At 37.0% G+C, this 72,089-nt stretch overlaps 1 long non-coding RNA gene and 1 pseudogene across 1 annotated transcript; one reads left to right on the plus strand and one right to left on the minus strand.

Moving 5' to 3' along the window:
- The first annotated feature begins 12,338 nt into the window (after positions 1–12,338).
- LOC121479774 lies at positions 12,339–23,732 on the plus strand. The gene is made up of 2 exons (XR_005984824.1): positions 12,339–12,390; positions 22,111–23,732. It is a non-coding gene; the product is annotated as an uncharacterized LOC121479774 (long non-coding RNA).
- A 9,648-nt stretch (positions 23,733–33,380) lies between these two features.
- Positions 33,381–34,002, minus strand: LOC121478278 (annotated as a pseudogene).
- Positions 34,003–72,089: the final 38,087 nt, after the last annotated feature.

The raw sequence follows: 72,089 nt of genomic DNA on the forward strand, positions 1-72,089 counted from the left end.
AGGGCTTAACAGATATTCTTTTAAAATAGGCAATTGAATTGACAGAACCAGAGTCTGAGTTCCATTTTTAACGTTATATTTGTTCCCTCGAGAATCTTGTTTATTAGGTACCTGGTAGTTCTGTTGATAAGCTCTTGAGAAGAAATCATAATTCTCTAAATAAAGCTAACAGCAAATATGTTTCAACAGTCTGTAATGTGGCAAACTGTCAAAAAGAAAAACATAGGCCCAAAATTTAGGCATTTAGACAATGTCACCAAACTGGGGCTTAAGACTTAAGCTTAAGGTGCACTTTCCACCTCCTTCAGAAATGTCAGGAGTTTTCTGGTCAGCACTACTGAGGTACCTGTGGGGACTTCTCAATCTCCAAAGGAAGGAGAGGTAATCTACGTGATAGACCCTCTGCTCTTCTGCTCTTTCCCCTAAAGGAAAGTGACATTGCCTGAAACAATCTTTTATTTTGGTAAAAACTTCTCACTCCACTCTCCTTCCTATAAAAACCTTCCATTTTGCACAACTCCTTTGAGCATCATTGTACTTGATAGATGGGATGCTACCCAATTCATAAATCAGTTCATAAAGTCAATTAGATCCTCAAATTTACTCAGTTGGATTTTGTTTTTTAACAAAACCTTTAACGAAATGCATATCAAAATTTAAGCATCTCAAATTATGTTGCATTTGATTTCTCACCCGCCTTGCTGTACTTTCCAAAGAAAATTCTAAAACTTTTAGAGATAGCAATTACTTGGAAAGACATTCACTAGGTAAACTCAATCATTTTTTATGCCACACCTTTGGGCAGGAGGCTTCAGAAATGCCGTGACTGTCATTCAACAGTTTCAATCCCCTCAAAAAACAAAAAGAAAAAACAAACAAAAAAAATTCAACTGGAAGATGGGAGAAGAGTAGGGTCCCCAAGTCACCTGTCCCCACCAAATTACCTAGATAACCTTCAAATCATCCTGAAAATCTACGAATTCGGCCTGAGATTTAAAGAGAGACCAGCTGGAACGCTACAGTGAGAAGAGTTCGCGCTTCTATCAAGGTAGGAAGACGGGGAAAAAGAAATAAAGAAACAAAAGGCCTCCAAGGGGGAGGGGCCCCGCGAGGAGCCGGGCTGAGGCCGGGGCGAGTGTCCCCAGGACAGGAGAGCCCCGTCCCGGAGGAGCAGGAGCTGCACCGACCTTCCCGGGCGGAAAGGGGCTCGCAGGGAGTTGGAGCAGGACCCAGGAGGGCGGGGATGCCCTCGGGCTCCCGGGGACACTAACAGGCACCTGCGCCCGGGGAGAGTGCGCCGAGCTCCCTAAGGGCTGCAGCGCTCGGCGGGACCCGGAGCAGCTCGGAGGGGCTCGGGCGGCGGCTCCGCGGAGGGGGCTGCGGGGCGGGAGCGCGAATCCAACAGCGCAGGCCCCGGAGCACAGGGCGCCGGGACACAGCCCAGGATCCGGCCTCCCCCCGGGACAGGCAGAGGCCGGGAGGGCCCAGGACAGCAAGGACGCTCCTGCCCCGAGCTGAGCAGATCAGCGGCCCCGCCCCGGAGCCTCCAGGCCCTGCAGACCGAGAGCTCCCTAGTTCCTGCGGGAGCTGAATCCAGGGCTCCAGAGCTGGCCCCGCCACCGGGGTTGTTCCTCCTGGGGCCTCACGGGGTAAACAACCCCCACTGAGCCCTGCACCAGGCAGGGGGCAGAGCAGCTCCCCCAAGTGCTAACACCTGAAAATCAGCACAGCAGGCCCCTGCCCCAGAAGACCAGCTAGAGGGACAAGTTCCAGGGGAAGTCAAGGGACTTAAAGTATACAGAATCAGAAGATACTCCCCCGTGGTATTTTTTTTTTTTTTTTTTTTTTTTTGCTTTTTGATTTCTGTTTGCTTCCCCCACCCTTTTCTTTCTTTTTCTATTTTTCTTCTCTTTTTTTCTTCCTTTTTTCTTTTTCTCTTTTCTTTCCTTCTTTCTCTCCTCTCTTTTTCTCCTTTTCCCAAAACAACTTCTTTTGGCCACTATGCACTGAGCAAAATGACTAGAAGGAAAAACTCACCTCAAAAGAATCAGAAACAGTCCTCTCTCCCACAGAGTTACAAAATCTGGATTACAATTCAATGTCAGAAAGCCAATTCAGAAGCACTATTATACAGCTACTGGGGGCTCTAGAAAAAAGCATAAAGGACTCAAGAGACTTCATGACTGCAGAATTTATATCTAATCAGGCAGAAATTAAAAGTCAATTGAATGAGATGCAATCCAAACTAGAAGTCCTAACGACGAGGATTAACAAGGTGGAAGAACGAGTGAGTGACATAGAAGACAAGTTGAGAGCAAAGAGGGAAACTGAGGAATAAAGAGACAAACAATTAAAATACCATGAGGATAGATTAAGGGAAATAAAAAACAGCAAATAGATCCTACACCCATCAGAAGAAGAGGGTTAATAAAGATTCGAGCAGAACTCAATGAAATCGAGACCAGAAGAACCATGGAACAGATCAACAGAACCAGGAGTTGGTTCTTTGAAAGAATTAATAAGATAGATAAACCATTAGCCAACCTTATTAAAAAGAAGAGAGAGAAGACTCAATTAATAAAATCATGAATGAGAAAGGAGAGATCACTACCAACACCAAGGAAATACAAACAATTTTAAAAACATATTATGAACAGCTATACGCCAATAAATTAGGCAATCTAGAAGAAATGGATGTATTTCTGGAAAGCCACAAACTACCAAAACTGGAGCAGGAAGAAATAGAAAACCTGAACAGGCCAATAACCAGGGAGAAAATTGAAGCAGTCATCAAAAAACTCCCAAGACACAAGAGTCCAGGGCCAGATGGCTTCCCAGGGGAATTCTATCAAACGTTTAAAGAAGAAACTATACCTATTCTACTAAAGCTGTTTGTAAAGATAGAAAGAGATGGAGTACTTCCAAATTCATTCTATGAGGCCAGCATCACCTTAATTCCAAAACCAGACAAAGACCCCACCAAAAAGGAGAATTATAGACCAATATCCCTGATGAACATGGATGCAAAAATTCTCAAAAAGATACTAGCCGATAGGATTCAACAATACATTAAGAAAATTATTCACCATGACCAAGTAGGATTTATTCCCAGGACACAAGGCTGGTTCAACACTCGTAAAACAATGTGACTCATCATATCATCATATCAGAGACAAACCAAGAACCATATGATCGTCTCCTTAGATGCAGAGAAAGCATTTGACAAAACACAGCATCCATTCCTGATCAAAACTCTTCAGAGTCTAGGGACAGAGGGAACATTCCTCAACATCTTAAAAGCCATCTATGAAAAGCCCACAGCAAATATCATTCTCAATGGGGAAGCACTGGGAGCCTTTCCCCTAAGATCAGGAACAACACAGGGATGTCCACTCTCACCACTGCTATTCAACATAGTACTGGAAGTTCTAGCCTCAGCAATCAGACAACAAAAAGACATTAAAGGCATTCAAATTGGCAAAGAAGAAGTCAAACTCTCCCTCTTCGCCGATGACATGATACTCTACATAGAAAACCCAAAAGCCTCCACCCCAAGATTGCTAGAACACATACAGCAAATTGGCAGCGTAGCAGGATACAAAATCAATGCCCAGAAGTCAGTGGCATTTCTACACATTAACAATGAGACTGAAGAAAGAGAAATTAAGGAGTCAATCCCATTTACAATTGCACCAAAAAGCATAAGATACCTAGGAATAAACCTAACCAAAGAGGTAAAGGATCTATACCCTAAAAACTATAGAACACTTCAGATAGAAATTGAGGAAGACACAAAGAGATGGAAAAATATTCCATGCTCATGGATTGGCAGAATTAATATTGTGAAAATGCCAATGTTACCCAGGGCAATTTACACGTTTCATGCAATCCCTATCAAAATACCATGGACTTTCTTCAGAGAGTTGGAACAAATCATCTTAAGATTTGTGTGGAATCAGAAAAGACCCCGAATAGCCAGGGGAATTTTAAAAAAGAAATCATAGCTGGGGGCATCTCAATGCCAGATTTCAGATTGTACTACAAAGCTGTGGTCATCAAGACAGTGTGGTACTGGCACAAAAACAGACACATAGATCAATGGAACAGAATAGAGAATCCAGAAGTGGACCCTGGACTTTATGGTCAACTAATATTCGATAAAGGAGGAAAGACATTGGAAGAAAGACAGTCTCTTCAATAAATGGTGCTGGGAAAATTGGACATCCACATGCAGAAGAATGAAACTAGACCACTCTCTTTCACCATACACAAAGATAAACTCAAAATGGATGAAAGATCTAAATGTGAGACAAGATTCCATCAAAATCCTAGAGGAGAACACAGGCAACACCCTTTTTGAACTCAGCCACAGTAACTTCTTGCAAGATACATCCATGAAAGCAAAAGAAACAAAAACAAAAATGAACTATTGGGACTTCATCAAGATAAGAAGCTTTTGCACAGCAAAGGATACAGGCAACAAAACTAAAAGACAACCTACAGAATGGGAGAAGATATTTGCAAATGACGTATCAGATAAAGGGCTAGTTTCCAAGATCTATAAAGAACTTATTAAACTCAACACCAAAGAAACAAACAATCCAATCATGAAATGGGCAAAAGACATGAAGAGAAATCTCACAGAGGAAGACATAGACATGGCCAAAATGCACATGAGAAAATGCTCCGCATCACTTCTATCAGGGAAATACAAATCAAAACCACAATGAGATACCACCTCACACCAGTGAGAATGGCGAAAATTAACAAGGCAGGAAACCACAAATGTTGGAGAGGATGCGGAGAGAAGGGAACCCTCTTGCACTGTTGGTGGGAATGTGAACTGGTGCAGCCACTCTGGAAAACTGTGTGGAGGTTCCTCAAAGAGTTAAAAATAGACCTGCCCTATGACCCAGCAATTGCACTGTTGGGGATTTACCCCAAAGACACAGATGCAATGAAACGCTGGGACACCTGCACCCCGATGTTTCTAGCAGCAATGTCCACAATAGCCCAACTGTGGAAGGAGCCTCGGTGTCCATCGAAAGATGAATGGATAAAGAGGATGTGGTTTATGTATACAACGGAATATTACTCAGCCATTAGAAATGACAAATACCCACCATTTGCTTCAATGTGGATGGAACTGGAGGGTATTATGCTGAGTGAAGTTAGTCATTCGGAGAAGGACAAACATTATATGTTCTCATTCATTTGGGGAATATAAATAATAGTGAAAGGGAATAGAAAGGAAGGGAGAAGAAATGGGTAGGAAATATCAGGAAGGGAGACAGAACATAAAGACTCCTAACTCTGGGAAATGAACTAGGGGTGGTGGAAGGGGAGGAGGGCGGGGGGTGGGGGTGAATGGGTGACGGGCACTGAGGGGGACACTTGATGGGATGAGCACTGGGTGTTATTCTGTATGTTGGCAAATTGAACACCAATAAAAAATAAATGTATTATTTAAAAAAATTTCAACTGTAAAATGCAGTGCTCTGTACTCTCTCCAGACAACCTACTGAAGGGATACACTTCAACTGTGCTGAACACTTAGGACACTCTGGCACCCAAAAGAACATTATTAGTGCACTATTTACTGAAGTCAGTTACACTGAGAACCCTTCACAGACAGACTGGAATTCAGATTTTTACTTACACAGACATAGCCTGATGGCTTCAAACTGTGCCAGCAATAGGTTGTGTCTTTAAAGTGATTTTTGTCTTGATTGTTGTTATTGTTGAAATATAATTCATATACCATAAAAATCCAACCTGGTTAAGTCTACAATTCAGTGGGTTTTAGTATATTTTTAAAGTTGCACAGTCATCACTAATATCTAATTTCAGAACATTTTCATTACTCTCAACAAGAAACTTCTGTAAGCATTAGTAGTTCTTTACTCATTCCCCACTCCCAGCCCTGAAACTGCAAATTTACTTTCTGTCTGTATGACTGTGAGTTTCTTGGGCATTTAATGTAAAAGGAATCATATAATATGTGGCCTTTGTGTCTGCCTTCTTTCATTTAGCACAGGATTTTCAAGAGTCAGCCAGTTGTAGCTAGTACTTCATTTCTTTTAATGCTTGAATAGAAAAATACTCCAGTGTATGAATAAACCACATTTATTTTTCTGTTCTTCAGTAAATGGACAATTGGGGGTTCTTTGCACTTATTAACTATTATAACAAAGTTGCTGTGAATGTTCAGGTATAAGATTTTGCATAGACAGATTTTCCATTAACTTCGGTATTTATCTATGTGTGGAATTACTGGATCATATGGTAACTCTAAGTTCAACATTTTAAGAAATTTCCAACTGTTTTCCAGAGTGGTTACATCATTTTACATTCCCACAAGCAAAATAGGAGGGCTTCACTATCTCCTTATCTTCACCAACACTTGTTATTGTTCATTCATTTGATTATAGCCATCCTAGTGTATTTGAAGTACTGTTTCATTGTGGATTAATTTGTCTTTTCCTGATGATAAATGATATTTATTACTTTTTCATATGCTTATTGGCCACTGTAGATCTTTGGAGGAATGTCTATTCTATCAAATTCTTTACCCATTTGTTTTATATAACTGCTTTACTGAGATAGAATTCACACAACCATACAATGCATCCATTCAAATATAAAATTCACTGGTTTTTAATATATTCACAGATTAGTCCACATCAGTTTTGGAAACTTTACATTTCCCCAAAAAGAAACCTATAACATTAGCAGGTACTTCCCATTTGCCCTAAATCCCAAGCCCCATGCAATCATCAATCTATTTTCTATCTATGTAGATTTTTCTATTCTGGACATTTGATACAAATTAATTTATACAAAATATAGTCTTTTGGCTTCAATGAGCATAATGTTTTAAGATTCATCTATGCTCTAGCATGAATTAATATTTCATTTGTTTTCATGGCTGAATAATATTCCACTGGATGGATAAACCATATTGTATTTGTGCATTCTACAGTTAATGGACAATTGAGTCATTTCCACTTTGGGGTAACAATGAATAATGATGCTATAGACATCTGGATACCAGTTTTTGTGTAGACATATTTTCAACTAATATGAGTACATACCTAAAGTAAAATTACTAGGTCATATAGTAACTTTATGTTTAACATTTTCATGAATTACCAGCCTGTTTTCCAAAGTAGGTGTACCATTTTACATTCCTATTAGCAACATATAAGGGCTTCAATTTCTCCATATCTTTGCCAACACTTGCTATTACCTTTTTTATCATAATCATCCCAGTGATTGTGATACCACATTGTGGTTTTGATTTCCACTTCCCATATGACTAACAATGCTGAGTATCTTTTCATGTGACTATTGGTCATTTGTATATCTTCATTGAAAATATGTCTACTTACTTTGAACATTTTTGAATTGGGTTATTTATCTTTTTATTGTTGAGATACAAGTGTTCTTTATATGTTCTGGATACAAAGCCCTTATCAGATAGATGATTTGAAAATATTTTCTCCCATTCTGTGGCTATCTTTTACTTTCTTGATAATATCCATTGAAGCATGACACTTTCAATTTTGGTGAAATCTAATTGATCTATTTTTCTTTTGTTGCTTGCATGTTTGTTGGTCATATCTAAGAAACCATTATCTAATCCAAATTCAGATATATTTATGTTTATGTTTTCTTCTAAAATCATATAATTTTAGCTCTTATACCTAGGTCTTTGACCTACTTTAAAATTAGTTCTATATATAGTATAAGATAGGGATCCAACTTCATAGTTTTTTTGCAGTACTATTTGCTGAAAATAATATTTTTTATTCTTTTTCTTTTATTTTCATGGCACCTTGTAAAAAATCAATTGATCATAAATGTAAGAGTTTATTGCTGGACTATCAGTTGTACTCCATTCATCCAAATGTCTATCCTTATACCAGTACTATCTATTCTTCATTATTGTAGCTTCGTAGTGAGCTTTGAAATTAAGAAGCATAAGTCCTCTATGGTTGTTCTTTCTCAAGATTGTGTTAGCTATAGTTGGTCATTTGCATTTTCATATGAAATTTAAGTTCTGCTTATCAACTTCCTTACAAAAAAAGTAGTTAGGATTTTGACAATGATTGCATTGTCTATAGATTAATTTCAGAACTATTTCTATCATAGACATATTAAGTCTTCCCATTCAGGAACGTGGATTTCATTTATTTATGTCTTTGACTTTTTAAAATGATGTTTTATAGGCTTTTGATGCACAAGTCTTATGCTATTTTAATTAAATTTATTACTAAATATTTTATTATCCTCATTGATGCTATTATAAATAGAATTGTTTTTATAATTTCATTTTCAGATCATTCACTAGTGTATAAAAACATAAATAATTTTTGTATATTGATCTCACATCCTATAGCTTTCCTGTATGTGTTTATTGACTCTAATAATTTTCTTATGGATTCCTGAGGAACTTCTAGATGCTAAGATATGTCATTTGTGAACAAAGATAGTTTCATTTCTTTTCTAGTCAAAATGAGTTTTATTACTTTTCCTTACCTAATTTTCCTGGCTAGAAATTTAGGTAAAATGGTGCATAAAAGTAGTATAACTAAATATCCTTACTTTGTCCCTGACATTAGGGGGAATACTTTAAGTCTTTCACCATTAAGTATGACACTAGCTTTGAATTTTTTATAGATGTCCTTTGTTAGTTAAAGAAGTCCCCTTCTAGTCTTAGTTTCTAAAACTGTTTTATCATGAAAGGATGCTGAATTTTGTCAAATGCTTTTCCTATACCCATTGAAATGATCAAAAGGATTTTGCCCCTTAGTCTATTAATATAGTGTACTACACTGATTTTCATAAATTGAACCAACTCTGCATTCTTGGGATAACTACCATTTGGTCATGATATATAACTTTTTAAATATAAAGTTGGATTCCATAGCTAGTATTTTATTGAGGATTTTTTTGTAACTCTAAGAGATATTTGGCAAGTATTTTTCTGGTTTTGGTATAAGGATAATGTTGACTTACAGGATAAAAAGAAACTATGCACCTCCTTTTCTACTCTGAAAGAGTATGCAAAAACTGGTGTTAATTCTTTAAATGTTTGAGTGCATTTGCCAGGGAAGTCATCCGATCCAGGGCTTTTCTCTGTGGGAAGGTTTTGTTTTGTTTCGTTTTAATTACCAATTAAATCTCTTCACTTGTTATAGTTCTGTTCATAGTTTCTATTTCTACTTGAGTCAGTTTTGGTAGTTTGTGTCTTTCTAAAAATCAGCTCATTTGTTCTAAATTATCTAGTTTGTTGACTTAACATTTTTTCGTAGTATTCCCTCATAATTTTTTCTTTCATTTCTTATTTTTAGTAATTTGAGCTTTTTCTCTTTTTCTTGGCCAGTGTAGCCAAAGCTTTGTCAATTTTATTTTTAAAGATATATTTATTTATTTTAAAGAGAGAGATAAAGTAGGGGAGAGGCAAAGAGACTCTTAAGTAAACTCAGTGCTGACCATGGGGCTTGATCTCATGATTCTGAGGTCACGACCTGATCCAAAATCAAGCATTGGACACTTAACTGCCTGAACCATTCAGGTGCCTCAAAGATTTGTCAATTAAAAAAAATCTTTATGAAGAATCCATTTCTTAGTTCTGTTTTATCTATTGTTTTTCTGTCATTTATTTCACTTACTTTGCCTTAATCTTTGTTTTTTTTTCCCCTCCTTCTGCTTGCTTTGGGTTTATTTTGATGTTTCTTAGGTTATTGATTTGATATATTTTATTCTTTAATGTAAACATTTACAGCTATATATTTCTCTCTAGGCACTGCTTTCCCTGTATCCTCCTATTTTAGTATCTTATTTTTCATTCTCATTAATTTCAAAGAATTTTCTAATTTCCAATATGATTTCTTCTTTGGCCCACTGGTTATTTAGAAGTGTGTTAATTCCCACATGTTTATAAATTTCTTCTGTTATTGATTGATTATTTATTTTTTATTATAATTTTTTTAAAAGATTTTATTCATCCATTCATGAGAGACACAGAGAGAAAGGGAGAGAGGCAGAGACACAGGCACAGGGAGAAGCAGGCTCCATGCAGGGAACCAGACGTGGGACTCGATCCCCGGTCTCCAGGATTACTCCCCGGGGCCAAAGGTGGTGCCAAATTGCTGAGCCACCTGGGCTGCCCCGTTATTGATTATAATTTCATTTCATCATAGTTGGAGAAAATATCATGTATAATTTCAATTCTTTTAAATTTATTGAAGCTTGGTTATAACCTATGATACACTTTCTCCCGGAAAATGTTCTGTGTGTACTTGATATTGATAGATGAGTGTTCTGTATATGTCTAGTAGGTCTAGTGCATATGTAATATTATTCAAGTTGGTTTACAGTGTTATTCAAGTTTTTAGCAATTCATTGATCCTCTCCTTTTGCTATTATTGAAAGTGGCGTAATAAAGTCTCCACCTCCTATTGGTGAACTGATTATTTCTCCCTTCGATTCTATTAGTTTTTGTTAATTTATCTGGCGATTTTCTTGTTAGTTGCATAAATGTTTATATAATGATATCTTCTTGATAATAGATCCTTTCCTTATTATAAAATATCCTTCTTGGGTTTTAGTAACAATTATTGTCTTAAAGTCTATTTTATCTGTTATTACTATAGCTACTTTAGCTCTTTTTTGGTTATACTCTGCATGGTATATCTTATTCCATCCATTACTTGTCAACCTATTTGTGCCCTTGAATACAAAGTATGTCTCTTATATACAGTGTATTCCTTTGTCATTTATTTTATATATATTTTTGAGTTATTTTCTTAATGATTGTCCTGGGGATTAATACCAACTTAATTTCAATAGTTCACTGAAACTTTGATCCTGGGATAATCCATTCCCTCTCCCTCCTTTGTGCTATTATTGTTACAAAAGTCACAACATTATACGCCATATGCCCACCAACAGATTTATGAAGATTGGTTATTTTATATGGTTATTTTAAAAATCACAAGGAAGAAGAAAGGAGTTACAAACAAAAAGTAAATTAACATTGTTTTTTAGATTTATCTATGTAGTTACATTTACTGATACCCTTTATTTCTTCACATGGCTCTGAATTACTATGTATTGTCCTTTCATTAATACATGAAAGACTTCCTTTAGTACTTCATGTAGTCTGCTAGGGACTAGTTTTCTCTGTTTTTTCTTATCTGGGAATGTTTTAATTTCTCATTCATTTGAAGGTAGTTTTGCAAGACACAGAATTCTTAGTTAATAGGGTTTTGTGTTTTTTGTTTTTTGTTTTTGAGTACTTTGAATGTTGTATCTCACTGCCTTCAGGTCTCCAAGGTTTGCTAAGAAATGAGCTGTCAATCTCACTGGGAATCTTTTCCCAAGATAAGTCACATCCCCCTTGCTGCTTTCAAGATTCCCTCATTGTCTTTGTCCTTCTAGTTTAATTACATTGTACCTAGGTGTGGATCTTTTTGAGTTTATCCTACTGGGAGTTTGTTGAACATTCTGGATGAATGTACTAAATTTTTTATCAAATAGAAATATTTCAACAAAATTCCTTCAAATATATATTTTATTCCATTCTCTCTTCTTCTGTGACTCCCATATCCAAATGTAGATGCACTTAATGATGTGAGAATATGTTCATTTTTTTCATTCTGTTTCTGTCTGTCCCATCAGAAAATTGCTATCTTTAATTTCACTGATTCTTTCTTCTGCTTCTGCTTGTTCAAATCAACTGTTAACCTGCTATAATGATTGTTTTTTATTACAGTTATTATACATCAAAATTTATGTTTAGTTATTTTGCATAATTTCTTTAATTCATAGTTTCTATCATTCTCCTATATTTTTTTATAATTTTTAGATGTGGGTTTCCCTAGTTCTATGGATACATTTAAAATAGCTGAATTACAGACTTTAGTATTTCAATGTCTTGCACCCTCAGAAAATATTTAAGGTGATACTTTTCTTCCTTGTGTATGGGCTATACTTTTTGTTGCTTTGTATGTTTCTTTTTTTTTAACTAAAAATTCTAAGTAATATAATATGGCAACTGTGGAAATCAGATTCCTGTCTCTCTCCAGGGTGTGTTGTAGTCGTTTGTTATTGCTACTGCTTTTAGTTTATTTAGTGTCTTTTCTGAACTAATTCTTAAGGTCAGTATTCTTTGACCTGGGTGGCCACTGAAGTCTCTGTTCAGTTAGCTTAGTGGTTAGTTAATTATTGGACAGATAGTTCCCTAAATTGTTTAAAGTCCATAGCCTTTAATGAATAGCTCTGTGTGTATATTGGGGCATTTCTTTGATGCACAGGCAGGCAGTTTACTACTTTGCCATAGTCTCCACTTCCTACTTGCATGGATCTCAAGGTCAGCTAAAGGTTAGTGCTTATAGCTTTTTTGAGTCTTTCCTGGGTATGCCCATAGTCCTTAAATCCCCAGAATTATGTCAGGTCTTTTAAACCTCTCTGTGACATCTTATTCCCAGGTTTTCCTTTTAAGTTTTTTGATCAGCTTGTGGTTTGCCTCAACTATTATTACCACCTCAGGCTGCTGTGATACTATACAATTGGAATTGACTGTTTTTGATAAATGCTCCTGTAGAAAAGGCTACATTAGCATCAGCTGAGGTCTGAGTAGGTCAAATAAAGGCAAGTTCTAAAAGTAGAGATTATTTAGGGAACTCTTGACAAGTAAAATAATGACAGTTATTTGGGAATGGGGCTTTGGAAGGGCTCTAATCGCTCCTCCAGAGTTCTACCTCCTTCTCCAGAGGCTGCTAGGCTGAAGTTTTTCACCATAATTATAAGAGAATTGGTTTGAAAGGCTACCACATGGCTAGGGAGAAGGAGATGAGTCTAAAGCAAATTAAAATGCTACAGAGCTCACTGTTTTTACTAAGATTCAGCCAGTCATCTTAAATAAATACTTCTCAGATTGTTACAAGCCTTTGGTTAATTTCCAGAGTTCATAATAGGTTGATTGTAATAATTTTTTGTTAGTGTTCTTATAGTTTTATAGAGGAGAAGATTTTTATAGGTCCTTACTCTGCCATTCCTGCTGTTATCACTCTTAAGTGTTTTTATTAGGGGTTGCTTTACCAAATCTAACCATTTTGGAGTAAAATATATTTTAAAAAGTTATTGAAACATACACAACTTAGTGAATGAACAAGAACTGCAAACAAATATGGAAAAAATAAGTCTATTTATTAGAGTTTTAGAATTCTGGATGATTTTTTTTTTAGTTTTTTTTTAAGACAAATATCTAAGAAAGTTTTCAAATCTTAGTGTACAGCTTGATGGATTTTTGTATAATGTATATAGTTATGTAAGCACCACTTAATTCAAGATACATTGTATCCATCACCCCAGAAATTTCCTCCAAGCCCCTTTCCTGTTATACCCTTCCCCTTCTCATATAACCAATGTTGTCATTTTATCACAATTATCACCATAGATTACTTTGGTCTATTCTTGAATTTTATATAAAAAAAAATCCTATTAGTAACTATTCTTTTGTGTCTGGCTTCTTGCACTAAACATAATTTTTTAGAAGTTATCCATGTTGTTGAACTCCTTATGTAAGGAGTTTATGTTTTTCTATTACTGTTAGAATATACCCTTATTTGCTTATCCATCCTCTATTGATGAACATTTATGGTGCTTTCACTTAGGGATTATGAATAAAGAAGATACTATAAACATTCTTGCACTGCCTTTGGTAGGTACATGCATTCTCTCCTTTTGGGTATATACCTAGCAGTGAAGTAGGTAGGTATATGTTTAGCTTTCATAGGTACTGCCAAGCTGTTGTCCCAAGTGGCCAAACCAACTTACAATCTCATCAGCAGTGAGTAAAAGCTTCCATTGCTCTACACCCTATCTAAAATTTGGTATGGTCAGTCTTTTTCACTTTAGCCATTCTGATAGGTATGCCTGTGTATCTCACTGGGATTTGAATTTGCATTTCTCTGATGAGAAATTATATTGAACACCTTTTTATATGCTTATTGGCAACTGTAGTTTCTGCTTTCACCTCTATTTTTGCTACAAAATTTCTTAACCCTACAAATATTTACTGAGATTCTGCTATCTAACCAAGATATATATATATATATATATATATAAAATATAAAATATATTCTTCCCTGAAAGAACTCAGAATCTAAAGACAGAGGTATACAAATAAATAAGTAGTTAAAATCTACAGTGATAAGCGCAATGATATGAGCAGAGGATAGACATGTAATACAGCTATGTAGATTAAGAAAAGCTTCTTAAAGAAAGTAATTCTTCAACTAAGATTTAAAGATAGAAAGGAGTTAACCAGATGGACAAGTTGTAGGAGAACAAAGTAGGAAATTACATTTCAAGAGAAGAGAATGAGGCACAGAAAGTAAACTCTTCCAGCCTTTGGATCATGTTCGTTCCTATATTTAAAATGTTTTTTTTTCTAATTAAAAATTTAAAAAATTAAAAGTCTCCAAAATGAAAGCATGAAAACTGAGCCTGAATAACATTCACTCAGTGCCAGAAATGGTATTAGAGGGCACCAATTTAAGAGTTGATGATGGTCCAATGCAGACTTTTCTCAAGGGGAACCCTCATTCAACTTAGCCATGGTTAATTATGGTAGAACTATCCTAGCTCTGCAAAGAACTCCAGTTGATTAGAATTCTGCTAAGTTAGAGGATGAAGAAAGAAAGCAACTTGGTGCACTTTAAAAAAGAAAAGGAGCAATCTTTTCACCCTAGGATTTTAATAATTATATATATATTACCATTATTATAATTGCTAGTATTATTAATTGCAAAAGTGACCATTATTGTGTGCTTGCCATGTGAAACACTCTGCAAACAGCCATATAAAGTGGCTACTGCTTTTACCTCCATTTCACAGATTAGGAAACTGAAATCATAAAGAACTTGTTCAATGTCACATATTTACAGAGATGGAATTTAAATGTAGGTCTGATTACAGAGTACGTATTTTAATTTTTAAATCTTTTGAATTACAGCTAGATGCCCTTTAGAAAAAAAGCACTCTTTTCTCATTCCAACTCTCTGGCTCCTGGAGCAAGAGAGCTATTTAGATGTTTGTGTCAGAAACTTTGTATTTCTAGTCAGATTGTTTATTGTATATATTTCAGACTCCCATTCTGATCCTAGGATAGAACATCACCTTACAAATCTCACTTAAATGCTCTACTGGTCTAATCTAAATTTCTTCTTCCACTTCCTACAGGTTTTAGTTGATGTAATTATTACATTCTTCAAATATGCTCTTAGGCCCACTGCCTAAGAATAGCCCTATGAATAAGGACAATATAAATAATTAATTTAATCTCTTGTTTTGGTGGTTTGTATCTCTTCCAACATTTTAATAGCCTAGACAAATAATAAATGAAATATTGGCATACGTAAATACATAACACATTCAGAATAAAAAGATAAGTAGATTAGTAGGATATTATGGCTTTTAGCTCCATGTCTTACCTCCTCCCAGTCAAAAACAATAGAAGACAAGAGAAGAAGAAAAGAGAAACTAATTTCTCAGTTGTATTTAGATAAATAAAAGTATTTATTTGTCAGGATGCCTCTCTGTACAATTAGCCAAATTTCCCAACTAGACTGTTATTTCAGCATCTATTAGAAAGAGAAGAGACACTGAGCTTAGTTGAGTCTAATTCTTAGAAGATAAAAACTTATTGGGAATTTGGGAAAAGTTCAGCTTACACTGAAATCTTAAGAATAAGAATGTTCAGGGAACTTGTGAGGCCTTTAAATGAATTTTAATTTAATCTCTTTAGATGTTAATGGCTTTTGTGGGCAACACTGTTTTCTAAATGTCAGGGAATATGGGTTTCTGTAAGCACTAGTACTAGGGAAAAAACATATTAAATTTGGCTCTTAGTGAGCTTAGATGAGAACAAACGGGAAACTTAAGGTCACAAATCCTGTTTAGATAAACGACACAGCACAGTGACTAATCTAGCCTTAATATGTATTAGAAGCAATGTCATCAAGTGCACATACTCGGCAAGTATAAAGTGAGCATGGCTTGTACCTCAATTCTCTTAACATTTATACATTTTGTAACATATGAATACAGCTTACTTGTGCTATTTTTCTTCATTAGGTCACATTATTATTAAACATTATATTAACATGATATAATTAGTGCATTTAAACATTTTCATTAAAAATAACCTCTAGGGCAGCCCCGGTGGCACAGCGGTTTGGCGCCGCCTGCAGCCCGAGGCGTGATCCTGGAGAACGTGGATCGAGTCCCACGTTGGGCTCCCTGCATGGAGCCTGCTTCTCCCTCTGCCTGTGTCTCTGCCTCTCTCTCTCTCTCACTCTCTCTCTCTCTGCATCTCTATGAATGAATAAATTAAAAATCTTAAAAAAAAAAACCTCTAAATGTTGATACAACCCAAGTGTATGATGTAGAAACTGGAGGTGATGGAAAAGAGAGATGGATAATGGTAGAAGAGAAAAAGAATTATATCATGGGTCTCAGAATTGAGGGAACTGAATGAATGGCATGGTTTAATAATTTTCCCTCAATCGTGGCATTCATGTTTTCTAGCAAAAATATAAAAACTAATATGACTTCAATTACATGGTTATGTCTTTGCCTTTTAATATGTATGAAAAAATAATACCTATCCTATTCTGAAAAACCCTAGTTTGAGGATTTAAGGTATTAAGAAACAGAGTTTGTGTTGGAGATAGCAGGCATTGATTTATTTAAACAAACAAACAAAAAAGGAAAATCCAGTAACACACATCTGGGTCAGAGCAGTCAGAAAGAAGAGTCAGAGGGTGAACTTGGGGAATGGATTATCTAGGCAATATATGAAAATTTAAGTGGTCAGAGCTAAAGAGGGACAATTGACTAATAAGCCAGGAACACCCTAAATTAGAAAACATGACCAGTAGTTCTCTTTAGTTGGGAAGACGTTCAGAGAATCCTGAAGAATAATCAGGATATGTTGAACAGGTAATTAGTCACCTTAGGTAATCAACATTTAGGTTAAATGCCTGGCCTCTGAAACCAAACTGTCTTAATTCAAATCCCTGTTCTACTATATTAGCAAAGGAACCTTAATGTCTCAGTGTTTCAGTTTCCCTAATCTACGAACAGGGATGGTATTAATTATATTTCTCTCATAGGATTATGGTGAAGAATAAATGGGTATGTGCCTAGCATATGTTGAATGTCATTCACATATTTCCTATTATTATTATTATTACTTTGTCCCCAAATATAGAGGCTTCAGGAAAAAGAAAAATGCCTAAAGCAGATGAATACAAAATAAAAGAAAATTAAACACAAGTTTTTAGGTCAATTGAACTTGTTAACAGTTGGGTAGTAATAAAAATACTGGATGGAAATTGTGCATTTTGTGTTGTTCTCTAGCTTTCAGGGGTGAGATTAAAGATGTATATGTTTTAAGACCCCTAAACAAAATCCTACCCAAGAAAGCTTGAGTGCATAAACTTTGTGCCACATTTTAGGTAGTATTGAAGGCCAGACAGTACTAGCTCTGATGCTTGCATGGGATAATGAGGCAGACCCTCATGTTCTGTCTGGGTCTACTGATTTGCATGTATGCTAAGGAGGCTGTTGGGAAAATTACTTAAGTTCAGAGCACAGTTACAATACAAACTAACAAAGATGGGTTTCATGTGCACATATGAAACACAGATGTGTATATCCATGTGTCTGACTGACTATGGAAAACCTGAAGAAAGACAAATTTCAGTCAAGTATAATGGGGCTCCTGAGAGAGAAATCATGTTAAGGGCAGAAAAATCCTAGTGTGCCCAAGTGGCCTAGTGTTACAAGGGGTGAATAGATTTAAGAGCAAAAATTCTGTTACACATTTGGACCCAAGTAGAATGCTGCTCAGAAGTAGGGAAAGTGAGTTTTTCCTCTCATGTTAGGGGACTGTCATGTTGTCAAGAGGATCTACAGCAGAGCTGTTCAATAGAACTTTCCGCAGTGATGAAAATGTTCTAATCTGTCCTGTCCAAGAGGGCTGCCACTAGAACATGTGGTTAATTAGCATTTGAAATATGGCTAGTGTGACAGAGGAAATGAATTTTTAATTTTATTTAATTTTAATTAACTTAAATATAAATTTAAACAGTCACGTGTAGCTAGTGTCTACTGTACTAGATGGCACAGACTAAAAGCATCACTGGCCAGCAGCAAAGTACCTGTGCAGCTTCAGTGTTACCAAGATAAAGCAACACAGTTGCTCAGTGGGTAAGAAGACAGAACCTGGAATCAACTGTCTGACTCATATTGGTTCCACTTCTTATTCACAAGGTAAAAAGTTAACCTGGGTGATATGTGGGACTTCCAGCTACTGCTTGGGATGTAGAAAGCTGGGGAAAACATGTGTCTACTCTTATAAAACCAAAGCACTCTGAAAATGTGTAACTTTTCTTGAACTCATCAGATAGCTGAGAATTCTGAACTAGCTGGAAATATAAGGAAAGACAGGTATCTTCAAAAAGAGCCAGGACATGGGACACCTGGGTGGCTCAGTGGTTTAGCAGATATCTGCCTGTGGCTCAGGTCGTGATCCTGGGGTCCTGGGATCAGGTCCCACATCAGGGTCCTCACAAGGAGTCTGTTTCTCCCTCTGCCTATGTCCCTACCTCAGTCTCTGTGTCTCTCATGAATAAATGAATAAAATCTTTAAAAAGAAAAAAAGAAGAGCCAGGACACAGACACTTTCTTACCTAAAGAGGCTGCAGCCAGACACTGAAAAGAATTCAATAAAAACTCATAACAAGTTGGTAAAGGCCAAGTATGGGCTTAGGAAAGTCTAGACCCCTAGGGACTCCAAATAGAAGAGACTTTTACACCCACTCTAAGGTTCTTTGCCACATACCTAATTAAAAGATTAGAGAGAGGTACAGACTGGAAGACAATTAGAGCACTCACCCAGATTATTTCCTCTTTCCTAGTCTCCCCTACAGAACCAAACAAAGCCTTAGGTGACTATGGGAAGCAAAATAAGCACTGTCACCCTTAGGACCCTGGTGAAAACCCATTTCAGCTAGGTTAAGGGACAAGAATATATGCGGTATCCCACACCTCTCGCTGGGACTGGGACAGGAATCCTAAGAGGACCACACCTCTGAGACCCAGAGACCCAGAGGGGCCTACTACTGAGGCTTAATCACAAACACAGATAATGCCCCTCCCTTACCTGCTCCCCCTCCCTTAACCACCCCTCCATGAACCAGGCTAATACTTGTTAAATAACCAATAACCCTGATGCAAGGGCATGGAAGAGGGGCCAGAACATGAAGAGAGGACTTCTCTGAGACACAGCACAAAGGGCACACCTAAAACTAAGAATGGAGCAAATATTGAGAAAAGCTTCTGGCAAGCCAGTTCTTGCCTTAAATACAAGGTAATGCCATAGAAATGTGTAGCCTGTGGTACACCAAAAGTAATCATAGCAACCAATCCCAAACCTAGTTCAATTCCTGACTTGATTAACTCCCATCCCCACCCTAAAGGGGAATAAAAGATTATTCCCATTTCTAAGCATAAAAAATTCCTGTTTCTACTGCGTCCCATAAGATTTTTGGCTTTCAACAACAATAAGAGTTAGAAGGCATACACAAAAGCAAGAATAAAAAAAAAACCACACACACACTATTAAAAGACAAAGCAATTAATACAATCAGATACAGATGGAGATATTAGGACTATCAAAAGAAATTTAAAATAACTGTAATTAATTTGTTAAGGGCTCTAACAGAAGAGATGGACCAAATGCAAGATCAGATAAAGTAATTTTAACTGAAAAATGGAAACTATTAAAAAATCAAATAGAAATGCTAGAAATGAAAAACACAAAGATTAAGAATGCATTTCATCAGTGGATTTCACATAGCCATGGGATATGGGGTGAGAATCAGTGTATTGGAAGATAAGTCCATAGAAATTACCCAAACTGAAACACACAGAGAAAAAAGTAGAAAAAATATTCAGAGGATCCAAGAGCTGCAGGACTATATCAAACTGCTTAATATAAATATAATTAAAAGCTCGAAAAGAAAGGAGAGACGAAGTAGAAAAAATATTTGAAGAAATAATAGTCCAGAATTTTCCAAAAGTAATGACAGATACTAAATCACAGATCCAATATCAGAAAACAGTAATAGGAGAGAAGGGGAAGAAAGGGGAGAGAGACAAACAAATAACGATAAAGTTGTTTCAATTCTTTTAGTTTCAACAAAACAAATTCTTTTAGTTTCTATAAATTAGATATGGTAATGCTGTTTCTTCTAAGGATTAGAGGAATTTAGTGTAACATTTAGAAGAGTTATAAAAATACAATAAATACTCAATATATGTTTTTATGCAAGGGCACAGATCCACCACCACCAAGGAGTAACAGGAGAATTTAAACCTAGTGACTTGACACAGAAACACAATTTTCCTGGCAAGTCAGTGTCAGTGTCTAGGAGTCCCTACTTACCTGGCCATAATAGCAATGAGACTTCTAATGACCACATATAGTTGTTATTCTGGAGATTCCTAGAAATACTTTAACAATAGAACTCTGTATGCTGCTGCATTTTCTACAGAGTGAGAGCCTGGAGTTAGCAAGAGAGTGGTATTGATGTTGGTAAGACTCTAAGCACAGGATGGTGATCCCTGGAACACTAAATAATAATATACTGAGCACTCTTCTATATCTTTTTATAGATTTTATTTCATATCTTTCCAATAGCAATTCTCTGGGTGTAGCTATTTGTATTATTTTCATTTTACAAATGAGGCTCAGAGAGATTAAGTGACATCCCAGGTCCAAATTGTTAATAGGCTGTGGTGCCAAGTTTTGAACCCAGATCTGCCTATATCTAAAACCAAAATACTCTCCCAAACATAACTCTATATTCTTATTATTTGCCATTTATGAATGCTCAAATTCACTTAATTCCTGACCTACCTTAAGCTATACAAGATCAGCACTTCACTTCAGTGTCCTTATTCATCCTTATATTGTGTGTGCTCATAAAACTTCTAAGTAGCACAGAGAGTCTTATTCACTACTCCAACATTAGAGTCTTAGTATGCCCTAGCTACTGTGCTAAGTCTTTTGTACAAGTTAATTGCCTCATTACCTCACAAAGGAGGTATTGGAAAACATAGTCTAAAGATTTAAAAATTGATGCATGTAGCAGAAACTCTATGCCTCATGGCTGAGATGTAGGAAAGGTGGGTTAGATGCTTAAGAGTGATGTATACTCTCCAAAGTTCCCTATGATGGTGGTAACCTGTTCACTGATGCACCTGTATTGGCTTCCTTGCCTAGCCTATCTCACTTCCCCAATATTTTGGCAATCACTTCCCAATAAATTACTTATGCTAAAATCCTTGTTATATGGTCAGCTTTTGGAAGAACTCAAACCAAGTCACCCTGCAGTTAGTGTCTGGTGAATTTTAAATTTAAATTTTAAACAGAATTTTCAACCTGGCTCCATATTGTAATTACCTGGAAAATTTTTTAAAAAAATATTGATGCTTGGGCCCCACTCACAAAGATTATGATTCAGTGGTCTGGGTAGAGCCAAATATCAGTATATTTAAAATGCTCTTGACAGAATTCTACTGTATAGATAGGATAGAAAAATCTCTTCTCTAAATGTGTTTCCACTACAGTAATATGATGATATATTGCTCACTCTTCCACTGGGCCATGACTACCTTACAAGGTTTTGTCTTATTTGTCTTTTTATTTCAGTTTCTTAGACTGCTACATACTATGTATTCTTTACATATTTGTTGAATGAAAAGATTCCGTTCAAGTAATGGTGCATATGGTCACAGCTTATGTAGTGGTTTTAAATACATAGCCACACATTCTTTGATACTCCTCCCCTCAAAAAGTAAAGCCTAATTCCCCTCCCCTTGAGTATGATCTGGATTTAGTGATTCATTTCTAATGAATGGAATATAGCAGAAATAATGGTGCGTCACTTCTCAGACGAGGTTATAAAAGATGCAGCTTCCATCTTGGATGCCTGTGTGCACACTCTTTTGCTTGCTCTCTCTCAGATTACTCACTTTGTGGGAATTCATGTGGGGAACAGCCTTATGAGAGGCTTCAATAATAAGGAACTGAAGCCTCGAGCCGAGAGCCATGTGAGTGCTTAGAAATGAATCCTTCAGGCCTGGCAAAGTCTTCAGAGACTATAGCTCTGGCTGATAACTGCAGCCTCACAAAAGACCCTGAGCTAGAACCACCTCACTGAACAATGCTCAGATTCCTGACTGTCAGAAGGTATGTGAAGTAAAAAATGCTTGTTGTTTTAAGCTGTTAAATTTTGGAATAATTTACTATGCAAAAAAAGATAGTGGATACAGTTCTTCACTGATAGACCAAGCCAACATTCTCTGAGCTATCTGAATTAGATGGTAATCCAGGTTCAATTTGGGAATAAGATGACCCAATCATAATCCCAAATTTTTTAGACAAAAATTATAAGATATGGATGTTTGCAAAAAAAAAAAAAATCATACCAGAGAAATGTTTCAATAAATGAACCCACCTATAGCAATGCATTTCTTGTCTTCATTGGAAAGCCCATACAATGGCCCTGTTAAGTTAGCCCAGTTCCATTTTGGCTATAATTCTGAGTCTGCTATGACAAAGAAAGTTTTCGCAGAACAATGTGTCTTTATCACAATGAGGAAAGTTCCACAACTGCTCCTTAGGACCACATGCTATAAGTAGAATAGTTGCTTATTATTTAAAGCTTAGTGAAAATAAAATATTTTTCTAATAGGAAAAATTTTGGAGACTTAAATTCATTTTGGCAGTGACCTTCTTTGTATAAGGAGGTACACTAAGATCAGATCTTTTAAAAGCAGATCTGAACCTGTCTTAGTTCAAGGAAAGAGAGAAAGAGAATTCACCCTTCCTCTACTTTTTTATTGTATTTGGACCCTCAACAGATTGGACGATGGCCACCTCCATTGGTGAAGGTCATCTTCTTTACTGAGGCTACCGATTCTACTAATTCTTCTGGAAACAAGGCTCACAGAAACATCATCAATTGATTCCTCAAGGCAGAAGCTCCCAGGAGACGGTGGTAAAGGGAGTGGGAGAAATAGAACAGAAAGAGGAGGAAGTCAGTCAAAGCTAGGATTTACTTTCTGATCAAGCCTGACAGTCACCCTGATCCAGGGGGCTCCAGTGCCCAATGGCAAACCTCCTAAATTGAAGGTGCTAGTAGTTAGTAGCAAAACCTGGAAAAGCTGGGGGATGGGTATACAGAGTGATTCAAGGGGATCTACAGAAACCAACTGTGGATACTAGCAGTATTATTCTTTCTATGCATGATTACTATAACTAGCAAATAAAAACACAGGTTGCCGAGTTAAATTGGACTTTATGTCTGTCCTAATGGGGCTAATGATTCCAAATATCTAGATACAGACCACATTTTAAATTTTAATAGATGTCTCGCATCCAATAAACATATTCTGGAAATAAAGGAAACACTGCTTATGCGATCAACATTATTTTTCTTGAAATGCTTTATACATTCATTTGGAATGGATGGGTAGAGGAGGATAGCACTGTTTGAATACCCAGATCATTTGATCCTGTGTCATTTGACCTACATGACTTAATCTAATTTTACCAGTTAAAGACTTATAGAAGTTAATTCCCAGACATGTGCTAGAAAAAACTATGTAAAATTTGAGTTTTTTGGAATGGGCTCCTCAAGAGCATGCCACAAAGTATATTTTATTTTAATAATACAATAAATAATCTGTTCAGAGAACAACAGTCTTATTAAAGACGGTTTTCAACTAAAATATTTAAGAATGGATCACAGGTGTTTCCAAAATATTATACTCTGGGTGGCTCTGAGAGTCGGTTAAGGGTTTCAGGGTCTGGGATCAAGCCTCGCAAAGAGCCATAGTATACCATTTTTATTTTTGGTTACAATCAATAGCATGCATTTCCTCAGAGATAACAGAGGATATGTTGCCAGTTCAAGTCTTCAATTTCCTAATTTCATTAGAAATGCAATATTGTTTAATCTCTTGTTGTAGAAGGACTCTGTATCCACTACAGACCTCTTTTAGCAACAGCTGAGAAAAGAAATCATTATTTTTAGAAGTACCTTTGCAAACAAAATACAAAATACAGATGAACTTCACAGGGTCCCTTTTATCTTAATCTGAAAATTGCTTTAGTGTTACTTAGTTTCTTTTCCAGAATTTAAAAGGAAAAAAAAATTTTTTTAAGATTTTATTTATTTATTCATGAGAGACACACACAGAGAGAGCAGAGACACAGGCAGAGTGAGAAGCAGGCTCCCTGCAAGAAGCCTGATCCCAGGACCCCAGGATCATCTGAACCAAAGGCAGATGCTCAACCAACTGAGCCACCCAGGTGCCCCAGAAAAAAAAAATTTAAACAGAAAAAAAAACCAACTGAGTCAACTTTAATAGAATAGTCTCAAGTATCTACATAAGAACACTTAATGGGGATTTTTAAAATATAGTCCTGTTTCTGCATGCTATTTTGAAACCTCATTTTGTCCCTCAGAATATTGCAGGAGACAAAGTTTGGTAAAGAACAATGTCACCCCAAAGAACTGGCAGTGCTCCAATGGAATATAGATTCTGTTCAGAGCTTAGCAAAGGTTTTTCTCCTTAGCATTTGTCAAAATTTAAGCAAAGCTAAAACTGTCAGTCAGCCAGCTTCCTGATTACTGACCCTAAGACTCTCCAAGAAACAAACCAGTGCCTTCACTTCGCATCTATTTGCTACCTTACAATGAGACAGAGAATTCTATTGTCTCCGACTGGCCACAGTCTAATGGGAGCTAGGAATATGAAGAATCCCAATGAAATTGCAGTTTTGTGAGGTTGAAATGAATATCCTTGAGCAATCCACACACAATTCCAATATACTATTCAGGAAACTACATAATATCCCAAAATGTATTTCAGGGATACTAGTCTTACTGACTCTCATAGGTATTGGTTGGGGGCGTGGAGGGAGATATTGAGGTCAAAAGTTTGAAACACCTGAAAAAAAAATTGAAAGGATTTTCTCCTATCAAGTAAGGGTCTTTTAACATGCTAATATGCACTGTGACCCTCCAAGGTGTGGGCTTGGCAGTTTCCTAATCTTTTTTTAAGCCCCAGAGCCATTTTTCTAACTGAGGTAATCACTGTTGTTCAGAAAGCACTCCTCTCTGTGCCCCGCACCGCCCCCCACTTCCGCCATCTACTCACCAAGAAAATTTGAATTTTAAAGAAAGGGTCCAAACCTGAACCAAAGGAGTGAAACGCTGAACGCTGAATTTCACTAGGTAGACAAACAATAGATGTAGAAGATTTTGATGAGGTATTTCAACTTCACGGGGCTTCTGGTGACACAGCTGCCACCAAGAATAAGGGACGGCTCTGCAGCACATACAGAGAAAAACAGTATTTCTTAGCCTGAGCCTTGGGAAATAAAAGCTGCTTTTCAGAGTTTTCTCTTATCTTCAAATTATACTTTTTTTAAATTGTAAGGAACCACCTTTAATTTATTTTCTCTTAGGACTGAGACTTAATCTTCTAGGAACAAAAGGGAAAAGCTGTTAAACTATCATATGCAAATATACTCTTTAGAAAAGAGGCCAGCTATTCTGCTACAACAGCCACATGGTAAAATTCAAAACTTGCAAAGTGTTCATTGCATCCAAAGCATATGCAAATGAATATTCCCGTGAGGTCAAGCCAATCCATTTTCTTCTCCCAAAAGTGTCCTCCGCAATAGGTCACTTAATTTTAGATGCTCAGTGTAATGTCTTGTTACTCACACACTATGTTGGACAAATGTACTACATGGAATATTCATTTCCAAGAAGCAAGTTGTTTCTTACACAGTCAACAAAACAGTAGCATTTGTGAGCTCTGTTGAGACAAAAATAATAATAATAGTAATAAATCAAATATATTCAGTAAAAGCTGCTGACTTTGGGGGGGCAGGATATCCTCTTGACCAGTAGGTTTACTCTTTCCTTTTTTTCTTTTTAAAAGTTTATTATTTATCTGTAGGTCTCTGGGTTTTTTTCTGATTGAAGAGGAGAGGAAAGAGCACTGTCAATTTCAAAACAGTCTGCTACTGACACATTAGAAGAGGATTTAATTATTCTGGCATAAAAAGCTAGGAAAGCAAAATAAATATATTTAACAGAGAGACACTCATCTACTCTAATTGCTTATGTGCTATAAGGCCTTTCAAATAATAAGCCCTTAAATAATAAATTAATATGGGAAAGAATAATGATACCCAGGTGCAAAGTCTTAATCTGAGAGCTGTGCCCGCATGCTCAATGGCATAATTGCCTCCATTACCACATTCTGGCCTAACCTAAGGGTTTTAGCCATGGAAACTGGATGGAAATGAAAGACAAACTATGTTCAAATCGGAGGATCACACAATAGAGACCAGGTATCTAAGTAGCTACTTGAAATGTAAAAGCGAGCTACAGTTTTATATGAGATATTTCATTTAAACATGTGCCACCCTTGGTCTAGGCCATAAAAGCACAGATTAAAATTCTCCATTAAGAACTTCAGTGTTCTTAGTCACAATCTTCATAGAAGGAACTTCTTTAATTTCCAAATAACACCCCAAGCTACTCCATCAGAACTAGATTCTGTTGTTTAAAAATATACTCCCCGAGATACCCAGGTGGCTCAGTGGTTGAGTGTTTGCGTTTGGCTCAAGGCGTGATCCCGGAGTCCCAGGATCGAGTCCCACATCAGGCTCCCTATATGGAGCCTGCTTCTCCCTCTGCCTGTATCTCTGCCTCTTTCTATGTGTCTTTCATGAATGAATAAATAAATAAAATCTTTAAAAAATAAATTAAAATAGACTCTTTTGTGCTGCTCTGAAGTTTCAACTGGGAGTTGCTCACTACAAGCTCCTGAATGTACACATTTATGTTTTTATTTTATTTCGTATATTCATATAGTAATTTACCTGATTGGCTAACATATGCTAGATAATGATATTTCTGGGGTTCGCATTTCTTAACTCCAAAAGAACACACTATTTGGAAAAAATAATTCAATCTAGTCCTAACATCTTCTGGATGTGTTCTCTTGATTTTTCTTTTCATTATCAAGATTAAAGAAGAGGGCATCCTACCAGTCCACGATTTGAAATCCAAAAGGTTTTGAAACTTGAAAGTGTTTCATTATTATTTACTTGACAGCAGAACTTGACTATTTCTACCTTGAACTGAAGAAATATTAATATATTTGATTATATGATACTGCCTGACTGCTCTGTGGATGTTACAAAATATATGATGTTGGTGTGTATACTGCATTACCTTTTTTAAAATCTGAAAAATTCCTAACTACAGTATAAAACTGACCTCAGAATGTGAGAAGAGAGATTGTAACCCTGCTCATATATATTAACTGAATTGCAGTTTGACTTACATAACACACATAATGACTGAAAAATGTGGGAACTCATGCATTACAAGCAAAGTTGCTGGAATTTCTGCAAGCATCTCTCCTGTGATGCATCCCATCTGACCTGCATCTCATAGCTTGGGATCTCTGGTATTACTGATAGATCATCTAGATTCAGTGTATCACTATATTATAACAAACAAGAGGTTAACATTCTTCTATTATTAAATGAGTAGATTTTTGAGGCACCTGGGTGGCACAGTGGTTGAGCATCTGCCTTTGGCTCAAGTCATGATCCTGGAGTCCTGGAATCTGAATCAAGTCTCATATCAGGTTTCCTCTGGGGAGCCTGCTTCTCCTTCTGCCTATGTCTCTGCATCTCTCTCCGTTTCTCTCATGAATAAATAAATAAAATCTTTAAAGAAAATAAATGGGTAGATTTTTAAAAATTTAAGCCCTCTATCAATTTGTTGAATATTTCTGATAGACGCCCAGATAAAGGTACAAAGGTATATTTGCACTGAACATAACTAAACACAAGAGATTCTAGACTGTTAACCTAGAATTTGAACCTAGAGTCAGAATTTTTTATTTTTACCTTAAATTCATCTGTTGGATTTTTTTTATCTTGAGCATGTATAAACTTTATAATTTAAAAAAATTACCTTTTTAAAATTTTAAATTTAAAAATGTTAATGCTGCTATGTTATTTCATCTTTTATTCTGTAGACACAGATATCATGGCCAGTCAACTAATAGGGAATATTTACAGATACGCCTCATTAATACCAACTCTTTCTTTTCCATTTCTCTCATCCTCACTGCATTTGAAGTTCCCCTTGTTTGAAACCTGTAAGATTTCCTTTGCAGTCCCTGCAGATCGTGTAACAGACCACTCTACAGCCAAAACAGAAGAAAAGTGTCCTTCCCACATCCCTCAAGTTCTGTCTGAGTATAAACAACACCAGGATGGAATGAACAAATGCTCATATAGAGCTGGAGACTTCTATCATTGATGGCCAAAACCAAGTCACAGCCCATTTCCAGAGCCAGTTCAAAATAAGTCAAAAGGAAATTTAACAACTACACGTATTCTTCTCTGTCCCTCTTTCACACTTCAGAGCATAACTTTGGCTGAGAATTATCTATATAAGGCATGCCAGTTTAATACAATGACACATGAACATATGAGAAAAGTTCTCCTTCCTAGCTTCAGATCCAAAAGTAAAATCACAAAGATTTTCTCTGCATGGATTTGTCAGTCTAGACTGGAGAGTATGGGCTCATGTTCTATGGAGACAAGAGCAATCTTAGTGTTTTCCACAGAAATGTAGAGCAAATATAGTGAAACTTTAGTACATTTTTCTATCTCTTTATGTATTAAAATATAATATTTAAGGTGATAGGTGTTAAACCCAGATTCTTTGGGTGAAATTCCACCTTAATAATAGACACCTACTACTTAATGGATGTCAGAAATGAGGTCATTTTTAGACCATGCCTCTGCAAAGAACCAACCTGTAAATCACCCCTAGAAGGTCATAAGGAACTCCATCTCTTTCTCAATATTATCTCAACTGATACAATTTTTCACAGATTTTTCATTTGTTCAATCTAATTTTTAAGTGAGTTTTTCTGTAATGACTACTGTGGGACAAGATGCCACTATATATAGATGACTGAAACAAGGTTCTTGTCAAGAGGATTGAAATTTAAAGTTATGTTATAAATCCCATGTAGCTACAGTTATGTACATACACAAACTAAAGAAAATCTGTATGTCTGCACTGAAACATCAAGTTTAAAAATGCCCACACCGTGACACAATGTCGCTACTTGGAAGTTTCAGGCTGGCAGTTTTTGTATTTTATATTAGCCCTTCACCCCTCATTTATTTATTCCTGGATTCATTTAATTTACCTGTTGTGCTCCCTTATAGAGTGAAAGCTCCTTGAAAGACAAGAGGTGTGAGGTTATGAGAACACAATCCACCTCGTGACCAAGAGCAGAAATGTCAATAATGGAGGAGCTGAACTCAACCATCTTTGTTCTCTTTACCCTACCCAGTCTTCTCCATCTCTGTGATGAACACCACCATTCATCCATCTGTGCATGCCAGGGTCACACCACTTAATCTCTGGTGTGTTCCTTCTTCTGCCACTCTCCCTAGTCCTTCATGGATTTTATTTCTTAAACATTCTTCAACAATAACCATTGTTCTCTTTCTCCACTTCTCAATCTAAGCTATCATCCTTGGAATGAGAGTCTCCTAAGAGAATTCTCCAAATTCATTTTCCAACCCTTTCTCATCAATGCAAATAAGTTGTTTTTAAAAATAATTATAAAAGTAATACATGGTCAAGAGGAGAACTTCAATATTCCAAACATGCTGAGCTCACAAATCTCAGACCCACATCACACCATCCAGAAGTAACTACAGCTTACGATTTCTCATAGGCCATTCTAGAAAATCTTAGTGTGCATACAAGCATTTTTAATGTTGGCTGAGGACTCTGGTACCCTAGAAAAGGAAGAGATTCACATCCAAGGAAACACCAAGCAATTAAAAAGTAATTCTAATCTTATTTTCATCTTTAGATGAATTTGGAAAACTATCAAATATTCGACAACTATACAGTACTGTTTACTTTTGGAGGGGTCCACCTGTTCATTCAGGATTAATATCTAGAAGTGGGGGCAGCCCGGGTGGCTCAGTGGTTTAGCACCGCCTTCAGCCCAGGGCATGATCCTGGAGACCCGGGATCGAGTCCCGTGTCAGGCTCCCTGCATGGAGCTTGCTTTTCCCTCTGCCTGTGTCTCTTCCTCTCTGTCTCTCTCTCTGTGTCTCTCATGAATAAAAAAATAAATAAAATCTTAAAAAATATATCTAGAAGTGGAAGCTCTGGGCCCAAATCCAGATTATTTTGAATTTTAATTGATATTACTAATTTAACCTCTAAAAAGGTTGTATTAATTTACAAGGCAAAAAAAAAAAAAAAAAAAAGAGCAATTTCTTTGGATACCTAACAATCCACATCTTTGTTAATATGACAGGTAAAATGTGTTTTAATTTTCATTTTTTAATTCAATAGAGTTTAATTTAGTTTCCATCTTCATAATTTTGGTTTCTAGCATTATCCATTTTCAATTCATTATCTTTTTAACTTTTAATTTTAAGCATATTCTTATTATTAGATTACTTTTTTTTTATAAAAAAGAGCCTATTCTTCTATCATCGTAACATCCCATAGAACCTCACTGAAGATTGGAAACCAAGTTTTTAGAGGTCTCAGACCTTCTCTCTTAATCTTCAAAAAGGTAGTGTCCTACTTACCTCTTTACTATCCTTATGGAATATGCCAGATTTTTTAACTTACCGAGATTCCCTGTCTGAGTAAACAGAACTTTTTTCAGAAGTTTGATATGCATAGAAAATTCAAAGTCTCTATTTTGATCTAATTATTATTATTATTTTTTTAATTCATGAGAGACAGAGAGAGGCAGAGGCAAAGGCAGAGGGAGAAGCAGGTTGCCTGCGGGGAGCCAGACCCTGGGACTCTGGGATCACAACCTGAGCTGACGTGACTTGACATTCAACCAATTGAGCCACCCAGGTGCCCCAATCTAATTTCCTTTTAATATCTGAATGCTAGGGACTCCTGGGTGGCTTAGCAGTTGGGTGGCTGCCTTCCGCTCAGGTCATGATTCTGGGATCTGGGATTGAGTCCTGCATCAGGCTCCTGTGAAGAGCCTACTTCTCCCTCTGCCTATGTCTCTGCCTCTCTCTCTCTCTCTCTCTCTCTCTCTCTCTCTCTGTGTGTGTGTGTGTGTGTGTGTGTCTCATGATTAGATAAATAAATCTTTTGAAAAAATCTGAATTATAGTTCATTTGCTTAATATTCCATTTCAGACCATTGGACAAATATATCTAGTCCCATTTTTGTAAGTCCAGGTTTCAACTTATGCTAGCAGGGGATTATCACTTTGGTTCTTGGTAGATATGCTACCCTAGGCAGGTTCTGGTCCTGATGGGAAACATATAGGTATAGCATGAAATGTTTCACAAATGGTATCTGATATGGTTGACTTAAGATTAAACTTAACTATAGCCTAATTAAGATTAATAAAACCTCCCCTATGAAAATATCATGGACTTTCTCCAGATAGTTGGAACAAATCATCTTAAGATTTGTGTGGGATCAGAAAAGACCCCGAATAGCCAGGGGAATATTAAAAAAGAAAACCAGAGTTGGGGGCATCACAATGCCAGATTTCAGATTGTACTACAAAGCTGTGGTCATCAAGACAGTGTGGTACTGGCACAAAAACAGACACATAGATCAATGGAACAGAATAAAGAACCCAGAAGTGGACCCTCAACTCTATGGTCAACTAATATTCAACAAAGCAGGAAAAACTATCCACTGGAAAAAAGGCAGTCTCTTCAATAAATGGTGTTGGGAAAATTGGACATCCACGTGCAGAAGAATGAAACTAGACCATTCTCTTACACCAGACACAAAGATAAACCCAAAATGGATGAAAGATCTAAATGTGAGACAAGATTCCATCAAAATCCTAGAGGAGAACACAGGCAACACCCTTTTTGAACTTGGCCACAGCAACTTCTTGCAAGATACATCCATAAAGGCATGGGAAACAAAAGCAAAAATGAATTTTGGGACTTAATCAAGATAAAAAGCTTCTGCACAGCATAAGAAACAGTCAAAACTAAAAGACAACCTACAGAATGGGAGAAGATATTTTCAAATGACCTATCAGATAAAGGTCTAGTAGCCAAGATCTATAAAGAACTTATTAAACTCAACAGCAAAGAAACAAACAATCCAAGCATAAAATGAACAAAAGACATGAACAAAAATCTCACAGAGGAAGACATAGACATGGCCAACAAGCACATGAGAAAATGCTCCACATCACTGGCCATCAGGGAAATACAAATCAAAACCACAATGAGATACCACCTCACACCAGTGAGAATGGTAAAAATTAACAAGACAGGAAACAACAAGTGTTGGAGAGGATGTGGAGAAAGGCGAACCCTCTTGCACTGTTGGTGGGAATGTGAACTGGTGCAGCCACTCTGGAAAACCGGTGGAGGTTCCTCAAAGAGTTAAAAATAGATCTGCCCTATGACCCAGCAATTGCACTGCTGGGGATTTACTCCAAAGATACAGATGCAATGAAACGCCAGGACACCTGCACCCCGATGTTTATAGCAGCAATGTCCACAATAGCCCAACTGTGGAAGGAGCCTCGGTGTCCATCGAAAGATGAGTGGATAAAGAAGATGTGGTTTATGTATTCAATGGAATATTCCTCAGCCATTAGAAATGACGAATACCCACCATTTGCTTCGACATGGATGGAACTGGAGGGTATTATGCTGAGTGAAATAAGTCAAACGGAGAAAGACAAACATTATATGGTCTCATTCAATTGGGGAATATACAAAATAGTGAAAGGGAATAAAGGAGAAAGGAGAGAAAATGAGTGAAAATATCAGTGAGGATGACAGAACATGAGAGACACCTAACTCTGGGAAAGAAACAAGGGGTAGTGGAAAGGGAGGTGGGTGGGGGGTTGGGGTGACTGGGTGACAGGCACTGAGGGGGGCACTTGGCGGGATGAGCACTGGGTGTTATGCTATATGTTGGCAAATTGAACTCCAATAAAAATAAATAGATAAACAAATGTTTGCTTATTTTTAAAAAAGATTAATAAAACCTCATTGCTTAGAAATAATTATCCTTTGACCTAACATCAACAAAAGTCTATTTTTCTAATACTAAAATATACAATTGTTTGGAAAGGAGTGGGAGCAACTGACTTGAAATAAATTAGAAAATATCTTCACTTCATTAATTGTTCTTCTCATATACTTCAAATTTGTACTTACTGCCTTTTTCCTCCTGCATATCAGAAAGGACACCTGAGTATTCTGGCAGAAGTTTATATTTCTCCAAATCAATTTCTGACAAATAAAAATGTGTCACTTTCAAACTCCTCTGTAATCCTTCTCGCAGATAGCCTAAGATGGCCTGGCTTGTTCATGGGTCCTTTATAAACATAACTACTACCCACTATCCAAGCTATGTCCATTTTATTTTCTAATTCTACTTGCTCAATAAGTTTTAAGGCATCATCCAGACTTTTGGCAAGAAAATGAGTTCCTTGTGGAGGTTCCTTGAGGTCTCCGCTGAGAACTAAATTAATTCTGTCCTTTAAAGGTTGGTGGTTCTTGGGAATAGAGAACCATGTCTTCCTACCCATAATCACCAAATTCTGTTTCCTTTTACTGAGGAGGTTGTGGTCAATTCTTTGGAAAAACTTGAATTTATTCCTGAGTAGGGGCCAGGGCATGTCCCTGTTCTTGCTGATGCCCATGTTCTGGAACACAGTGGCTGTGCCTTTGAGCATAGGAACCATGACAAGCAGCTGTAAACACTTCCCAGTTTGCTCACCACGCCGGGATTCCTCCATCCCACCCACCATCAGGCATGGCTCAAAATTCAACACTACTGTTTAAAATTCCCCTGCCTCTCCATTGTCATTGTCTTATATCCCCACAGATATAAGTGTCCAGAGCCTCCCCCTCTCAAAATTTTAACTCTGAATTTTCTTGCCCCATTCATTCTTTAAATCTCAGGCACAACATTCTAGGATGGCAAGTGTGACCCCCAGAACAGGTCAGGTCCACCCCTAAGCATTCTGAACTCCTTTGCATTCATTCATAGGGTGCAGAGCTCCCTTTCATAATGCATTGTCATCAAGTAACTAATTCTGTAATTACTAGCTGGTTGATGTCGTGAGATTCCACAACGGCAGGGATAATCTCTCTTAGTCACCTCTGCTTCACCAGTACTTAGCACAGCACCAAGAAAGTAGGAAGTCTCAAAATGTGTTAAATGAGTGAATGAATGAATGAATGGTCAAGATAATCATTGACCATTGGTAAATACATGTTAAACAATACACACCAAAATTATAACATTGTTTCTATAAGAAAGGGAAAGTCTACCTTTTCAAATACTGACTTACACCTTCACTTACAAAAAGTAAATTGTTTGCAAGCTGACTATATTTCATTTCAATGCCAGAAAATAGATGCCAGGTAAGTGAAACAGGTTTAAAAAAAATTTCTTGTTCTTTGTACAATGAAATCAATACCAGGATGAAATGTCCTCTAAGATGATAGAGTTCTTTGAGAGAGAGCCAGAATTGGAAGGTGGGGCTCTAGTGGCAGAGGGATTAGGAGAAGGGAATCAGGAAATCCTATTGTTTCAGTGGAAAACATCCAACCAACACTCAATTTCTTTCTAAGAGTCAATCACTCTAAAGCTTGTGTCTTAATGCACACTTATATAGATGACACAAGGGTAGATGGTAAATAAGGCAGTTAAACATACACAGTCCAATCTCTCTGGACATAATACTTAATGAAATACAAGATCACGAACATATACAACCATGTTTAAATACATCAATGTTGCTGCAAACGCTAAATTAACATATATTCACGTGCTGAATTTTTCTATTGCTGCATATCCAAAACCCACAAGTTGGTGTCTTAAAAAACAATAATTGTAATAGCTGACAATTTTGTGGAGTAATTGGGGCTCAGCTGGAAGATTCTTCAGCAGGTCTTGCAGGGGTCTTTCCTGCAGTGCCAGTCAAATGGTAACTATAGCTGGAACAGCCAAAATGACTTCACTCATATGTATAATGCCTTATCTGGGACAACTTTAGATTCCCAGAGCAAATGTTCCAAAAGGATAAACTTCAATGTAAAGTGTTTACCAAGCTTGCATGACACTTGCTAATTTCAGATTAGCTAACCCTGAAGTCTGTGTTGGGAGAGGACTATACAAGGTCTGCAGTACCGGGGGACTCGGCTCATTTTAGCAGCCACTAAATTAACAAACATAAGGTGGTATTTGCAGAAAAAAAAAAAAAAAAAAGGACTACACCAATTGTGCCAAAGGTCACTCAGAGAAAATACACAAGCTCCCAGAGTTCACTTGATTTCTGATTTCCCTTTTACCTCATTGGCCATTCCTTCTTTGACTCTGCTGGTTCTTTCTTCCTCATCTATTTAACCTTAAAATGCTTCAGTGCCCCAGCCCAATCATTACACAGCCTCTCCACCTTTTCCACACTCATTCTGTAGATGATCTCATTCAGTTTCATAACTTTACACATCATCAATGCTCTGAATATTTCCAAATGTGTATTTCTACCACTGACCTCTTGCCATTCTAAACTCCAGAATTCTGTATCTGAATGTCTTCTCAATATCTCCACTTGAGGGGCCAATTCAGTCAATTAAAAACTGACTTTGTTTTACTTATCTCAATAAGTTCATTTAGTAGCTCAAACAAAACATTCTGCAGGTATCCTTGATTCATCTCTTTCTATCCAAAATTTATTAGCAAATGCTATTGCATCTACTTTCAAAATGTGTCCCAAATTATGGAACTCTTCCTTCATGATTCAGCCAAGCCACTCTCACCCATCACTTAGATTATTGTAACAGTCTTTCTTTCTTTCTTTCTTTCTTTCTTTCTTTCTGATAGATGGAGAGAGAGAGAGAGAGAGAGAGAGAGACAGCAGAGGGAGAAGCAGGCTCCATGCTGGGAGCCTGATGCAGGACTCGATCCCAGGACTCCAGGATCACGCCCTGGGCCAAAGGCAGGCGCTAAACCTCTGAGCCACCCAGGGATCCCCCTTGTAACAGTCTTCTAATTGTCTGCTTTAATTCCTGCTCCTCTGCATTCTGGTCTTCTCATAGTAGCTGGAGGGATACATTAAAAAGTGATTTTGATCATAGTATTGCTATGCTCAAACATTCCAATGGCTTCTTACTTTCCTTCAAGTGGTGGAACAAACTCTGAAGATTTCACCTTACCCTTCAAGGCCTAAAAAGAGCTTTACACCTTCTATCTCCTAGGCCCATCTCCTAACACTCTCCTTTGTACATTCCATTATAGTTCATACCAGGTTCTTTGCTCTTAGTCCAACATGTCAAAGCAAATTCTCACCTCAGGGCCTTTACTCTGTCATCCTTTTTACCCAGAACCTTCCTTCTCCCTATATGCACATGGCTCATTCTCCTCATTCAAGTCTCTGCTTAAACTTCACTTCATTAAAAAGACCTTTTCTACCCATCTCATCAAAAATAACATCCACATTCAGTGATATCATACAGGTACTAGAACAAATCTAATCATACCCTCTACCATATCCATTAATATTCATTCCCTCATCCTGACTTATTTTCCATTATAAAACATATCAATTCATGACATTACATATTAATTTGTATATTTATTCATTGTATCTATCTGTATCATTCACTCCCCAGAATATAAACTTCTTGAAGATGGGAGATTATTCTTTATTTTGTTAATTACTATAATACCACCACCTAGAAGAGTGCCTTCTTGATAAATATTTTTAATGAAAGTAATAATGAATGCACTATTAAGATATTTCTTTATCTATTGTTGAAAAATACAGAATCCTAAGAAGATCAAAGCAGTCAACCTATCCTAACACTCAACCTAAGTTAAAACAAAGAACACATTATATTACTTGGGCAATTTGGGCAAAACATGCTTTAATTTACTAGGAATTTAAGAAATACAAAAAACAATATAAGGTAGAGAAAGAAAACTGGACTGAGGTTTAGGAAACAGGTAAACATCCTGACTGGGATTCAAATATGTCTTTATGACCCTGATATAAATATGGAGAGCTTCAGGAAAATCTCCTTTTATATAAAAGTACTATATGTCCATATAATGATTTTCCTTCTTAAGAAAAACACACAGAATTAATAGATAATGACTATTGTTCTTAAGCAAAGCATGCCAAGATCTTTGTGTGCCTTCCAAGAAAAAGCCTACATGTAATGCCTGCAAATCCTCCATCTAGTAAAAACTTGTTCCCTTAAAAATCTTATTTTATTGCTTTATACATTTCTATGAAAGATTGTGAAGAAAATTTTTCCATCAGTGTCCCATATAATGAAGGAGGAGAAAGAAAAGAGGATATAAGAAAGAAGGAGGTAGGTGGGGAAGAGAAGGGGAAAAGAAGGGAGAGGAGGAGGGGAAGATAGAGGGAAAAGGATGAGGAAGATAAAGAGGGAAGGAAGAGGAAGAAAATGAGGCAATTGATGATGGATAAAAATGCTCTCCTCTGAAACCACCCTAAGCAGTTATTTGATGGCCCTGCAGGGACTAGGAGGAAAGCCATGAATAGGACCTCTTGCTACCTGTCCCACTGAAAGAACATGAGAGAGAGAGAGAACATGGAGAGAGAGATCATGAGCATAGGGAGGGGCAGAGGGAAAGGGAGAAGCAGACTCAAGGCTCAATCCCAGAACCCTGGGATCATGACCTGAGCAGAAAGCAGATGCTTAACTGATTGAGCCACCCAGGCACTAAAGTTCAAATGGTAGGAGCCACAGAATTAGAGTACAGAGAAAATGAAAGTCGGAAAATCAAGGAAGAACACAATTGAGATGTTTTTCCAGAACTTAAGAACTCAAAACTTCACAACAGTGGCCAGCGCGATCAAAGATATCCACCTAGACACATCATTATGATATGTCCAAATTTAAGAATAAGGAGAAAAACCTTAAGGTTTCCAAAGAGAAAATGTAATTAATAGAGGAATGATAATCTGATTGACATCAGACTTTTCATCTAAAACAACATATGGTATAACATATCTGTAAGGAAAATTATTTTCAAATTAAATCTACCAGCAGCCAAATTGTGCAATCATATAAAAGAAAAGTAATCATATCACATTTTGTAAAAGTCTCTTTCATATAATACTTCTCTTTTCCTGGAAATTTCAGACCTTTTACCTACTCAGTTTCTAAAATATAGGATTTTGAGAATTCTTTTTCTTTTGATTTTTAGAAAGTTCTTATTGATCTAATCTTCTTCCCTTCACACCTTAATCCCTAAACTTATTTTATGCTCACTCTTCATTGTGCCCAACAATCCATGTATCTATCAATAAAGACTTACTGTCTACTATTTGTTATGCATTGCAGTAGCTGCTAAGAGGTCCAGATGAATAAAGCATGATGCCTGCCCTCAGAGAACTTGCTGTCTAATGAGGGTGGCAGGCATATAAACAAATAATTATAATCTTGAGATAAGTGCCATGGGGGAAAAGATAAAGTGGCACACAATACAATCAAGAATTACCATTTCCATTATATGAAAACAACCTAATATCATCTTTAATTTGCCTTACTTTATATATTTATACTCATTTCTTCATTTTAAGTTGTTGTACCCCAATTTCTTACATCACCCTTTCTTATTTTATTTCCAGGGTCAAGTCTAAAACAATGCTGCTCAAAAACAATATTTAGGGCACATGAGCATTCTGCCAATATTTTACTATCTAACAGATTCATTATGTTGATTTAATAAATACTGAGTTCAATACCTATCAAGAGCCCATTGATATTATCATAATAAAATTGCTTCTGGGAGACTTCTGGAGAAATGTAGTTCCTAAGTTTTTTACACTACGCTGCCCTTTAAATAATCAAAATTCATCAGTTTAAAACATAGTTTTAAACTAAAGTATAGCTTTAGAAGACATTTGCAGATAATACTTTCAAAATTGGCAAGAAGGGGATCCCTGGGTGGCTCAGCAGTTGAGCATCTGCCTTCAGCTCAGGGCGTGATCCTGGGGTCCCAGGATCGAGTCCCACATCGGGTTCCCTGCATGGAGCCTGCTTCTCCCTCTGCCTGTGTCTCTGCCTCCCTCTCTCTGTGTGTCTCTCATGAATAAATCAATAAAATCTTTAAAAAAAATTGGCAAGTAGGGTTGATAATTTATATTCTAGTAACATTAATGATGACTGTTTTTACTGCTATCGTTATTACTATCAAATATCCTTCTATTAAATATCAAATTCCTAGAGAGCCATATCTCTAGCCAGAGTTATTCTTTGCTCTGTTCATGAACCAGAAGAGGAAACAGATAACATTATTTTTTTTTTCAAATAATATCAGAATGGCAGGGAAAAGCTGAGATTTGATTATTGACTTAGAATTCTGTCTGTTAGATTCTTCCTTGACTAATAACCTATTTTTCTTCACTTTACCTATCTACTATCTATGCTGAGAAAACATAGCAGTATGGGAACTTATCTCAGATACTCTTTACATTGAAGTCTTCAGTTCTTGCCGGACTCACACCACTGCCCTGCTTTCTGAATTAGGCCTCTTCCACCTTTAGGACTTTCATGAAGATAACAAACATTTTGGGAGGACAAAGAGGGCAGTTTTTGGGAAAACAGTCTTTCTTTTTTTTCTTGTTATTTACTAACACTGAAAGGTATTAGAAGCAATGTTTTGGAAATCAGATCCCAAAGTACTATTTCACAGAGCAAGAATATAATTTCAAGAAAAACTGTGGAGCTGAAATTGACTTCTCCATTCAGAGAAACAAAATATGATCATAAGACAGGCTGCATATTGTTGATTGGGATAGAAGAGGCACTGAGATTTGGGGTTCTGGACTCAGCAGGGTACCCTGGGACTGCAGAGCTAGGGTGTAGTTGAAGTGTTGTACTACGAGTATTTACACTAAACTAAGGTAGTTGTAATGATTTTATTTGAGCTAAACAAAATAAAGATAAAGTATAAGTATTCTAAAATAATTTATACAGGGGGATCCCTGGGTGGCTCAGTGGTTTAGTGCTGGACTCCCAGGATCGAGTCCCGTGTCAGGCTCCCGGCATGGAGCCTGCTTCTCCCTTCTCCTGTGTCTCTGCCTGTCTTTCTCTCTCTCTCTCTCTCTCATAAATAAATACATAAATCTAAATAAATAAATAAATAAATAAATAAATAAATAAATAAATAAAATATACATCGAAGAGCAGTATTTCTCAAAGTCTAGTCTAATGCTGGAGTTCTGGTCTACTTGCATTAGAATTACTTGTGTGATTTGTTAGGACAACAAACTCTTGAGCTCTCTCCACCAGACCTAGGAAATTGGAAACTCTGAAGGAAAAGGTCTGGAAACCCATATTTTAATGAGCATCTCTGGTGATTTTTTTCTATACACCAAAGGTTAAAAATTGCAGCAATAAAGGAATCAATTTAGGGAAGGAAGAAAATGACAGGCAGCTTAGGATAGGTAACTGGAAAAAGATTATCAAAAATATCTTGTCAGGTCAACTGGGCATATGCAATTAGAGGACTATAAACCTCCATGAGGGGAAAGGTAATGCCCAAAGATAGAAAGATAAGCAAATAGACCATTGAGAATGATGAGACAAATGAAAGATCAAATGGGTGAAACTGGCAGGCACAAGCACGGGCAGAATAAAAGAATGAATGAAGAATCTCAGGGGAAAAGATAGATTGAGATGTCTGGGAGAATTGCTGTAAGGCACTGTACAGCTGGCTCTTGTGACAGCAAAAATATTTTTCAGATGTCAACATCATTTTCTCAAAACCCCAGGTTGTCCCTAATCACTGAACATTTCTCAGGGAAGTAGTCCAAGCGGTTAAAACAACAATCTCCCTCTTATCTTCAAAAACAACAGGTGTGGCCCTGGCACTATTTTCTGGCTTGATGGACATCCTAGGCCATCAGGGTAAACATCTGATTGTTTTCTCTGCTATTTTCTACTGAGTCTAGTTATCACGGTTTTCTCTGTAGATACAGAGCTTTAAATTACCCAGGTGAATAAGGAGTCTTTAGTCAAATTAGTGGAGCAGCTAAACAAACTGAGAGAAGGCTGTGTCAAGTGAGTATTTTATAAATCTTTCTACATTCAAGTCTATAGAAGAGTAAGAAGGAAAAGTACATTTTAAAATTGTGTGGTGGTGGGAATAAGGTTTATTTTAAAAGTTCTATCAGCAGGGAGGTAAAATAAATTTGAGCATAAAAAAATTCAAGGGTGCAGATGAAATCAGATCTCTGACAATTTAAGATTTCTTAAAATAGATTTTTTTCATCCCTATCTGGTTTATAACCAATGTACCAAGCTTACCTTAAATAATGAAATGCAACACTCTTGGGGATATTCAGTGGCCTAGGAATCAAAACTTCTCTCCTAGGTTTATAGCAGGCATTACTAATTGATTATAACATCTTCACATTGAGCCCAGAGAGGCTACCAAACCTATTTAACACAGATCTTCTAGTAACCCCAAACCAAATAAGGTACATGAAATAACACCCTTTGCAAGTCTGATTTGACTGTAGCCACTTACCCATAGTTTCTTTCAAGGGAGCCCATATTTCTGTATAAATTGGGCAAAAGCTTTAAAAATTGGTTCCATGAATCAGTTTTCCCTTTGCCTCCTAACAGGATTCTACTTTTCTGCTGTCCTATAAGTGGTCCTGATTCTACTGTGAATATCTACCAAAAAACAAAACAAAACAAAACAAAAAAACGCAGGAAAACAAACAAACAAACAACAACAACAACAAAAACCCGACTCCTCTCTGTCTCCACAGAAATACCTCTTCCTGGAATGCCTTGGGTGGCTCAGTGGTTGGGCAGCTGCCTTGGGCTCAGGTCATGATCCTGGGATACGGGATCAAGTCCCACATTGGGCTTCTGCAAAGAGCCTGCTTCTCCCTCTGCCCATGTCTCTGCCTCTCTCTCTCTCTCTCTCTCTCTCTCTCTTTCTCTCTCTCCCTCTCTCTGTGTCTCTCATGAATAAATAAATAAATCTTAAAAAAAAAAAAAAAAGAAATACCTGCTCCTCTCACCTCTTCTTGCACATAGCACTCCCTTCTCTCAAGTTTAGCTGGCACCTCTTTAATTTGTATAGCTTCTGATAGTTTCCTTTTGGCCCACAGACATTATGACCTAGTCCTTGTGTTTCTATAATTAAGATTACATTATTTTGTTTCAGGACATGGAAAGAGACTGTATTTTCCTTTGAAAGTGCTTAATTAAAGTTCCTTTGTAAAATTCTACATGATTGATTCACGTGATTGATTTGGGTACCTAGAAACTCTTATGTCATGTAAGCACATGTGCTCCATAGTCTTTTTATCCCAAAGACTTGGTAGTAAAGTAATTCCAATGCATTTTCAATCCCACTAGAAGAAGGCTTTTCAAAATTATAAAGAATTCAGCTTCGACTGGGTTCCAAACAGAGAGAATCTAACTTTAGGAGGAGGCTTCCTGCATCAACCAAGAACATGGGCATACCTAATGTGCTACCAAGTGGGACACGAGGTAGAAGCCCCCTATGTGGGCGAGCCCAGGGATCTGGCAAAGGTCCTGGAGTGTGAATTGTAGATAATGACCTATTATGGGTATCCAGGTGTGCTTTGGAAAGATATCAGGAAACACAATCTCTACTCTAACAATCATTAGTGTAGGAGGAATGTTAAAGACCTTTTAATTCATCCCACTTCACCTCTTATTTGATATTTGGGATAACTAAGATCTAGAAATAGTAACTACATTGGCTTAAAGTTACGTAGAGAAGAAAACATTAGTTTCCAATAGTAATTACATTGGCTTAAAGTTACACAGAGAAAAAAACACTAGGCCCATCCTTTCCCCACTAGTCATTAATCCACCAGTTCTTAGTTATGAATAGTTCATATCTGCTCTGTGTTTGAGAATTATTCTTTTTGTTTAAGAAATTGTTTATTTCTGAATTAATCTTCCTTCCCTCTTCCTACTGCCTCTGTGTCCTGTGCTCTTTCTCTCTTTATTAATATTATGCTTAATTATGGTAACTTTTTGTTAGAGGGTCAATGTATGATTTTTGAAGACAAATTAGTTACTCAATGAACAAAAGTAAATAGAAGTTATTTCGAATTTAAAGATAATATAGATATCAAGAAACAAAGCAGGAAAGCATTGAATATAAATAATATAGACTGGAAGCCAATGACAAAATCCTACCTCCTTTCTCGCACCTGTCTACATGGTTGTAAAAGACTGATTTTTAAGAAGTTTTACCAATAGCTCTCAAAGGAAGAGTTAGTGCTGCATCTATATCTTTTCTTGATATTTTAGAACACAATATCCAACTTTTGTAATACTACACGAATGGGACTGTACTCATTTTCCCCTTCCCTCATTCTCTACTTCAGCTCTTCTGACAGTGAAAAGTTGCCCTCAGAATATAGTTTGTCCTATTTTGCTTCTTTGTAAAAATATGTATTCATTATTATAATAATTAAGCAACAGTAGACATCCGATCTCTGCTTGGAAATGTGGAAACCTGGAAAGAACCTCATCACTCCCACCATTTTGGTGGAAATTTTAAAAACCTGGACAAACATCAAGACTTTTCTTAAACCTAGCACTGTGCTAAGGTCATAGGGCAACCAACTGGTCCAGAATATAGGGAGAAAGAGACACCTACAAGGAGACACAGGGTACAAGTAGTAACTTATTACATCAAATACCAGCAAGAAATTAATCTAATTTGACTAAAGTAGAAATCTAAAAAGCAAACACAAATAAGAAAGTTCAGATAGGGAGACAGACACATTCCTGGCAGCCAAGAGTACGCTGGTAAGAGGGTGAAGTCTTAACTGGTGGCAAGTATTTTCTTTTTCTTTTTTTTTTTCTCCTTTTTTTTTTTTCCACAAGCAAGACTTTTCTTTTTCTTTCACAAACCCCATGGGACAGTCACAGAAACAACCTGGAGAATTCTGAAAGTCTCCCTTCTGATACAGAACTGGAAATGCAAACGGCAGTCACTGATAAGAAGGGCAAAATTTTACCCAGACTCTTCTCTCCCTTCTTACCTACAAAAAAAAAAAAAAGAAAAAAAGAAAAAAAAACAAAAACCCAAAACCCAAAAACAAAAAACCAAAACTAATAACAAAACCAAAAAACAAAACAACAAAAACAAAATACAAGATAGAAACTTGTATACATTTAAAGAAGTAAATATTAGTGCTTGAAATAGAAAAAAAAATGCAAGTACATTAAAATTCAATTTTTCCTCTTTTAATTATTCTAAAATACCATGAAAAGAAAAAAAAGTAGCAGTAATGAATTATGTGTTTATAGCATATATAAAATTAGAATGTAGCACAACAGTACCATAAAGGATGAAAAGGAGGAATTGAAAATATACAAAGACCTATACAACATATGAAATACCTTCAAACACATTAACAGTAGATTCTGATTAATCATAGATATATATTGTAAAGTTTACGGTACTTGCTAAAAATTGTTTAGGAGGTATAAATAAAATATTTCAATAGAGCAGATGAAATAATAAAAAAAATGCTTGACTAACCTAAGAGAAGAAATAAAAAGAAAAAAAAGGAAACAAATCTCAGATAGGACAAATAAAAGACAGCTCTCAAGCTGGTAGATTTTAATCTAACCATATTAATAATTATATTACATATGAATTACCTAAATACACCAATTAAGAGAGATTGTCAGATTGTATAAAAAAGCAATACCCATCTGTATGCTATCTATAAGAAACACATTTTACACAAAAAGTTATAGATAAAATAAAAAGAATAGAAAAGAATATATGGTATTAACATTAACTGAAAGAAAACTGGAATAGTAATATCAGACAAAGCAGACTTCAGAACAAGGAATATAATCAAAGATAAAGAGAGACATCACAAAAGAATAAAGGAGTCAATTCTCCAAAAAAAGATATGACAATCCTCAACTGTACACGGAATAAGAAGAGCTTCACAATACATAAAGAAAAAGACAACAGAACTGAAAGGTGAAATAGACAAACTCACATTTATAATTGGAGACTTCAACATTTTTCTCAGGAACTGATAGGAAAAGAGAGTAGAAAATCAGTAAGGATCTAGATGATCTGAACAATGCTATCACCAACTTAATCTAATTGATATTTAGAGAATATGCCATCAAACAACAGCACAATACACATTATCTTCAAGTAAACAAGGAACATTGACAAATATAAATCATATTCTAAGCCATAAAAATAAAACTTATCAAATTGAAAGCAGCATCAACCATACAGAGTATATTTTCCAATCATAAATCAATTAAATTAGAAATATATAACAGAAAGATATCTGGAAAAGCTCAAATTATTTGAAAATTAAACAGCACATTTATAAATAACTCTTGGATCAAAAAGGAACTATCAAAGCAACTTGAAGGAACATGTTGAACTGTATGAAGTGAAAATTTAATATGTCAAAATTTGTAGGATGTAGCTAATGCAATACTTAGAGGATATTTTATAGCTTTAAATTCCTACATAAAAAAAGTTCTCAAGGGTGTCTGGGCAACTCAGTCAGTTAAGCATCCGACTCTTGGTTTCTTCCCAGGTCATGATCTCTGGGTTGTGAGATCGAGCCCCACATAGGGCTCCTTGCTGGGTATAGAATGTGCTTAAGATTCTCTCTCTCCATCTCCCTCTGCACCTCTCCTACCCCTAAAAAAAAATAATAATAAATAAAGAAGAAGAAAAGGAAGGAGCTCCTGAGAGTTAATGAGAGTTAAGTGGCAGACTCTTCGTTTCAGCTCAGATCATGATTTCAGGGTCCTGTGATGGAGCCTGACCGGCTTCGTACTCAGTGGAGAGTCTGCTTGAGGTTTCATATATTTTTTCTCCCTCTCCCCTTTCTCCCCTACTCATGTGTGCATGCTCTCTCTCTTTCTCTCAAATAAGTAAATTTAAAAAAAATAAGTTGCCAAATCAGTAATTTAAAATTCCACCTTAATGGGGATCCCTGGGTGGCTCAGTGGTTTAGTGTCTGCCTTCAGCCCAGGGCGCAATCTTGGAGTCCCAGGATCGAGTCCCACATCGGGCTCCCTGCCTGGAGCCTGCTTCTCTCTCTGCCTGTGTCTCTGCCTCTTTCTCTCTGTGTCTCTCATGAATAAATAAGTAAAATAAAATTCCACCTTAAGAACTAGAGAAAGAAGAACAAAGTGAACTCAAAACATACTGAGGGGAGAAAATTATACAGATAAGAGCAGAAAGCAATGAAATTAAAGAAAAAATATTCAGAGTATTAATCAGACACACCAAAAAATTCACTCAAGGTTATATAGATAATTGAATAGTTCTATAGCTATTAAATAGATCATATTCATAGTTTAAATCTTCCAAAAAAAGAAAACCCTCTAGGGCCAAATGGTTTCATCGGTGAATTTTAGCATACATTTAAGAAATAATAAATACTAATTCTACACAATCTCTTTCCAAAAAATAGAAAAGGAAGGAACACTTCCCAACTCATTTATGAGGCAAGCATCACACTAATAACAAAACAAAAACATCAAAAGAAAACTCCACAACAATATATTTAATAAACATAGATGCAAAATCTCTCAAAAAAAGCTACCAAGTCAAACTTAGCAATCACACATGATGTCCTCATGAATGTGCCTCAAACTCTCAGGACCAGAAGTCAGGGGCTCAGCCAGGAGCTGGTGCAGGTAAATGCATACTAAAGATCATTTCAGGCAGGAATGGCCAACAAATGCTATAACCTTAGGGGTAAATTTTGATGAGCAACAGGATTGTATGATCTTAAATATCTCCTCACAAACTGCTTATTAATTGCAAAAGAAAAATAGTAACTATACTGTAGAGAAATTAGATAACCCCTTTGATGTGTGATCAAAATTAACATGAGAACTTTGAGTGTCTGCAGACTCAATATCCTGAAGAGAACACAGTGTCACTTATATAGTACACATGCCAGGAGTACAGAGTCTAAATCTAATCCAGAGAAAAAACAGACAAACTCATAAAAAGGAATTTTCTATTTAGAAGTTGGAAAATGGGGGAAAGAGTAGCTGTATCATCCAAAATGTCAATGCCAGGAAAGACAAAGGAAGGCTGTGGCAATGTTCCAGAGGAAAGGAAACTAAAAAGACTTGACCATCAATGTAATACCTAATCCTATACTTGATCCCATATTGAAGGAAAACAAATGCTAAGAAAAGGCATTACTGGATCAATTGTTAAATTGAAATAGAATATTAGATGAAAATATATCATTGCTAAACTCACTAAAATTGATAACATGGTAGTTATGTAAGAGAATCCCCTAATACTGGCTCACCTATTTGGCTCAGTTGGTAGAGCATGCAACTCTTGATCTTGGGGTTGTAAGTTCAAGCCCCACACTGGGTGTAGAAATTACTTTAAAAAGAAAGAGACAGAATTCCCTATTATTAGGAAATATACACTGAAATATTTAGGGATAAAAAGTTATGATGTAGGCAACTTACTTTCAAATGGTTCAGAAAATACACAGTCACACACACACATACACACACACAAAGTGGCAGAGAGAAGACAGAAGGCTCAAATGATAAGTCAAATGAGGTAGAATGTTAACAAGTGAATCAGGGTGAAAGGTATAATGTGCTATTCTTATTCTCGCAACTTTTAGGCAAATCTGAAATTATTTCTAAATAAGTTTTTAAATGATGCATACGTGTGATGGCACAAAAAGATGTGCAAAACAAATTATATGGAAAATGCAAAGTATTACAAAATCTATGATATAATTCTATTGTATCAATTTAAAAATCATTAAAATCGGAGTGAGGAGAGAGGAGGAGGGAGGAGGAAACGAGGAGGGAAGGAAATAAACGAAAAATAAAATAACTTCTCCTAAAGAATACTGAAAATAAACTGTTAACCATACCTATTTGTTCACTATTGCAAGAGGAGCCTAAAGAGGCAGGGAGAAATGCATTTTTTGTTTTTGTTTTTTTTTCACTTTATACCTCTATAGTTTGAATTTTTATCTTTTATGTTCATTTTTAATAAATGAAAAATAGAAAAGTGTCTGATGAAAATACATTCCCCATTATTATACAAAACAAATGTCAAAATTAGTATAGATGAAAGTATTTTATAACATGGATTGAACATTAAATTTCATCAATATGTAGAATATGTGTCTTTTAACATACCGTGAGCCAAAGTATTTATTTTTAAGGCATTAAAAGCTTGGCATCAGGATAAAGGTCCTCTTCTATCTGCATTTAGAGAAAAAACCCTGAAATTGTGAGGACTCTTTTGGTCCAGAGTATTTGAATGTTCAAATTCAAGGCTAAAGATCAGAGTTCAACTTTAAAATTGTTCCAAAACCAAGACAAGAATGCCCCCAGCCTACTTCCTTTCTTACTTCACTTGACCTCAGGCTTTTACGCAGGGATGAATAAATGGCTCTTCTTATTTTTGGTACCTGACACCGTCCTACACTACTTAGTTAGAAATATGGTGATGATAGATAGAAAGATGATAGATAGATAGATAGATAGATAGGATACACAGATACGTCCGGCAAATGAAATTTTTCTGCCATGGGGTACTTTTTAAAGGATTAATTGAGGCCATCTACAGCCTTGCCCCAAAGCTCTCTAAAGCAGTGCTTCTCAAATCTAAATGTGCCTCTGAAACATATAGGGTTCTTGTTAAAATGAATATTCTGATTCAGTAGGTCTAGGGAAGGGCCCTTGAGTCAGCCTGCATTCATAACAAAACCTCAGGTGGTTGCTGATGCTGTGTTCTATGGTCCATCATGTTGAATAAGGAAGAAGAATTAAGCATAGACAGGGATGGGGAAAGGTCTGAATTCTTCCTTTCTTACCGTTAAGAAAAGTTCTAGTTATATTAACCCTGATTTTATCAACCTAGCAGTCTTCAGGGCTGCTTGAGAGTGTACACTATATTACTTCCAAGTATTCCAGTCTGGACTGAGACTATCCTCTCAGAAATCTCAGTCACACCGAGCCTTTAAAAAGACACATTTGTAAAATTCACCCATCTGGTATTTTCAGTTAATGGTCATAATATTAAAAAAAAAAAAAAACTTATAATCATGTTGAGACAATCTCATCCCAGTGAAAAGACATGTTCTGGACCTAATCTATAGGGAAACCCCAAATCTTGCCTCAAACTGTTTAAAAAAGAGTTGCTTAGGGGATGCCTGGGCAGCTCAATGATTGAGCATTGGTTCAGGTCATGATTCCAGGGTCCTGGGATTGAGTCCTGCATTGGGCTTCCCACAGGGGGTCTGCTTCTCCCTCTGCCTATTTCTCTGCCTCTCTTTGTCTCTCATGAATAAATAAATCAAATCTTAAAAAATAAAAAAAAGAGTTGCTTAGGAGGCACTTTTCTATAATCTGTGCCCACCTGTCCACAAGCAGCATCTTATAAAGCAAGTCTCATTATATGACTTATGACAGCAACCACTGTCTTTATTCTGTCTCTTTCAAGCCCCTCAGTGAGAGAGAGAAGCACTGTCTGCCTCAGAACCTACTTCCCCATCCATTACACCTTTGGGACACTAATGTTTTAAGACTTATGGTTAATTGTCCCTTGCAAAAAGGATATGCACAAAGAAAGGTACAGGAAAACCCACAGAATCCATGGAATATCAATCATAATGCAGAAATAATTAATCCCTCAAGATGAGTGACTTAGCAGGAAACAGCCCGTATTTTATTAAAGACTAAAAGATCCTGTTGCATTCCATGAACAGTTTAAAAAGAAAAGTCTGTTGACATCAAACATGTAGCCCACATGGATTAAATTAGGTCACTCTTCGTGTTACAGTTTAAGATTTCATAAAGTACAGCTTGCGGTTCAATCATGTGTTTCGGTTCTGAAGGGCTGCTTGATGACTTCCCAATCTTTTCAATATTGTACCGCTGGTGATATTTACCCAAGCACTACCACAGCACTCTCCAATCTGTTCTTAATAAGCCAGCCCCGGGTTTTGTAGCCCACTCCACATTTTGATTCCCAATAAACAAATATTTGTGGTGTGTTCATGGGCTGTTTAACTGCTAGCATGTTTGGTTCAGGACAGCATTCCATGAAGAAAGGGGACACATCCATGGCCCCTGGGTTAAATGTTGCTGGGAATGTGGTTTCATGGAAAGCACCAGGTCTTTTTTCCTTTGGAAGGTTCAGTGACAACGGATGCAGACCAAACCAGGACAGCTGTCAAAGGGTACGATGCTTCAAAACTATCTGATGAATATTTCTCACTCCCACCACCCTTACTCTATTTGAAGGCCTCAAAATGCTAAAGCATTAATGGGTTTTCAGATAAGCAGGAGACCGAGAAGACAATGCAAGGGAGAGATTTCCTTTATGCATATGCAAGGTCTCCAGATGCTTCAGTTTCTGAACTTCCTAACAGAATCTGGGCATAGACTTAAACACTTGGGAGCTCACATAGGCAAGGAATGTTTATTCATCTCAATATCTTCCTGTTTCCAGGATTAGAGGCTGTCAAAAACAAAGACATCGGCAAGTCCATGCTGTCTGTCTTGTTTCACTTAATTCATTTTGTTTGCAGTCATAACAAGCATGTTATTTATTTAGTTGTAAGTACATACCAAAGTAAGGATGCAGTCACTTTAATCCTTTAATTTAACAAGATCACATACTTTAGGAAGCCAAAGGCTTTACAGCAAGATTAGAATAAAGAGTTCTGTTTCCTCTTAGATTAAAATAGATATCCTGAATATTTGATTTGTGGCATATCATTATGTTTGATATTTAGGTGCTCTCTTGCTGAGGTCTAAATTAGTATGTTTATTAAATTCCCTCTAAGTGGCATTTTACCCACTGTGTTTACATTTAGAATCATCTTTCATGATAAAGTCTGTCATGAAATGGGAAAACTGATTTACTGCCTACATTTCTTCCAAGTTTGGTAGCTAAGACCCATCTGTCAACAGAAATAAAGCGCGAGAGCACACGCGCACGCACGCACACACACGCACACACAAGCTTGTTTCCTCAAAAAGATCTGTGGCCCTTTAGTTCACTCTGGGCTTTAGTTCAGTTTGTAACAGCAGCAGATGTCACGAAGTCAGGTTGTTTCTTTTCTGATTTCTGCCCTTTTTTTTTTTTCTATCCAGCACACTCTCTTTGCACCTTTAGGAGGCCAGGCTGTGTGCATCCAAAGCCTCCTCTGGTCTGGTAAGTTTTAGGTAGAAACAACTTTTTAAACAAAGAATTGGGGAATAGATTAAGATAGATTTTAAAATAAATGAAAATAAGTAATCCGTTCGGCTGGAGTTAAAACCACCTCTAAAAATGTTATTCCATCAATGGAAGGAAACCTTAAATGTTTAAAATAACAAGACTATGGAAATAGCAATTCAGTCTCTACAAAGATTGTGAAGTGACTAGCTTTTATTCAGTTGATTTGCTGGCCTTGCACAAGTGAAAAAGATCTCTAACAAATGGTGAGCTTTGTGAGTTAAGTAAGCAAAAGCCTGATGCACAAAGGTCTATCTTCCAGTCTCCGAAGTAATGGCTGTACTTCCCACATTTGTCTTCCCTTTGCATAGAAAACTGGAACCAACCTTTTCCCAGCTCATGTTCCTCAACCAGTGACTGTCCAACCTTTACTTTCTAACAAAGTCCATTCGCAGTCGGGCCACTCAAACTGCCACCAAACTAAAAAGCATACCATCAAGCCAGGAACACTCCTTAATACCCGAGCCTATGGAGATTTGCCAGGTTAACTAATCCAAATACCTGATAGTTTCTGAGAACTGGGGCTCATGGGAGGTAAGTTGTAATGAGAGAAAAAGGAGAGAAAGGTCTCATGAATGGTCAAGCGACACGAGGGCAGCTGGGCAGTGCCAGACAATAGCTTGCACACAGTGGAAAGACCACTGATCTCAGAGGCCAAACAGACCTGGGTTCATTCTTCTCCTCCATCATCTTTCTATGTCAGGTGATGTTCCAAATACTACACAGTGACCCAATGTAACCCTCTCAACAACTCTGGGAGCTAAGAACTATTACCTCCACTTTACAGGTGGGAGAACTGAGGTAGCAGAGAAGTTTAAGTAATTGCCCAACTTCCCACAGCTTATAAGGGATGAAGCTGGGATTTGAGCCTAGGCAGACTGGTTCAAATAATCCATGTCCTCAACAGATTACATTTAATTTATGATGTCCTATAAAGCAAATGACTTAACCTCTGAGCTCCACGGGCTTATTTGGAAAAGTAGAGATAATGATACTGACTACAGGTTGTGGGAAATTCAATGTGACTATTCAGGGCAATTATTAAAAACAAATCTCCTCCATAAAAAATGAGATATTTGCAGAAAAGGGAACAAAGAGGGCAACGGAAAAGGAATTTTGCTTGCCTGACACTTTTCCTGGTGTGTTCCTGGGCTTCCCACCAATGCCCCCGCGTGTCCCAGCCTGCGAGGCTATGCACCACATCAGTTGCTCTCCAGCCCTCTCTGCAGATTAATGAACAGCTGCTTGTATAGGACCACAGGGCACTTTCAACTCCAGCACAACAGAAAAGAGCAATCAAGTGGAGAATATTAATAATGAGCCAAATCCTCATCTTCTGGAGCTACAATGGAAAACTTGGGTTATTTGTTTCAATATGTTTTCATTCTCACTACATGAACAAAATTCCTTAGCGCTAACTGGGTAAGAATTCAAAAATTACTTCCATTTACCAGAAACTGCCTTTTTCCCCTCACTTTACATTTTCCAGGCAAGACACTGTTTTGATGTTGTCACATCAACAAATATGTATTCACTGCCCACAGAGTTTCTGGAGGAGGCTGTGGCAGGATCAGCAGAAACTACATGCGATTAGGGATTAAAAGAAGTGGGTTCTACTCTTGGTTCTCCTGTTCTTACAAGTAACCCTTGATTTAATCCTACCATATTCCTTGACCTTCTTCCGTAAACTGTAATACTCTGTGTTCCCTCCCAGTACTAACTCACTGAGGTCCTAGTCATGTGGCATGCTAGGCTGCCATAATGAACTATCACAAACCAGGTAGCTTAAGCAATGGAAATGTATTGTCTCTGGAAGGCTAGAAGTCTGAGATCAAGGTAAGCAGGGTGAGTTCCTTCTGAGGGCTGTGAGAAAAAAAAACCTGTTCCATTCCATTCTCCTAGCATCTGGGAGTTTGTTGGCTATCTGTGGCATTCCTTGACAGGTAGAAGCATCACCCCAATCTCTGCTTTTTGTTTTCATATGATAAACTCGCTGTGTGCATGTCTATGTCCAGATCTCCTCCTTTTTATAAGGACACCAGTTATATTGGATTGGGAGCCCACCCCACTCCAGCATGAGCCCATCTTAACTTACCTAATTACATCTGCAATGACCCTTTTTCCATATAAGATTATACTCTGAGGTAGTGGGGACAAGGACTTCAACATATGAATCAGGGGTGCGGAGGGGGGAAACAAGTCAATCCATAACAATTATGTTTTCTTCATAAAAGGTATCTCAATCTGATTTTTAGGGAAAAAATTTTTGTTTATTGTTTACATAACAAGATGCTAAACTGTAAGTTTCAGTTGAAGCACCAAGATGTGACAGATACTAATTATCAACATGAGGTATAAGGAAGATTACAGCAGAAACTTTAAATGAGAAGCTAAGAATAGATTAGATCAGTGCTTCTCAAACTCCTGCATATAAATCACCTAGGGATTCTGTTAAAATGCAAATTATGATTCAGCAGATCTGGGAGGGGCACAAGACTGTTTCTAATAAGCTCCCAGGCAATACTGATACTGCTCCTCCATGGAACACATTTTGAGTAGCAAGGGATTAGATGATAGCTTTATAACAACTAAATAAAAGAGATGAAAGAATAGAGAGAGAGGGTTTCTGTGAAGAAAATTACTTTTTGAGGGCTGAGCTGTGATTACCCCCTCTCTCGGATCCCTCATATGGAAGAGATGTATATGTGGGTGAATGATGTCTCCCAAGCCCAAGCCTAGTGCAAATGATTTCAATCAGACCTCTTAAGAGTTTGTATTTGACCCTTAGATTTTGAGTTGAGAGTGGACTGAGTCTGACTCTCAACTGAGAAACATAGTAGATTAAAGACCTGGATACTAGCTGCTCTGATGGCAGAAATAACTACGTTAGGATCAGCCCAAACTCTCAGAGTTTGTCACCAAAAAAAGGTGTGTGAGAAATGGGCTCTGGGCAAGAAAATAAGCTGTCTCACAATAGTATCAGACAAGTAACTATTTTCTCAGCCCACTTCCTCTCCTCCATCTCAATATTCCAAAATTGGAGAGGGGATGCCTGGGTGGCTCAGTGGTTGAGCCTCTGCGTTTGGCTCAGGGAGTGATCCTGAAGTCCTGGGATCGAGTCCCACATCAGGCTTCCTGCACGGAGCCTGCTTCTCCCTCTGCTTATGTCTCTGCCTCTTTCTATGTGTCTCTCATGAATAAATAAATAAAAACTTAAAAACAAAGTTGGAGGAGTCAGAACAGCAGCAAATGAGTGGAAGGTCAACAAGGAAAAAAAAAAAAAACAGAGGAAGCCAGCTATACTCTTTCTCGGACGGGCTTTCACCTAAGGAAGGGGAGACGACGTAAGCCAAATTGAGATGGTATTTTCAGCTTCAATGATGAAAATATTTTATTACCTGAGAGTAGCAAGAAAGGTCATAGGACTGCCAGAGTGTTCATGCAGAAGTGAACTCAGAAAAAGAATGACTTCCCTTAGTAAAATTAAAGAGACGGCAGGAGACAAAATTGAAGATAATTTTCGGAATACATTGTATGAACCCTACAAGTTACAAGTTCATTGTGCTGGTAACAGCTCTCTTTCCCTGGCAGGAGGTAAGCCCCATGAGAGCAGGATCCCTGACTATCTTTCACTGCTGTTTCCATGGCTGCTGTGTTTGCAAGTGCTGATATGGCACTGAACAATGGTACTGCTTCCAAGACGATGTGATTCACTTTGTAGACACAGATTTGCAGATTTACCAAACTTTTCCAGCACAGGCAGTAGAGAGCATTTCTCAAAAAAATCCGAATATTTGGGGGGGATGCCTGGGTGGCTCAGTCAGTTAAGTGTCCTACTCTTGGTTTCAATTGAAGTCATGATCTCAGGGTCTAGGATTGGACGAGCTCTTCAGCTCCATGATCAACAGGGAGTCTGCTTGGGATTCTCTCTCCCTCTTCTCTACCCCTCCCCCCCCACTTCTCTCTCTCAAATAAATAAATAAATCTTTTTAAAAATCAGGATATTATGACAATTTCCCAAAAGATGGAAATAATATCTATGAGGAAACTAATTCTCACAAAATATAAGCCTTCGGGCTAATGAGGGCCCTGAAACTAGGGCCTTAAAGATTCCTTGACATCCAGCAAACATTCAATGAATATTAGTGAATGAATAAATCAGAATTTCCTATTAATCCTTCTATGAATCTATATTGAAATGATGACTGGTATATTAAAGGAAAGCCCCAGAGTGATTCTATACAATGAGAAAAATTGAGAAATGGCTAGTAACAAGATTAATATCCAGAAATAAGTCTATATTTATACAACTAAATAGAAGATATTTTAAAAAGAGTCTGTTTATAATCATAAGAAAAAAGATGAACTATCTAAGAATAAATATAAAAAATGCACAATCTATGTGAAGAAAACCTTGTAATACCACTAAAAGAATCTTGAACAAATGGAGGAAAGAAAACAAGGCAAACAATAAGTCTTATTGTTGAGCACATCTGAGACCATATAGACCCCATAACTGGGAGGAGCTAAGAATGTTTGAAATCTCATGGTTGATAAAAGGGCAAGTGAAATGTGGGGCACCTGGGTGGCTTAGTTATTTGAGCAGCTGACTATTGATTTCAGCTCAAGTTATGACCTCAGGATCATGAGATGGAGCCCCAGGTCCCACTCATGTTTGGTTCGGGGCCTGTTTGAAATTCTGTCTCTCCTCTCCCTCTGCCCACCCCCCCAACTCATGCACACCTTCCCTCTCTCAAATAAATAAATAAATTTTTTCGAAAAAGGACAAGTGAAATGTTTTATTTCTGTCAGTGTGCCCCCCATTTTAAATTACATGCTAAACTTATTTAGGGGGGTTATCGGTAATACTAATCTTCTTCCTCCCTGCAGTTGGTTATTCTTCTAGGTCCACTGAAGAGTTGTACACATAATGGCCCCCCAACAAAGTCTTCAGTGAATTCCAAGAAGACATAATCAAAAACAGCTCACAAATCTGAAAAGACACAGCCACTATTCCCACAAGAGCAGGACGAAGTCCCTGGAGTCCCCCACTCCCTTGCCCTTCTTCCTTAGCAGACTTATGAATGAGCAAGGGTCATTTATGGCAAGAAAATATTGCCCTGGGATAGCACCACAAAGGAAGTGTAGGCTCCTTGGCTTGTTTTTAGTACCTAGAATTCCCATCCCCTAATCTGTCGCTTGACTAGAATCTTATCATTCAAGGTCTTAGCTCAACTGTCATCCCCTCAGAAAAGGTGTCTAACTGGCCCAGCTAATGCTCCACACTCCACTTCTATCACTTTCTATTGCTTTGCATTTTTTAGGATTTTCTTCATAGGGGGTCTTATCCCTCTAAAATCATCACATTTGTCTATTTGTTTATTGTCTGTATTTTTCCAAGAGAATGAGAACAGGACATTGTATTCCCACCATCTAGAATTTGAACTTCTCAACCCTTTGAGAGGTATCATGACCGTTACTTCCTCTGGTTCTTTTGTTTCATTAGTGTTACCCTCAGCTTACTTCATATTTATTGAGAAGCTAGTATACATCTAGCAACTGTTCTGGGTGCTTGGATTACAGCAAAGGAAAATGAATCTCTGCCATTATAGAGTTACATTTTCATGGAAAGGGGTAGATGATAAACAAATACATAAATATATACTATATAGGGCAATTAAGTGCCACAGGAAAAAGAATAACGTAGATAAGAGGACAGAAAGTTATGGGCTGCCAAATATGAACATTTGGTGGGGGATCAACGATAATCTTTCTGGGGAGGTATCCTGTAGTTTTGAGGAAGGGAGCCACATAGCTACTGGAAAAGAGCAACCCAGGCAGAGAGACATCACATGCCAAGGCCCTAAGGAAGAACAGAACTGGTGTGTTCGAGAAACAAGGAAGTGAGCAGGGCAGGCTGAGTGAATGAGGAAATGAGGTAAGAAAGTACCTGGGGACCAGATCAGGTGGTGCTTCTGTAGATTATGGTTTAAAAACTTGGGCTCTCATTCTTAGTGAAATGCTGAATCACCTGGAGCGTTCTGGACTAAAATGATCTGACTCACTTTCTGAAAGTAAACTGAGTCTACTCTGTTATTGACATACTATGGCTTGATAGGAATTGGAAGGGGCATAAGAATAGAAGAAGCAACCAGATGATGACTATTGTAAAAGCCTATGTGAGAAAGGATGTTGCCTTGGACCAGATGGTAAAAGAGAAAGTGTTTGGGACACATTCTGAAGAAACTGATGGATTTGGCGAAAGACTCACTGTGGAATGTAAAGGCAAATGTCAAGGTCCTGATTTCAGTTCTTTCTCTAACCTGTCTGCTTTAAAATTTCCTCAGTGAGCCTCTAATTATATCCCTCACCAAATCACCTCCAGGAGCCCACTTGGGTCCTCCTCTACAGGGCAGGTTCTGGTCCTCACCTTGTACCCTACTCCATGACCATGTAACCATGTTATCCTGAGAATTTCTACCTTCCTCCCCTTTATTTTACCAGTCCCTTACTCTCAACCTCCACTCAAATCAAAATATGCTGCTTCTGAAACATTCAAATCCCATCTGTTCCACAAAGCTCTTCAGTCTGAACTGATCTCTATGTCTTTTAAAAATTTATGGAAATTGTAAAATTCATCATGCAATTATGTTTTGCATTACGACACCTCTTCTTGTTGTCAATATAAGTATTTTATTATTATTTAACATTTCCTGTGATCTTACATGATTAAAATATAAATTCTTCATGCACACAGAATCCATCTTATATCCTTTGTATTCTTTTATCCTGTTGTATCTACTAGCACATAGTGTCTTATACTTAGTAGCTGGTAAATAAAGATATGTGCATCTGATATATATATATATCAGATGCACATATCTGATATATATATATATATATATATATATATATATATATATATATTTATACCTCAGCTCTAGCACTGCCTCCATTTCTTCATCGGCTATCTCCTTCCTGTTCCCACATAATCAATCTCTTAACCACTCCCAAGTGGCTGTTTTAGCTGAGATACAGAACTGATATGGGGAAGAAAGGTAAGATAGAACTAAATTGATAGGTTGCAGTATTACATTAGAGCTTTAAAACGCAAGACTGGGGAACTAATACATAATTTGGTAGGCAACTGTGTGAGTCATTAAATGTTTTGAACAAGGAGGTGGTATCACAATAGCCATGATTTAACAAAGAAAATTAACCTGCCTATTTGTATGTTACAAATTGGAAGGGAAATAGGCAAGTGAGGTCTGATATTCCTTATTTAACCATTGAAAGGATCTATGTGAAAAGTATTAAAAGCTTGAAATAAAGGGCTGGCAGATGAAACACGAAGTACATCATGTAAGGAATATTCTAAGAGAATCTGTAGGACTTCCCAATAGATTTGAAATGGTGATTGAAAATGAAAAAGGAGTTATATGTGACAAGTTTTAATCCTCAATGTGTGGAAAATATTATTATATTACTTATAGAAACAGGGATGTCGAAGAAAAGTTGATTGGGAGAAGAATACAGTCAGTTGTTCTCAATATGTTCAATTTGAAATGGCATTTATCTATGCAGAGGTACCCAGGAAGCAGCTGGAGATAGAGGATTAGGAAAGAAATGTTAGTACTAGATATAGAGTTTTGTGAGAGACAATGGTTTGCAAAAGTACAACCTTCAACTTCTCCTAAATTAGCCTGTTGCCTCCACTTAGAGTAGTCTGGCTGCCATAGCCCAGACTATTCCCAACTACAGGTAGCTCCCAACAGGAATATTCAAAAGAGAGGAAAGAATTAGAAAGTATTGGTGTGACTGGAGCTCAGATGGCAAGCCACACCCCTGCTCTAATATGATTATCTTCCCTTAACTCTACTCGAATTCTTCCCTTGTTACATTACGGAGACATCCAGTACAGGCCTGTGAATTTCCCTTAAATACATTCTGTATCAGTAAATTTCACAGTAATGATGTAGTAAATATGATAGCTGACCTGGATTGCAGTAATAATGTCTTCTCAGATCTCATGCTGCACTTTATGTCTTAGTTGTGATATTATTGATTTGCCTCAATGAACCACACACCCACACACATTTTCTAAAAACTGCACTCTCTAGAAAGTTTGATGCAATTCCATACAGATCGAGTGCTACATTCACAACTGACTTGCTCAGCTTCTCTCCCAGTTGATAGGAGCATAAATCCAAAGATGCAGCAAAGCTAAGAGAATGGTTTTGCTGAATTGGATTAATATCAATTGGAAGCAAGAGTGAATGACTCATAAAACACCAAAGCAGTGTGGATGTATTTAAAGAAGATTGAAAAAGAACACAAGTGCGGTTTCTCCTGAGTCTCAACAGGTAAACATGTAACTTACAGCCAAGAAAACCCAGAAGCAAAGGACTACCTACAACCCTAGCTACATGGAAAAAAGGAATAACAGAAATTATGGCATATAAAAATAAAATCATCATTATAAGAACAATAAAAGTTACAGATTAAGAGAAGAAGTCATACGGAAAATTAGCACTGGGAAAGTGCAAAAAGATGGATAGCCTGAGTGGGTTTCAAGTACTGAGAACTGACCAAGATTGACAACAAGGGTTTCCATAAGCTTTCTTATAGGTCTGTACCTCTCTCGACTGCACATATAACAAATACTCACCAATATGAACACAACATATTCCTAACTTGGAAGCAAACAGATTATATACTTATTTTTTCTTTTTCTTAATTTTTCTTTTTTTAATTTTTTATTTAAATTCGGTTTGCCAACATGTAGTGTAACACCCAGCGCTCATCCCATCAAGTGCTTTCCTTAATGCCCATCACCCAGTTTCCCCATCCCCCCACCCCCGCCCACTTTCCCTTCTACAACCCTTTGTTTCCCAGAGTTAGAAGTCTCTCATGGTTTGTCTTCCTCTCTAATTTTTCCCACTCAGTTGCCCTCCTTTCCCTTATAGTCCCTTTCACTATTTCCACTATGAGTGAAACCATGTGATGATTGTCCTTCTCCGATTGACTTATTTCACTCAGCATAGTACCCTTCAGTTTCATCCACGTTGAAGCAAATGGTAGGTAAATTATATACTTATAAAGATGTTTTAACATGGGAGAATCTTCAGAAACAATTGGTTTTAAGAGAAACACCAGATGAAATGTCATATGCTAATTTGGTAGCTGTGACTTTAAACATTAGGAATGTAAGCACATTGAAAGAAAACAGTTAGGTGTAGGTTAATATTTCTTACATTCTATTTTCTATGATTTTATTTGTATAGTATTACATAGCGATTTCAAGCGAATATTTAACTACGTAGTTGCCATGAGCTTCTAAGACACTAGGAGAGAGAAAAATAATAAAGAAGCAAGAAAACAAAGCAATTCCATGGAAATGAAGCACTGCTTTAAATGTTCACATTTATCTTCCACACTAACACTGCTTTTGTTGCACTTGAGTGTGTGTATGCATGTCTGTTGGGAGGCAAAGGGTATTTTCACTACTTGGAGCCTTGTGTTAAAAACTGAAATCACAGCCCTCATATCTCATGAAGCCTTGAGGATACAAACCACTAGCTTGTATGTAATAGTACCTAATAATGGGATTATGAATCTCTGAATAAATTAAGGCATAAAAATCTAAATAGATAGAAATGAAATAACACATAAGATGAAAACCCTGTTGAAACCACTGGATAGACTCTGCAGAAGACCGAACACTGGATGGCAGTGAACAATTCCAAGGAGGGACGTTCCCAGTCTGTGTGAATAGCTCATTTGGAGTTGTTCAATGAACAACCCAGGCAACTAGAAGTGGCAACCCAGCTTAGGGTAGATATACATACAATCTTTTTTTCTCTGTCAATAAAGAGTCAAGTTCCAAACCACTCAGGTGCCAACTCTGGTTTAAATAATGGCTGACACTTGTAAAGGCCAACCACCTGGTTGCCAGGGCACCCTCACACCTTTAAATTCCAAAGAAACTAAGATAAAATTATAACATTTTTTGAGTAATTCTGGGTGTATTTCTCCTCTCTAAAATAGATTTTATTGACATAAATCTCCCTCTAACTAAAAGACAAGAAAACAAAGCCCAGAAACTTTAAAAGTTGGGCCTTGATAATTATAGTACTTAAAATTCTTTCTTTTTTTTTTTTTTATTTTTTATTTTTTATTTTTTTAATTTCTATTTCTTTTATTTTTTTTTATTTTTTTTATTTTATTTTTTTTTAATTAACTTTTATTGGTGTTTAATTTACCAACATACAGAAAAACACCCAGTGCTCATCCCGTCAAGTGTCCACCTCAGTGCCCGTCACCCATTCCCCTCCAACACCCGCCCTCCTCCCCTTAAAATTCTTTCTCAGGTAAGAATAAACAATTCTTATTTATTCCATCTTTCTCCAAGCTACAGTTGTGATCTTTTAAACTATGAAAAAAAATTAAGTCACTCTGTAACATTTTCAGACAGAATACTTTACTAAAACACTGTAAGAAATAGAATAGTTACTTTGAAACCTTCCGGTCACTTCAAGCACCAAGTAGCTCTCTGATGGTAATAAACATTGGTTATTATGAAGTTGACCTTGGCTTGAACTTGTGACCTAAACTTCAAAGCTTATATTAGACCAACTGTTAGCTGTAGCTTTATGTGATCCTCTCACCACTGCCAAAAATCACTGGGGTCTTGAAGTATTTGAAATCTGTCACAAAAATCTTATTTACTTAAATGCCTTTCAATTCAGGATAGCTATAACAAAACAATGATAAATTCAAAGGCTAATACATTGTTTTCAACATTCAGTGTGGATTGACTGATTTTTGGTAATCACACACCCTCCTTCAAGCAACCAAAATATGTTTGAAATAATTAGACAGCACTTAATAAATAAACAAAACCTGTTTTATCTAATATAAATGTTAGATGAAACCTATTTAAAGCAATTTAATAGTTTACTCTTCAAATTATGGAGTCAAAAATGTGCAAAAGTAATACTGTTGTAATTGCCTTAGTGCTATTAAATCTACCAAGGGAGCAATGAGTGTTACATTATTTAAAATAATGACACCACCTTTCTTCTCCTAGAATAAGGAGCATGGGTGAATGTTTAATAAATGAACCTCAAGAAGGTCACAGGAAAAAGCCACTTTAGAACTGAGTATCTCACAAATTCAAATTGTTTTTCTAGCACAAGTTTAACACTGATACCATTCATATCAAACAGATATCGAGTCAGTCACGAGGAGGGATATCTTATTGCAGAGAACCAGAGAGCACCACATTCATTCTGCCTTTCAGAGAACTGTCACTGTAATTGCTGTAACTATACCCTGGTTTTGTGGTAGCACTTATGCCATAATTTCATTCTAAAGAAAAGGCTCAGTGTACTCAGAATTCCCACATAGTCTCCCCTCCCTTCTGCAATTAGGAAATTCTAGGCATTTTCCTGAGTTTAATGAAGCAAAGTCTGAGGCTTGAGTGAAGCAATATGAGCATTGTCATGTGCCCCCGTGAGTTAGGTCCCTAACCACATGAAATATTTCAATTCTATCCTCCTGGATCTTGCCCCTAAACCACTTGTCTCTGTCCCTAATAGAGATTGTAAAAAGAAGGGCTGAAATGTTCTATTTGACTTTCAGGATAATGCCTCTACAATTTCTAAGTCCCCAGGAAAAAGGCTCATGAAGGCAGCAACATTGTCTATCTTGCTCATTTTTCTGAACCTGGCACCATTTCTGGCATAGAGAAGGTCTCAGCAAATATCTGCTGATTGATTAATTACTAAAGCCCCCAGAAAGTTCATCCCAGAGTTCAACCTCCATTATTGCTGTAGAAGAAAACCACCATTTTCAGGATCTGGCAAAACAATCTTTTATGCATAAAGTCTTTCTTAAATGAATGAACATCTTCAGGGGGAAAGATCTGAGAAACTGGGGCCTATAAACTTCTCAAACATTAATGCAGAAGAAAATCCCTATGTTGTGCTGAAGACCGAAATCATTATCTCTTTCCTCCCTCAAAGCTCCTGCTACTACTCTGTTAATTCTTATCTCACCTCTTGACAATACAACCGACCAAACACCTAAGATAGAGACCTTGGAAACCTTTTGTCTCCTTTTCCTTAACCCCCAAAACTATAATTAGTTACCATGCCATGGAAATTCTTCCTTTTCAAATTCTTCTGTAATCTATTCCCTGATCGCAATCACTACAATTGGTACTGATTCTTACCTGGAATGTATTGCAATAGGCCAGACCTTCCTTCTTCCTCCACATATTGTTCTGTTGTAAAAGGATATTTGAAGGCTAAATATATCAAGGTATAAACTGCATCCACTTTTCTGCATCTTTGAAATTACCATTCTCTAAATACTTTCAAGATGACATCAAAGTGTGGAAAAATGGTCCATAAAGAAAACTCTCAGTTAACATCAGTTACTTTTATTACCCCTCTCCAAAACAGTGTGTGTAGATTGTGCATGTTTGTATATAATGTGTTTTAAGTTCATGGATTCATGACTTGCAAAAATGCTGTTTGCACTTTTATTTAGATATTATTGACATATATTAAATACATTTAAAGTGTACAGTTTGATAAGATTTAGAATATGTACACACAAGTGAAACCATCACCACAATCAGGATAAAAAACGTATCCATTACCCTCAAAAGTTTCCTCCTACTCCTTTACGTGTCCTCCTTTCAAGACCAATTTCACTTTCTTAAAAACCACTGTTTCATCACTTTGACTGGGTGGTTTTTTTTTTCTTGGTTACTTCAAGTGACAGGGTAAATCTGGTGTATTTCTCCATTATCTTTTTGCAGAAGCAGAAATATCTAAGTTGATTTTTTTACTATATATTTTTAGTTCTTTTCTTAGCGATCTAGGGATTGCACTATGCATCATGACTCATCAGAAGCTACTTCAAAACAATACTAACAATTCTGGTAAAATATAGAAACTTTGCTGCATCCTCTGTGCGACTATTACATATTACATCTGTGGATATTATAAACCAACAATACAGTTATAACTTTTGTTTCATAAACCCTAATGTCTTTTTAAAATTTTAAAAGAAGAAAAAATATATGCAGTCTTCTATATTTACCCACATATTTAACCATTTTCAGGGCTCTTCATTCTAGTGGATTTCAGTTATATTTAAAATCTAATGTTCCTTTCATTCTAAGGGACTTCCTTTAGTATTTCTTGTAAGGCCCATTCTCTCAGACTTTATTTATGTGAGAATGTCTTTTTTTTTTTTTTTTCACTTCCAATTCTGATAGTTCAATAGTATCATAGAGAATTTTTGGAGAGTTTTCATAAATAATAGAATTCTTGGTTGGCAGTTTTTTTTTTTTCTTTCAGCACTTTGAATATATCATTTTGCTGCCTTCTGGCTTTTCTAATTTCTAAGAAGTCAGTTGTTAATCTTACGAGGTTCCCTTGTACTTGGACATTTTGTTCTTGCTGACTTCAGTAGTTCCTCTTTGTCTTTTCACAATTTGACTCTGACATGAGTAAGTATTAATTAATCTCTTTGTGTTTATGCTATTTGGGATTTGCGGTGCTTCCTTCATCTCTAGAGTCATGTTTTTCATCAATTTCTGAAGTTTTCTGCCATTATTTCAAAAATATTCTCTCTATCCCTTTCTCTCCTTCTTCTCCTTCTACAAGTCACAGTATATTAATGTTGGTAAACTTATTGTTGACCCATAGTCTCTGAAGTGCTGTTCCTTTTTCTTCCATCTTTGTTCTCCTAACTCCTCAGATCAGATAATTTCTACTGATGTACTTGAGCCTGCTGATTCTTCTCAAAATGCTGAGTCTGTCCAGTGAGCTTTTCTTCATTTATAATTTTCAACTCCAGAATTTCCATGTAGTCCTTTCTTATTCTCTTTTTTACTGATATTCTCTAATTGTTAAATCATTGTCATCATATTTTCCTTTAATTTTTTAAGCATTGCTTCCAGTAATTCTTTGAACATATTTCTAATAGCTGCTTTGAAAACTTTCTCTGCTAAATATAACATCTAGACCCACTCAGGTCCTGTTGACTTCCTTTTTCCCCCCAAATTGTGTGTCACCCTTTCCTGTTTCTTTGAAAGTTGCATTATTTTTGTTGAAAACTGAATATCTGAGGTAACATATTACAGTAATTCTAGATTCTGATAGTTTCCTTGAGAGTTGTTGCTAGTTTTTTGTGTGTTTGTTTGTTTTACAAACTTACCTCCTGTAAATCTGTAGAGTTGATTTCCCTTGCCGTTGTGTAACCTCTGATGTCTCTCAGTAATTTTTAAAATTCTTTTTCTTTAAATATTTTATTTATTTATTCATGAGAGACACAGAGAGAGAGAGAGAGAGCACGCGAGAGGCAGAGATACAAGCAGAGGGAGAAGCAGGCTCCGTGCAGGGAGCCTGATGCGGGACTTGATCCTGGGTCTCCAGGATCACACCCTGGGCTGCAGGCGGCGCTAAACCGCTGGGCCACCAGGGCTGCCCTAAAATTCTTTTTTTTTTTTTTTAAGATTTTATTTATTTATTCATGACAGACACAGAGAGAGCAGAGGCATAGGCAGAGGGAGACACAGGATCCATGCAGGGAGCCTGATGCGGGACTTGATCCTGGGTCTCCAGGATCACACCCTGGGCTGCAGGCAGTGCTAAACCGCTGCACCACCAGGGCTGCCCTAAAATTCTTTTTTTTTTTTTTTTAAGATTTTATTTATTTATTCATGACAGACACAGAGAGAGCAGAGGCATAGGCAGAGGGAGACACAGGATCCATGTAGGGAGCCTGATGTGGGACTTGATCCTGGGACTCCAGGATCACGCCCTGAGCCGAAGGCAGATGCTCAACCACTGAGCTACCCAGGCATCCCTAAAATTCTTGTTTTATTTTTAAGCTTGGCTTTCTTAAGATCATCCCTGTGTCTGCATAGTTCAACAGTCAGCCAATGATTCATCAGAGGTTTTATTCAAACACTTTAAGCCAATAAGCCTTCTACTATTTATTGTTGGATCTGTGTGCAGGTTCATTGAAAGCTCAAGGACTTTCTGTCTTACCCCAGCATTTATTTTCTGATAGGTTCTCTTGCATCTACTCTGCACAGGTGTGTAGTCTCTCAATTAGCCATGGATATTTGGACAGATTGGACTCTCATTGGTCTTGTATGTGCATGCGGCCAAGAGGTATAAGTGATATCAATCCCTTGTATGGCTGTCTTACATCTCAGATCTCTCTGTTTGATTTCTGGATGGTCTATTGATCTATTGCCTTTCCCAATTAGAGCTACACTTCAAACAGGCAATTTCTGGCCTTCCTCATTTTCTTGCTTCCAAGATCATTACTTTTACTGAGAATGTTGTCGGGAGTGGGTTTTTTAACCTTCCATACAAAATTAGGTGAGTCTGTTCTGGCAGCAAAGCTGCTGGCTTTCACGGCCTGCCCCATATAGCAAAACTACCATACCAGTCAAGTTGGGAAATGTGGGAGCAGCTCTAAGGCAAGAATTCAATTGGTTCCCTTTATCCAAAGTTCAGCAGTTTTTATCAAAGTTCAGCAGCTTTGCATGAATAAATGCTTCTCAATTCTTTTTTTGCCTTGGGTTGATTTCAAGAGTCATGGAATGTTTGTTTCTGACAATATTGTCCAGTTTTATAGTTATTTTTAGGGAGAGGACTTGCCTCCCTCCTCACTCTGCAATAAAGGAAGTTAGGCTTTTCAATTGATTTTTCTGGGTATCGTGGGTCAAATTTTCCAGCTTCTTCCCATGCTTAGTAAGTTTTAATTGGATGCCATACATTGTGAATTTCACATATCCTTGAGTTTGTTAAGACACAGTTAAGTTGGTTGGAAACAATTTGATGTTATGAACTGAATGTTTGTGCTGCTCAAAATTCATATTTTGAAGTCCTAACACCCAATGTGATGGCATTAGGAGGTGAAGCCTTTGGGAGATGATTAGGTCATGAGGGTGGAGCCCTATGAATAGGATTAGTGCCCTTATAAAAGGGCCTTATAAAAGAGATCCCAAAGAGGTCTTTCATTTGAGGACACACAGAGAAGACAGCCATTATAAACCAAAAAAAAAACAAAAAACAAAAAAAAAAAAACAAAAAAACCCCAGCTCTCACCAGACACCAAATCTTCTGGTAGTTTGATCTTAGACTTCCCAGTCTCCAGAACATGAAAATAAATGTTTGTTGTTTAAGCACCCAGTCTACTGGTATTTTTGTTATGGTAGCCTGAATTAAGACATGATCATCTTGAGACTTTCTTTTAAGCTTTATTAGGTAGGAACAGAGCAGTGTTTGCTCTACATCTAATTTTGCCACATTACTGAGTTAAGACTCCCCTGGATACTTTATCTAATGACCTTATATTCTCATCTTTTCTAGGGTGAATAATGACAGGAACTATTCTAGCTGGTGAAAACATGGACTATTATTCCCCATCCTAGGTGTATCTCGGTAGATTATTCCTTCTAATATTTTCAGATGGTGCTTTACATGGCCTTAGGAAGTTTCCTCAATAGCATGTGCTCATAAAATTACTCAGCTAAAGCTTCAAAGGACACTTGCAGATCTCTGAAGTTCTTATACAGATCTCTCATCTTTGGTTCCCTGCCCTGAAAACTCAGCCATTGTGGCCTTCCCAGATTCCCAGCTGTTTCCTTAACTCAGGGAGACTACTCAGATCCACCTGAGTTTTCCTTCATGTGCCATAACCTGGAATCTCTCTTCAGACAGTAAACTGGGACAATCATATACCCTCCTCATCTGCTTCCCATATCTCTGGAGTTTGACCTTTATTGCTTGACATTTAGTGTCTTGAAACTATTGTTCCATACATTTTGTGTTATTTCTTTTCAAGTTATTCAGGTAGGGAGTAAATCTAATATTTGTTGGCCTATCTTTCCAGAGGTAGAAATTAGGAATGCTTATTTTAGTCTCCAGGAGTACATTCAATGGAGTCTGTTGTTTTTTTCCCCCCTTAATTTGTTTTTCCATCAACCTCCTGTAAACTATGCATGTTCACTGTCACTCAAGACAAACTTGACCCAGTCTTAATCATACAACATTGTATTTTTTTTTTTAAGTATTTACTATAGCCAGCCACTGCCCAGGCTGAGGATTCAAAGATAAATTAAAACAGCAACTACATGGTAAGGGGGTCTGTAGCCTGGTTTCTCAGTGTCTAGTTTTTCATATCAGCAATCTCTCTATTCTTCCCTCACCCAAAACCATCTAACTTTACTCCACCTATTAGTCTTATTACTTCTCACTGTACGCTGCATACGCCTAATTCATTTAGGTAAAGAGGATATTCTTAAAGCCTCATATGCATTTTCCTTATGAAAGTAAATTTCTCTCTTCATGCCATCTTTCCATAATAAGGGGAAAACATTTTCCTTTCTGTTATCTAAGCCTACATTTATTCTGTTTTTCTCTCATTACATTAATTTTATTTGGGCAAAAGAACAACAATCATGTTTAAGCTTAGGATGGGAAACAACACAGCAGGGTTCCATAAATAGAGTTTAATTGCAGTAATTACTTACGTTAATTATATATCAACTGATTATTTTTAAGACATATTTATTGAGCACCATCAGCTTTCAGAGGTACCCATCATTCTCCCACTGTCTTTTTCAGATTCTATATCCATGCTCAGAATAATCAACTATCATTTGACACATGGTATAATAAGTACCTAATGAAATCCCAATTAAAATTGTATTTGAGATGCTTAATTTTAGAGATAAATTAGAAATAATTACATGATTCAAGAATCCACATCAGACAGGAGAGACACAACTATATCTTGACTAACTGGAAAGGACAAGCACAGATGAAGCCTTTTAACGTGCTTTCCAAAACCTGTTACAAAACATTATTGTACCTTAGCAGATGGCACCGAGAGATGTCTTTTTATTTTTTTAAAAAAGACAGTTCCCTTTCATATGCTGACTTGAGTGATTTTAGTTCTCATTATTACTGTCATCTGTTAGAGAGTGGGGGAAAAAGGGGGTGGGGGTGAAAGCATGTTATTTTCCATAAGGCAAGAACATCAGTATGGAGCCAGCCTTTGAGCATACTCAGTTTAATTTACTGAGCAGCAATAAGCAGGAGAATGCACCGACTGTCTCTTAGCTGTTCATTTCAAACAACTTATCTTCATTTGGAGCTAAGACACTTGGTGCTTGCTGGGTAGAGTGCTTCCGCTGTCTCTCCTCTCCCTACCCTACCCCCAGCTAATTTTTCCCCCTTAAGATTTAATGAATTCTGGAACCAATCAAATGCAAGTTGTTAGGAGACACTAGCCAGGTAAAAAAGCTTTAATATCATCTCTTTCAGAGTTCAAAAGGCCACTTCTTTACACTATGATCACAAAAATATATTTATTCCCTCCTGAAAGAGCTCTTTAGTTTTCGGGGGGGAGTAGAAAACTGCCCCATTAAGTCCACCAAGACTTTGCTCAGAGCTTCCTCTCCTTCCAAAATATCTTTGTTCAGAGGACAACAGGCTCATTTACAACCTCACTTGGGGAAACTGTTAACCGTACATCTCTAATCTATGTAATTTGCTGCTAAAGAACACAATAGCATCTAATAGAAAACAGCTGTTACAAAATCCACTCTTTCTGGCAGGAGCGGTTCCTAATGTAGGATTTTAATTTTATCTCCTGATTGATAACACCCCATTAGCCATATCCAGATTCCTAACTGCAAAATGACGCATGGGCACTATTTTAAGCTCCCTCCCAGATGGATATAATTATGCTTGCTTGTCCCTCTGAGCAGAAAGTCCACATTTTGGGTGGAGGAGTATGATACAGGCACTTATTACCACCCTGACACATGAAACGGGAAATACTGGTCACAGCTGATCCAGAGTGTTCAAAATGCATAGATAAGGCAAGGGAAGAAATTTGACAGAAGAGAAAAGATAATGGGTGTTCAGTATTATAAAAACCCAAGGACACAAAGTCAAAAATGGTCAGCATTTCCTGGAAACATGAAATATTTTACTTTGATACTTTGGACTTTTGATTTTTTTTTTTTTGGACTTTTGATTTTTGTAGGAGACTCAAGGAGTTATTTTCATTCACTCACCTTGCAGGATTTTATTCAGGAATAGCTAAATTCATAGGGAAGGTGTCAATTTAGGAGACCAGGATTAATAATTATTGAATCATCTGTCCCAAGCCAATGGCAAAAGCTAAATGATAGCTACTCTAAAGGGAGAGAGGGGCATTTTACCATGGCAACCTTGCTATAATAGTACCTCAAATGGACAAAATGTAGAATCTTCAATAAGTTTGGATGACAAAATATCCATGAAAAAATAAATTCCACTGCAGGACGAAAGCAAAGAAAGGTCTACGCTGAGCTGAAATTCTAATAAAATTGGTGACTGATTCATCATACTTTCTGGAATAACTTTAATTATACATCTAAAACCATCTTTCACTACTGCAGGCATGACAAAAAGGCACAGAGCCATATACCAACCTTAATGAGATTTATTTAAAGCATTCAACAATTATTTTGTAATAACTTCAAAGTCCAAATCAAGATACATTTCTATATGGAGTTCTAGGAGCACCTCGGGGCTGGAAGTGTTGTATTCATAAACAGGGACTGTAGTTCATTAAAGGAGACAGGAGCTGGAAAAAATTACCAGGTCACATGAGATATCCAAGTTCCTATATGGTTTGTGCAGCCTTTCTTCACCAGTAACAAACCTCTCTGAACAACTTTGTTTCTGCAGAATTGGAAGGACTTTTATAAAGAAATATCCATTCTCTGTATTTGTTGATCTTCATCATTCTCCACAACTGAATTTTTCCCAAACATAACTGGGCATGCTCAGTTTCAGTCTTCACCTTTGACTTAAGTATCACTTCCTCCAGGAGACCTTCCCAAACCCCTGAAATGCATTGAGTCTCCCACAGTGTGTTTACATAACACTCTATACTTCCTCTTTAGTGTTACTCATCACATTGAAATTTAATGTTTACCTGTAGGAATTAATCTTTTAGCTCACCTATGAATCCATATTATGGATAATGATAATTTATCAGCCTAAATATCCCACCACCATGACCACCAATGCTTCATTGAAGATCTTTTGAAATTTGTAGACTCCATGTTAGGATTCATTGCTAAATCTCTTAGCTTATGAATTAAGAAATAAGCATTAGCTATGCTAATGTATCCAATCTGAGACAGGCTTAGACTAGGACTCAATTTCTTGATTCAACACAAGAGATTTCTGCTTTAAGTGTTGAGATCATTTTTTAACACATTAAAAGAACTTGACCCATATTTCCTCTTTTTTCTTTTTTTATTATTTATTTATTTATTTATTTATTTATTTATTTATTTATTTATCTCCAGCCAATCCTCCCACTTTTCCCTGAGCCTAGCTCAGGTAGGCATTTATCAAACTGAAGGAGAGGTATACCCTGATTCTATGCTATATCCCCTAAAATCTATGGCATCCTCTACTCTGTCAAATTGATACCCTTTAGAACACTCCC

This window comes from Vulpes lagopus, chromosome 2, assembly GCF_018345385.1.
Source record: "Vulpes lagopus strain Blue_001 chromosome 2, ASM1834538v1, whole genome shotgun sequence".
Classification (NCBI taxonomy): Eukaryota; Metazoa; Chordata; class Mammalia; order Carnivora; family Canidae; genus Vulpes; species Vulpes lagopus.